The sequence below is a fragment of the Leuciscus leuciscus genome, assembly GCF_965113295.1.
Source record: "Leuciscus leuciscus genome assembly, chromosome: 15".
In the NCBI taxonomy this organism is placed as follows: domain Eukaryota; kingdom Metazoa; phylum Chordata; class Actinopteri; order Cypriniformes; family Leuciscidae; genus Leuciscus; species Leuciscus leuciscus.
The window spans coordinates 32,617,426-32,689,514 of record NC_138739.1 but is presented as its reverse complement, the minus strand read 5'-3'; the positions used below and the strand labels follow the sequence as shown (position 1 = coordinate 32,689,514).

General features: G+C 37.6%; 2 protein-coding genes across 3 annotated transcripts; both read right to left on the bottom strand.

Moving 5' to 3' along the window:
• Positions 1-503: 503 nt before the first annotated feature.
• On the bottom strand, positions 504-6,834 carry dnaja3b (DnaJ heat shock protein family (Hsp40) member A3b). 2 transcript variants are annotated; one of them, XM_082139863.1, is made up of 12 exons: positions 6,615-6,834; positions 5,695-5,828; positions 5,530-5,613; positions 3,442-3,642; positions 3,203-3,355; positions 2,974-3,121; positions 2,825-2,889; positions 1,546-1,674; positions 1,355-1,470; positions 1,176-1,273; positions 915-1,066; positions 504-699 (listed from the first exon to the last, which is right to left on the bottom strand). In XM_082139863.1, the coding sequence occupies exons 1-11, from the start codon at positions 6,814-6,816 to the stop codon at positions 960-962; spliced, it is 1,437 nt and encodes a 478-aa protein (XP_081995989.1). In that variant the 5' UTR covers positions 6,817-6,834; the 3' UTR covers positions 504-699; positions 915-959. The 2 variants fall into 2 exon arrangements, with proteins under 2 accessions (XP_081995989.1, XP_081995990.1); XM_082139864.1 differs by lacking the exon at positions 915-1,066 and having other exon boundaries at positions 1,130-1,273.
• Positions 6,835-41,974: 35,140 nt separating this feature from the next.
• vasna (vasorin a) lies at positions 41,975-63,652 on the bottom strand. Its single transcript, XM_082139836.1, has 2 exons — positions 63,445-63,652; positions 41,975-46,011 (listed from the first exon to the last, which is right to left on the bottom strand). The coding sequence occupies exon 2, from the start codon at positions 45,977-45,979 to the stop codon at positions 43,922-43,924; it is 2,058 nt and encodes a 685-aa protein (XP_081995962.1). The 5' UTR covers positions 45,980-46,011; positions 63,445-63,652; the 3' UTR covers positions 41,975-43,921.
• Between the last annotated feature and the right edge of the window lie 8,437 nt (positions 63,653-72,089).

Here is a 72,089-nt window from a genome sequence, read left to right as displayed (position 1 = left end):
TATTGATCCTGTCAGAGAGAACTCGACCAGCTCATCTTTTTGGCGCCAATTATTTTTCGATTTTTTTCCAAACGAATAAATAATTTTCTTTGAGTAATAGATTGCTTTTTCAGCGAAATTTATTTCAACAAAATATTCTGATTAAATAAATAGTAATTTTAGGAGACATCCGTAATATTCTGTTTACAGAGTAAAATGTATTCAACTGAGAAGTAAATATTCAAAGAATACAATTACATTTTTAATGTAGTCACAGCTGCTGTGACCAGCCAAGAAATGCTCTTCAGTCTCAACTATTTTAACAATAAAATATAGCCTTTCATACCTTATTAGTGTTAACTGTATTACTTCATTTTATTACAGTTCTGTTTGTTAGTGAATAACAAAACAGATTTCTTGTGAATTAATTTATTCAGACAGTCCCCTTAAAAAAACAACACCACACACACCAAACAGCACACATTAAACACAGAGACATATGTCATGGTCAGGCTGAGAATTGGTGGTTATGCTTTTTTGTTTCATCTTTAATTTCAAAGAATCTGAAATTGCCTCTTCTGTAATTAATTTGTATGAGCAAATGTGACACGACGAGTGATTAGAGATGTCCTCTACTGGGTAAAAGCGCTTCATTCTTGTGCTCCTTTCACACTTCTTGTCTTTGGCCTTCAAGTAGAATAGAAATATGAGATTGTTTACCTGAATGAAAAAAAAAAAGAAAAGAAAAATTTGCACTGGTAATAATCATTGTTAACTTGACTGAGGCATCAACCATTGTGATGGTTTAAAAGACACTGACTGAAAATTAAAATGTTCATCTATTCTAAAAACTAGTAAGACACTGTTTATGTTTTAATGGCCCACTTTTGGACTCTATAGTGGCTTTAAATATCGAATATACTGCTCATACACACCAAATCTACACTAAAACATCACAAGACTGCTTCCTTCCATGATCTTCAGGTAAACATCTTCTTCAGTTTAGAGAAAAATCCCCCTTCCTCTTTCTCTGGCTCTTCCTCTCTGCTCTGCCCTGATTCTGAGGTCTGTCCGGCTTGAGAACTACCTGAATAAACACACAAACATTTATCAAAAAAGCTAAAGTTTGAGGTAAGCGTAGGTAGATTACTTTGCATTCTTCTTGTCTGTGTGTATGGAGGTGTTTGTTGATCTACCGGTGGCTGGTCTGGTTACTCCAGTAACAACTCCCTCCACATCCACCTCATCCTCTGCATAACTTAAAAGCAACGTTCTCTGCTTATGTGTCAGTTTCCTGTAGATGATCCATGAGATTTATTAGACAAACACAAACTGGAAGTTCATATAGGCGTGTGTGTCTGTGAAAGTCTCTTACTTAGGAATTTTGATTTTGATATATACATAATGGTCTCCATAGCCAAAGCTATTCAAGCGTGGGATGCCTTTTCCAGCCAGTTTGATCTTATGGTCTGTTTGAATGCCTGGAGGAATCTGCAAGAAACACATTTCCTCTTTTAGTCATAAAATACGGTGTCGAATTCCACTGGGTGTTTTTTATTTTCTAACCGCAATGTCGATGGAGCTGTACAGGCCCTGAGCTCTGGCTGTTCCCCCTAGAATCGCCTGCGCTACTGAAATCATCACATCAGAGTGGATATCGGCCCCATCACGACGAAACACTGGACTCCTCTGGACCTGCAACACAGGAAGTGAGATACACACACTTGAAAATTGCTTGGAATAAAATGAGAGAGAAAACGGTTGAACAACGGTTACAAAAATGATAGTAAATGTAAAATAACAGTAGAAAAAACTAAAATATATAAAGTATAAAATGAAATAAAACACTAGTTTAAATTAAAACAATAAGTGTAGAATTAAATAAAAATATAAGATAATAATTGCAGCTTGAAATTAACAATTAACAAATTAAATAAACAATGTTTTCTTCATAAATTAGAGTTACTAAAAGAGAAATAACAGTAGAGAATGTAAATTAAACAAATAGTGTGAAATTAAACAAAACAAAAATCAATGCAAGTAAAAATAATTGTAAAATCAAATAATAAATTACAGATATAGTTTTGCAGATTAAGCTAATTGAATAAATAGGAATCATTTATGAAGATGACATTAAAAGGAGTTTCTAAAAGGGATAGTAAAGGTACATAAATGTATATAATAGTAGACATAAGGAAAATCTGTAATGAGACTAAATAGGTCAATAATTGTAAAAAAATTATCATATTCAGGCCCCAAAAAGTATATGAACACTTAAGATAAACTAAGAAAAACTGATATATAATCAAACACAAACAAAACATATATATTTTAATTATATCACAAGAAAAACATTTGAAAAAATAAGTTTGTTAGGTTTTAGATTCATAAAATGATACATAGTTCAAAATGAAAACAAATAGTATTTGGACACTTTGGACCGGGGCTTTTTCATTGGGTAATTATAGGAACTAGCCAACGCAACCCTACATCCCAAAGTACATATACTATCCATCCTCAATAGTCTGTAAGATTAGAAAAAGTGTCTCCCAAAGCATAGTATGTTGAAAAAGTATGCCAAAAGTCTCCAGATGGTCTGCTATTTCTGGTAGATTTTCAAAGTGTGGATCAGTGCTAACGGCTAATATTGGCCAAAACCCATTGGGCGATTCGGTTCAGAACTACAAACATGAATAAAAAGTGTTTAAAAAAACTTAGCGTGAATGTCGAGAAGTGCCTGGACTTCGGCGTCGGCCCATCTATCGCTGTTTTCCATGTTCATAGAGTAAATATATAGGCTATAGACTGTATTTACACGGCTTTTTGTGAATGCCATTCAACTCACCTTGAACGTGATATAAATGTATTTCTTCCCGACCGGCACCTTAACCGTCTGTCCGTCTTCTATACCTAAAACACATCCACAATAGACAGTCAGTACCTCATACGTTCACCACAGTTCGTTCTGTACACCTACTGTACAATGCAGCACACCTGCAGGCACAGGAACCATGACGGTCTGTTTCTGTTTGGTTTGTCCAGTTGCCCGACACAAAACGCAAGGGGTGATGATGATAGAGCCCCGCCCACCACACCGCCTACACGTTGAGCGCATCATAAACGGGCCCGTGCTAATAGACTCCTGCACAAAAGAGTAAATTATTCAAAAAAAATGTAAGGAAAATAAATATGGTTGCTAATACGGTTTCTATAGCGTCCTCACCATGCCTGTGCCATTGCAATAGTGACAATGTGTAACTTTAGTTCCCGGCTCATGACCTTTTCCGTCACAGCGTGGACAGGCGTCATCTATGTTGACCGTTATCTCCTTATTCACGCCCTTGGCAGCCTGCGTGAACGTCAGCTCCATCACAAACTATGGAGAGAGAGAGAGAGAGAGGGTTCAGGTGGTGGGAATTTAAAGAGGAACACAAATGAGGGACAGTCATCACTGTGTCTCACTTCAGGTGCCTGATCAAACATGGAGTTGACGTCTCCGAAGCCACGCCCCCCCGTAAACTCTCCAAAGATCTTCCTGAACAGCTCTTCTGGGTCCACAGTGGCCCCGCCTCTCCAGTACTGCTGCTGTCCCGCCCCACTCGCGCTGGGCCCGGCGGAACCGTACGTGTCATACTGCTTCCTCTTCAGCTCATCACTGAGGGTCTATACACACAAAACGGCAAAAACACCTAATTAAAGATCCTGATGAATAAAAAAAAAGGGTCATAATTGTATATATTTCACCCCCAATTTATATATATATATATATATATATATATATATATATATATATAGTACAGGCCAAAAGTTTGGACACATAACTATTTTTAATGTTTTTTTACACATTAACTTCTAAACTTCTTTTAGAAAAAGCAGTTTCTTCTGCTCATCAAGCCTGCATTTATTTGATCAAAAATACAGAAAAAAAAAATGTAATATTGTGATATATTATTACAATTTAAAATAATTGGTTTTCAATTTATTATACTTTAAATGATCATTTATTTCTGTGATGCAAAGCTGAATTTTCAGGATCATTACTCCAGTCTATCACATGATCCTTTAGAGATCATTCTAATATGATGATTCATTATCAAAGTTGGAAACAGTTCTGCTGCTTAATATTTTTTCATAACCTGTGATACTTTTTTAGGATACTTTGATGAAGAAAAAGTAAAAAAAAAAAAAAGTTTTAAAAATAGAAATCTTTTGTAACAACAATATACACTACTGGTCAGTCATTTGGGGTCAGTAATTTTTTTTCTTTCTTTTTTTGAAATAAATCAATACTTTTATTCAGCAAGGATGTGTTAAATTGATAAAAAGTGATAGTAAAGAAGATTTATATTATTAGAAAATATTTTTTTTTATTTGGAATAAATGCAGTTCTTTTTAACCTTTTATTCATCAAATATATTAGGCAGCAGAACTGTTTCCAACACTCATAATAAATCAGAATATTAGAATGATTTCTAAAGGATCACGTGATAGACTGGATGTCACATGTGACACTGAAGACTGGAGTAATCATCCTGAAAATTCAGCTTTGCATCACAGAAAAAAAATGATAATTTAAAGTATAATAAATTGAAAAACAATTATTTTAAATTGTAATAATATATCACAATATTACATTTTTTTCTGTATTTTTGATCAAATAAATGCAGGCTTGATGAGCAGAAGAAACTTCTTTCCAAAACATTAAAAATAGTAATGTGTCCAAACTTTTGGCCTGTACTGTACTGATATATATATATATATATATATATACACACATACATACACACACACACAACATTTTGAAATACATTTAATTTTTTAAACATGATATGCATCAAAGAATCCTGAAAAAATGTATCAAGGTTTTTGACAATATTAAGCAGCTCAACTGTTTTCAATATTGATAAAAATAATAAATGTTTCTTGAGCAGCAAATCATCATATTAGAATGATTTCTGAAGGATCATGTGACACTGAAGACTGGAGTAATAATGATAAATTCAGCTTTGCAGCACAGGAATCATTTTTATTTTAAAATATATGTTCAAAATTGAAAACAGTCATTTTAAATTGCAATATTACATTTACAATATATCGGGTTTTTGGTGTATTCTTGATCAAATAAATGCAGCCTTGATGATCATTAAGAGGCATCTTTCAAAAACATTACAAAATCATACCCATCTAAAACTTTTGAATGATAATGTAAACATTGACTATAAAGATATATATATAGTATTACCTTACGCATAAAGCCTATGTAAAATCATTTTTATATTAATATTTTACTTAATATTTAGATTATATTTTTACATGTGGGTGGAGGGAATGTGCTTAATAATTGTCATTAAACACTGTCACAATGGAAAAAAATGATGGTACTAAAAATAGGGGGGGGGGGGGGGGGGGGGGGGGTTTATGCAAAAAATAATTTTGTATTTTTCCTATCAATTTTGGTGTAAAATATAGCCCAAACAGGCTTCAATTTCACCCAAATAATAATGTAATGCAAGACATTTACAGGAAAAATAAACATTACACTTTCCTCACCTCATAGGCTTCTGCCAGCTTGGCGAACTTTTCTTTAGCTTCAGGGTCATCTGGGTTGGTGTCTGGATGGTATTTCTTGGCCAACTGAGTGAAAATACCCATGTTAAACCCCCATGTGAACTATCCTTCAAAAATATGAATCTATTGTCATATGGGTTGTCAAACCTGGTAGTAGGATTTCTTAATGTCTTTCTGGGTGGCAGTCCGAGGAACCCCCAAAACGTCATAGAAATCCTGCTGATGGCACGCAGAAGTGGTGTGGAAGAAATGAGAGCTGAATACACTGCGACTCCTCCACTCTGAAGAACACAAACACAGACTCAACAATAATATAAGACCAATTATTTATTTTATGAATGAGATAAAAAAGAAATTTCCACCACTTTATAGAAAAAAATATAAAAACCTCTTTCATTGGTTTTTGCAATGTAGGGAGTAATGAAATGTCAGCCAGTGGGGATTTCTCAGCCGTTCTTTCTGCAGTTTACATAACCACGCCAGTAGGTGGCGACACGTGTATTATGAGTGAATCATTGAATCATTCACTACTCGTATGCGGTTCCGAATTCAGCGACTAAAGCACTCAGGGACAAATCTTCTCCTTATGATCGAATCCTTCACTCACCAAAAACACTAATTCTGCTGTATGCTGCTCGGAAACACGCAAACTTTTGTTTATCCAGCCATGAGTTTGTTTGGAAATAATTTATTTGGTGGTGCAAAAACAGACAAAGTAAGTGGACATAGAAAGTGGTTCTATTTCTACCTAAAATGTAACAACTTTTTGTTTAACAACTGTTGTCTATAATATCACACATTCAATCTTAAATCCAAGATACCACACTTTAACGTTAGTGACAATCACTATTATTGTAACAATGATAAAAAAAATATAATTATATTGTCACTTTACTCATATTGGCAATTATGTCAGTAAGTTGCATCATTTCTTTTAACTTCTCTAATACTACACATAAATGGACAAATACGTCCACAAAAGTGTGATATGTTGTTAGACCTGATATATTTATTCAAAATAAGCTTGTTCCACTAACGCAACAACTTTGATCACATAACCAGCTCACCTGGTACCCCCTTCAATGTCACACATCCTCTGCGCCTCCAGCAGCTTAAATTACCCCCCGTCACATGACTACGCGTCCAACATATGCTCAAAGCCGCGATGTCTCTGTGTCTAGAGGACTTTAAAAGTGCATAGGTGCTGCGAAGTCCAGGTAAACCGCCTGACAGCCAACGTGTAGTACAGCTAGCACTGGAGGCTGCCATGTTTACATCGCTCTATGGGCCGGCTGTGTACTGCGCATGCGCGTGGTGTTTCATTTAAAAGTGCTGTGCGGCTCTTCACCACTAGATGGAGCGGTGTGAACACAGTTTGGGGAGATGAACACGACTGGTTTCATGTTTTGTGTACAAGAGCTTTTTTATATGCAATTTGATAGCAGTGGTGTATACGATAGGTAATACAAGCTATTTCTATAAGTTAACTTTATATTAACTCTTTAAAGCCTACTGTATCATAATATTATTTGATATGCAATTTTCTAAGGCGTCTAAATGATCAACGTGATCAGTAACCTTGGTGAAAAACCCGTCTTACACAATCTACTAATTACTTTCTGTCGTCTGATAGGTAGTTTATGCTTTTTTTTTTTTCAAGTAAAAGGCCTTTTAGACTAATTCTAAAAGTGGTACACGTGTCTTTTTATTGATCTTTACTGATACTGAACGTAAACAAAAGAATAGGCCTAACTTTTATATTGCGTTATTAATATTTCAAGCTGAACACTTACTGGACTGAAGCCACTAACGTTTACTTGATTATCCATACATCACTTATTAGAAAAGAAAATCATGTTAAAATGGTATCAAATATGATATCAGGCTTTTGAGGAACATTTATTCGTTCATCTCTCAATCGTCATTGTATTGCACTGCATTAAACTACAGGGCTTTTATCATAAAACTAAACATTAAATGTCATCTTACTAAGATAATTGGAAAATATAAGGTGCCACATGATATTTATGCATTTTATAAAAGTTGTCTGCTGTATAAACTACGGTAAGCATGTAATATATCCTGAGAATCTAAACTACTCATTTTTTTCCCATAGCAAAACTGGAGTCAAAACCAGAACCATGTCAAGGCCCCTTGAGGCCCAGATCCAGACCAAGACCATCTCAAGATCATCTTTACAGTAAAGTCTTTATTTTTTCCACATTTCTTTCCCACTGTACAGAAAGACTGCTGACATATAGCCCAGGGGACAGAGTCAGGAGTTGAAACGGGCATTTTAACAGACTTGAGGTTTCTTGAAGAGGGAAAATGATATTTTGAACAGTGTATACTATACTCATAAAACCCCACAATTTCCACAAGTCATAAGTGTGGTCTAACCCTGGCTCTGTTTAATACGGAGCAGTGTGGTGTTGCCGGCCTGTGGCGACTGGGGTTTGGACGCACTGAGACCCCCTGGTGATGATGTCATAACGACTGTGGCTGATGTCATGATGAGCCTGGTTGCTGGTTGAACGCAGAGGCTTGTGTGTGTGGTGAGTTTGACCGCTGCGCCTCTTATGCCACCTCCGCAGGCAGAAATACGCCCGTTTCTGTGTGAGAAAGGGCCATTTCATTTGAAATAGGGAATGGAGTGTCTTTGTTTGCTTATGTCATCTCTAGGAATCCCGAACGGGATGTATTTTACGTTTAAGTGTGGAAACTCCACTGAGATAATTGTCTATATTAAATGAATGAAGACATTCTTGAGTGGGCAGAGGTTCAGACCCAGGCATAGTTCATCTTTCTCTTTCAGCGTACAGTGAAAGTTAACAATCCCCAATCACCCTCAGTAAAACAAGCATGGCTAACATGTGTGTTGAATTAAGAAAGTCCCACTGCTCTACAGCTCTCAACTGCTTTCAATTGCGCTCTTTCACACACTCAATCTTTTGCTTACTGTTGCACACATGCTTGAGATAGACCTGGCAATGAATTGCTAACATTGCTAATGGCTAATCTAATAGCACACCCTTGTGAAGAAGAAGTGTGCTTAATTGTATATAATGTGCATTTATAGTGTACTAAAAAGTGATCCGTTGACTTAACTTAAAAAAAAGTGAGGAAACCTGTTGCCTTAAAATTAAGTAAATAAACTTAAGTTATGTGGAATTGTCAAGTTCACATAACTTAATTTTTTCAGTTACGCATGTTTATTACTTAATAAATTTAAAGGTGCTCTAGGAGATCTGGGAAAATGCTAACTTTAGCCTGATAGCAGTTAAAGCGTACGTCCCACCCTCCCTGCAAATCACAGTCCAAAGCCACGCCTCCTGAAAGCATGAACGCGCACAGCCCAGAGGACCCGAGACAACGTTACTGCAATACATCATGTGTCATTCACCGGTGAGAAAACTTCACAGTACAGTTAGTATCACTACCATGCCAAATGTAAACAAATTCTTAAAAACAGAATTACATGCAGCAAGCTTTTGGTTTGTTTAGCTAGCAAAACTGGTCAGTGTAATAATATTTCTTGCATGACAGGGTTTCCACGATGAGAGTCTGATTGGCTCCGATGAAGATAGATAGATCGTAGATCCTTTGCCAGTGCCACTTGTCGGTTCAGAAGGAAAGTTAGGTTGTTGCTGCTTGCCTGCCATTCTCGCTCTGTCTGCACAGTGTACAGTACATGAATGCGCTGATGACTTATTGTGTCTGCGTGAACGCAGTGGTATGCAAACACACAGGGAACACATGCTATAGGACCGAACGCAACGATTGAACGAACATTTTATGGTCCTACGCCTTCCACAGACGACATATATTTATAAAAGTTCATTTAGACCGCTTAACAGAGTGATTGCTATCAGGATATGAGGAGACTTTCAACCAGCATAACAAAAAAAGTTTCTGCAGAGAATCACCTAAGGCACCTGCCTTTAAGGCAGCAGGTTTTTCTCACTTTTTCAAGTTAAGTCAACTGATCACTTTTTCAAGTTAAGTCAACTGATCACTTTTTACAAAATACTGTTCTGGCAGATAACAACGTTAATGAAATCAAAGGCCAGTTAAGGAACTTTACCCAGGAACGAGGGACTTGGTACTCTGTGTTTCAACCACAGTGACTAGGATCTAAATGAAGGGTAGAAAAATCCCCCTCAGAAAGTCCCTGCGGGGATGGGACTTGGGTGCTGAACATGCTGATTGGTTGAGTTCACGCAGCATTTTGATTGGTTGACTCCACGCAGCATTTTATTTCAGCCACCATTTTTAAAGGTCTGTTGCGGTGCGTGCAGTAAGAGGTGTTTGCTATTCGAATCAACAATGGAGTTTAAAAAATACAACCAATGGACCGACGACGAGGTTCAGGCTTTATTAAGCTTATATGCAGAGGACGAAATTCTGCGGGAATGGGAAAGTCGTGCGCAGTCCTACGTCCTATTTGCCTAATCTTCATGACTTAAGAAAAAAGTTCCTGGGACAAATTGTTACGAGTAATTTCGATGGAAATGCGGCTTTAAGTGCACTTTTAAAAACTTTAAATTATATCATTATGGTTTAATAACCTTTTCGTGTTGACTGACATACTAAAGCACATGTAAAGTACATGATCATAATTTTAACTGTGGTGTAGTATTTCATATTACATTTAAAGTGAATATATTTTTAATGTACTAAATTGCAACTTCATCATTAGAAATATGTAATATGTTTAATAAATGACATACAACGTTCAAATAGTATATTTTTGTTTAATGCTTTTCACTACATTCGGCAGTACGCTTTAACCATATTTCAATGACATTAGAAGTATGAAATTATATATAAAGATGTACTAAGTGGAACAAAAAGCACTATAATACATTTTCACTAATTTAATTTAATTTCAATTAACATGCAAATAAGTGTCTAGAAATATTACATTCAGTTTACACTTTAGTATATTCTTTTAAAGTACTGTATATTATTTCCATATTAAGTGCTCTTTTAAAAAGTAGCCTATGCTAAAGTGTGCTGCTTTTTCACCAGGGTAAACTAGTTTACACTTTTCTAATGAAAGTGTCAGTGTTGGCTTTGGTTTCTAGGGGTTTGCAATGGTGTTTTGGATACTGGTCTCTGTGGCTATTAATTTCGGGTCCCTCCTTAAAGGGATACTTCACCGTTTTTTCATATTAAACTATGTTATTCCCTTAACTAAAACGAGTTGATACATACCTCTCTCGTCTCAGTGCGTGCACTAAATCGCTCTGTCTTGCGGCGAAACTTTGTTAGCACTTAGCTTAGTCCAGTTCATTCAATATGGGCCAAGCAGAGAAGCTACCAAACATCTCCACGTTTTCCCTATTTAAATACAGTTACTCGCTTAGTGTAACTCGACCTAGGACGGTGACACAAAACAAAACGTTGCGCTTTTCTAAGCGTGTAAAATGGATAACTATATTGTATGGCGGAATACCATAGCAAGTGCTTGGAAGCACTTCGACTTCGGCGCAGTAATATCTTCACTAGAGGGAGCGGGGGCCGGTGAGAGGATTTTTCACGAGTGAAGATATTACTGCGCCGAAGTCGAAGTGCTTCCAAGCACTTGCTATGGTATTCCGCCATACAATATAGTTATCCATTTTACACGCTTAGAAAAGCGCAATGTTTTGTTTTGTGTCACCGTCCTAGGTCGAGTTACACTACGCGAGTAACTGTATTTAAATAGGGAAAACGTGGAGGTGTTTGGTAGCTTCTCTGCTTGGCCCATATTGAATGAACTGGACTAAGCTAAGTGCTAACAAAGTTTCGCCGCAAGACAGCGATTTAGTGCACGCATTGAGACGAGAGAGGTATGTATCAACTCGTCTTAGTTAAGGGAATAACATAGTTTAATATGAAAAAACGGTGAAGTAACCCTTTAAGATTCTTTCATCGGTTTCATCATCCACTTAGTCTGAGTGTTAATAGAAAAGTCTGAAAAGTAATAGAAAATAGCAAGTAATCTCCTCCTCAAGCTGCACAGTTTAAAATATAATTTATGTCTGTTGGACAAATAGTGTGGGATATGTTATGTGCCAAAATTGGTGATGTAGTTAGGAGTTTGTTCAATTCTCTAACTTGCGTATGAAGACTAGTACTGCTCAATGTTTTGAGTGCAAATATACAATGTGCCCAACCTTATCTAAAAATGTCCTTCAGCTAAAATATATGATTTATTTGTGGAGCAGGACCGATTGACAGTTTGCTCTGATCAGAAGCTGGTGTGGTAAAGCTGTCACAAAGGAACTTTATTGCGGTAATTGTGTTTCTCCAGCAAGCTTGAGTCATTCAGTGGGAACCGAGTGGAGGTTATGACCCTTCATTAAAATGAGCCCCAAAAACTCATTAAAGACCAAGGCAAGATGTTCTTTCACATGATTAAATGCTTATTCCTCAAACATTTTGCTTTATTAAATGTGTTTAAAGCTGAATGATTGTTTGCTGTGTGTGTATGTGTGAACTGTTGTACCCACAGTGTATATATGGTTTGGGGGAGGTTGTTATGTTTGACCCATGTTAGTTAGGAAGCATCTGGTGTTGCCATAGTGCCATTTTTCTGGCTAAGAACTGCCTACTTCGACAGGAAGAGACCTTTGAACTGACATTTAAGCGACCAACCACAGTTTGTTTGGTTTTGATGTGCTGTGTTTATCTGAACTAGTTGATACCACAAAATTAGACTCATTCAAAGTGCGTTAAAACCAACGCACTGCCATCATAACTGATCATAACTGCCGTGAGTGAGCAGTGCTTACGCCATGAGTGGTTGAGAAGAAAAGAATCAGAAAGGAAAAAAGAGGGATGCAGTGTGGTCACGGAGAAATGAAGGATGAGAGATGCAATCCCAGAGAAGTCACAAATGATAGACAACACAGCAGGATAACCGTAATCACAGAGTACGACACCAGCCTCTCAGCGTCCATAAAATGGGATTTTCGCAGGCCAAATAACTACAATCTTGTGGCATGTGTGTGAATCTGTTTCCCATTACTCCCATTTCCCCTCATTCCCAGTTCCAATACTCTTATTGGCTCTGATCACTGCCACATGCGGGTCGAGGGGCAGAGCGAGGAGGGATCAAAGTTCGGAGGTCAGAGGGATGTTGCTCGTTTTCAAGAATTAACTGTAATTCACCATTAGATTACAGACCTATTACGTAGATTATGTCCTTTCTAACCAAGGCCACACATCACCTCTGCTTTAAACAGAGGGATAGAGTTACTGAGCATGTGTTTATGTGGTGCAGGAACACATAAATCCACGCACCAACCTGATCTAGGGTTGATTTGTGTTAGCGTGTTCAGTATGGGAGGGTTGAAGTCTTTAGAATGAGTAGAATAACATGAAGAAAGTATTATGAGACTGAGCGGAGAGCAAGTGTTTTATAATCCTGGAGCGCCACCAACATTGCACATGTTGGACGTGTCTCTTATTTGGCACAGCCACTTTCGTTCATGAGCATGTGTTGAATCAGGTGTGCTAGGCAAGGGAGGCATTCAAAATGTGCTAGTCAGGGTTTCTCCAGGACCAATATTGGACTCTAAACAAAAAAATGAAGGGGTCACACTATGGTTCAGTCTTCAGTAGGCCTTCCTTACCTCAGCTATCCACCTTACCATATTGATGACCTTGACATTGCCAAGTAGGACGTATTCCTGGATCAACATCCTTGGAACAACATTCCTAAAACCAAGGGTGTTCATTCCTGCTCTTGGAGATCTACCTTCCTGCTGAGTTTATGTTTGTAAATGAGCCCCAAAACCTTGATCATTTGGGAAAAGCAAGACTGTGCAGCCCAACTATGAAACAATCAAATTGAGAAAAATAAGGAAAGAACTAGGGTTATGATGTGGTCAAATTAGCGAACTTTTCTGGCCGAAAAAGTCAATTGGCTCGTGATGTATCAGAAGTCACTTTCAAACCAATCAGACAGAAAGTTGGTGAACACAGTAAATTCACTTGACTAATTTGAACTTGTTGCAAAATCTGCGTGAGGAAATCTTTCGAAATTCCAGATCGGACTGGATTTCGACTGAACAATGGTAAATGTCCTTTAGTCCCTCTGATTTCAGGGGTACTTTATGTTGATTTCAGGTGTTTATGATTGGGTTAAGGATTTTGTTATAGGAAAGTTGTGGACCACCAATAGATATTAGCAGGAACTAGGCAAGATCGTTGTGGCCTGTCCTTTCTTTGGAATGTGAACTTATGATTGTTCTTTATTGGTAAAGTTCATACTGAGAAAGTTCGTTTCAGTTAGTTAAAATTTTGACTAGGAATGCTTGAATTGACTGGTTATTGCTGATCTGATTCTGGTTTGCATATCCATGCTTTACACCAGTTAATAAAGCTGGTTGACCACTAAAGTAACTGACATTAAGTAACCTGATGGGGACACTAGTAAACCAGAATCCAAAACGCAATATATGCTGGTGACCAGCCATAGAGCAAGATTAGCAAAAATTGAGAACTATATTTATAATTGGTGTTTTCTTTAGGCAGTGAGTAACTCGTATATCCATCATTTAATAGGTCTAAAGTTTTGTTTTGATGTACTGGAACTCCTGTGAGAAGGATAAATAGATCCTCCAGGGTGAGGTGTTTTGGACCTAGTTCATTATCAATATGCAGCCCAGATTTTTTCCCCATGAGTTTGGAAACAAACCTACAACAGATGGATAGACTATATTAAACTGTCTGTACTGGGGACAGATTCAGGCCTGCATCAAGTGAGTGTTTTGGTCCAGTCCCAAATGGTGCCTTGATTATAGCTGTTTCAATCAGAGGAACATTGTTTTAGCCACATGCACAGTGATTACAGAGGTTAAACCGAAAGTTGGAGAAGGAAACTATTGCTTCTTGTAAAGACTCGGCTTGTTTTGCAAAGGTAAAAAGTCTGTTGGTAGACACCAGCAGGAGGCAAACATGGACATTTTTTCAAGCAATCAATGATCGGACTGCATAGAGCAGGTATTGTGAAGTTTCTCATTAACCATTTTGACTCATTACGCTCTTGTTTGACTAAAGATACTGTCATCTACAGTTCCGGAATCGCAAGATTATAAACGTATAATCAAGGAGTATAAATAAAACACAATAAAACTGGTCACTGTATTTCAGTTCTGTCAGTGTGTTCTTGTTATAGGTCAGGCAAGGGCCTTTTTTACTACAATGGGCATTTGACAAACAGTTCCTTTCATTTTCAGAAACATATAATTAGACGAAAATGCCACAAGACAGAATCAAAGCCAGGCCCATAATTAGACCAAGTGTAAAAGTAGTTTAGCCTCGTCTTAACTGGTTCGTTTCTGGTGCGAGGTGACAGATCCCTAAATCACTGAAAGCTCGTGTGAACCCTGTCTCATCTCATCTCTCATGTGTCTGCCCTCTTGTCTAGAGCCTCTGAAATATAAACAGTACATTTGGTGACGGTGTGTGGGGTTTGTCAGATTTATGGGCATCAGACTTTGAGGAGAGGAAGGAAAACTCACAGCGGGTGAGTTCGGAACACCCTGCTAACTCTGGAACGTCTTAAGGAAATTTAGGAGGAACTTCAGAAACAAGGGTGGTACTTTAATTAAACATAACTGAAAAGCCCATCAAGTAATTTTTGAGCAATAAAATTGTCCTCTGAGTTGCTTTATTATTGAGGAGTGAGTAGCTCACTGATGGTGGCACCTTCAAAGCAGATTTTGTTGTAGTTTTAGTTTTTTTGAGGAAGCAAGAAAAGGCATTTCAGTGATGTTCTTCTCAGCCAGGCTGGCCTTGACCTCCGACCCCATAATGCAGGGGAACCCGTGCAGTGTTGCTTTCCCAATGCAGCTTCTTGGTGGCTGGGTTGACCTCAGAGGTCGTGCTCCCTGTGGGAACAAGGCTCCCGGGTTTCTCTTTAGGCCAGAGATGACTTGTAAAACATGGCCACAGGAGAGAGATAGGCCACTTTGACCTGACATTAAACTTTAGATTCTCAGACCAAGACTAATAACTTATAACTTAGTGCTTCCTAACTATTCAAATCTATCCAGTTCTATGTCTAATTTCAGGAACATTGTTTAGATAATTCATCTATACATATATCTGAGATTTAATTTACAGATCTTAGCTATTTTAAGGCATCATCCTAACTGAAACGGCCCATCATAAGTGAAAATTTTAACGATATGAAAGATTTTAAAACTCAATATAGTCAGCGACTCTATATCTGTGCAGCTTACAAGCTTGGCTTGATTTCTTCAAAGTCCCTTTCAAGGAAAGTCTGTTCACTCAGCGGCCATATTTGCAGCGCCTCCGGACACCTATTTCGGGCATCCAAGACCAAGTCCTATCTACATAAATGGGGGAATCCTAAAATCTCAAAAACTGCTTGCAGAACTCTCAATTAAATAATATTTTTCAAAGCGGCAGCAAAGTCTGACATGAACTGCCCCATATATGTTAATTCCCAAACTTCTAATGGCAGCTGCAGTGATGCGATGATTTTACCAATTAGTGATTGGCTCTTTTGTTTAAAAGGCGGGACTTTTCCGCCATATTGCGTGTTGCACGTTTCCCATTCATAAGTAATATGAGCGCACCATCTTTGTATATCTAAAGCCTTTAGTGTAAACTAACAGTGTGATGCTGTGATGCATATTTAAATTATTACCGTAATCATAAACTGGTTTGTTGAGTGAATTATTTTACTATTTACTGCATTCTTACAGTTATCAATAGTGGCTAATGAATCGGAAGTTCACGCATTCACAGAAAATTGCTTACTTTACTTCCACACTGCAAAATAAGCTGGATACATGGGATGATCTCTTAGATTTTGGCCAAAAGAAAGTATCTTAATTCATGCTTCTGAACATTTAGGAGAGTCTTCATTTTGGGAGATTGAAGCCTAAAACACTGTCTATGCAGGCAGCTCGCTAGGTTTTGAAAGTTATAATATGTTCTGAATGGAACGCTGTTGCTATTTCAGTCTATAAATGCATCTTTTTGTGTGTGTGTGTGTGTGTTCTGCATGTAAGTAAACAAAGATCTAAGAGGAATAACAGACCTTTAATGCAGCTGTCAAAATTCACAACTCCCACAATGCAAACATTGCACAAAAAACACGGTCCAAACCTCACACTTGCTGACCGTTATTCCCCCGAGCTGTTCTTTTGAAACCCATCTCAGAAAAAAATCCTAGAGTCTGGTGGTAATTGCTACGATTGATGATGATTCGCTTTTTACAACAACATAATTTAAACTGCATTCCTTTTTAGAGTTACTGTTAATTATCGGTGCTGTTCAGCCAAGCCGTATAAAACTGTCTTGCTCCGTTCGGTCAAATAACCCTCATAAATCTTTTTTATTTAGAAGCCTTGGAAGGTACATTTTGGAACTTTGTCCCAATAAAACATATTGAATCTGCACTTTTACTTATGGCCCATTACTCCACCTTGGCTCTGATCAGCTACAGGATACTGGGGTAAATGGCCTCAACTACACAGATGGAAATAGTGAGCTCAGAGCACCGCAATTTAGCTATGAGAAAAATGAGACTAGACTGTGTGTGTGTTTGTCTATTTATGTGTGTCCTTGTGAAAAATAAGCGATCATGTTGCAGTGCACTGTGTGTGTGTGTGTCTGTGTGAGAATGATCCTATGCAGATCTTAGTGAACCTTTCTAGATTTTAGTCTCACATTGGCACGTAAGGCAGTGCAAGACGCAAACAGGTATTTCAGTTAAAAAACATGTTTTACTCACTAAGGTGCTAAATAGTGGTAAAGGGAAATCTATTTATATTAAGAGATAAGAATTGTGGCATTTCATTTGTGTTCAGCACAAATTTTCGCTGTTTTTAGCTAATTATTTTAGTGCAGGGATTCCCATACATTTTGTCGGCCGAACCCTTTTGACCTAAAATATTTACTTGTAGTAGCCCTTGGGATTTAAAGTTAATATTTCAATAATTGAACAACACATTTGCATGTTCACGGTTCGCTAATGTCGGTTAATTGTCACACGACATGCCTTTTTAGAAAGTGTTTTATTTTGATTTAAAAATGTAAATAAAAAAATAAAACTTAAAATAAAAATTGTTATATTAAACATGTAAAAGTTAATTGTAATTGTTTAATTACATTTTTCATTTTTATGATTTAATAAATTATTAGCTTTCCATCAACGCACAAACCCCCTGCAGTTCCCTCACGAACCTCCAGGGGTTTGCAAACCCCTTTTTCGGAAACCCTGATTTAGAGAACTGAGCACTAAAACAACGTGCAATTTGGCCATTTCTAATTATTGTGGAGGACTTGGGGTACGTTTACATGACAATGATGTACTAAAAACAAAAAAGGTTTTCCTTTGTGTTTTTCGTGTACAGACAACAACATTGTCAAAATGATCCCTGTTCAGATTCGTGAAATGTCTAAAAACGCTGTATTATTCATTCACGCCAGTAGTTGGCGATGTCACTTGGTGAAGAAACACTACGCGCCTATTGAACACATAATACACATGCGCATGGCGTCACCGTTTTCACAAATTTGCGTTTTTGTTGTAGTATCATTTACAATTAACAATAACAGCACAACACAGTCGAGCCACACATAGCACTGAATTTGTGAATAAAATGCGATCTATAATGTGTGTCATTTGCATACAAAAGAATTAGGTTAGTGAATTAGACAGGTTTCCGCACTGCAATACAACTGTTGCATGAATTCACTGTCTTTTTCTGTTCTATCGCTTTGTGTTTCACATCTATGCCTCGTGTTGTTAATGAGCTGGAACTCTACATTGCATTTACAGCCGGTCAGTTTCACGACAGCGAAAGGTGTGAGATCATAGAAGAAGAAAGTGCTGAAGAAAATGAGGACAAAGGGAGCGAGTAAATGCCTGAAGTCACAGGGGTTCATTGTTCAGTTCTGTTGAAACAGCTGTGCTGCTAGATTTGAAGAGTCTAGTTGTACGGTGACCTACAGTTTTTAGTCATCTTATTGGAATAATGACAGAGGAAAGGTTTATGCATATAGACTGTATACACACGCGCATGTACACACTCAGCACACGATCCAGCAATACGCAGTTCGACTGGAACGCTGAGGTGAACGTGTCCTGTTGTTTTGGGAGACATTCCAGGCACTTCTTCTGGCTTATTTTGGACCTTGAAATGATGTGCTTGGATGGACTGCCAACATGTTGATTGGGTCAGAAAAAAAGAGAGACCCAAGCACATATAGTAGAAAGACATGTGGCTCTTTTGGAGGAAAGGTGAAGGAGTGCAACCTCTTTGAGCTGATGAGCATTTTAATGTGAGACATGAACGGCGCCATGGAGTATCTGGCATTATATTCAGCTCAAATGAATGTACATTAAATCAAATCTCTCGCCATAATTCAAAAACATAGTGTAAAGTGTTACATGACACTTTCCATGAAATATAACATGCCTTAAATTTACTATAAAAGCTCACTTTGGAAATTTTTAGATGGAAGGCTGAGGCCGCATTTTGTTCCAGTGAATACTTTTCAGGTTTAGTTTTAAAAGTCAGTTTCTGTATAGTCACTTGTTGGCTGCAAAAAAATAAGCTGTTTAGCTAAACGTTTTTTTGTGTGTCAAAAGCCTGGTTATTAAACTTCACCTTGCATTAAAGATAACTACACAATATGTGACCTTTTTTTTTCATTAAAGATGTAGTATACATTCTGTTGACATTATTGTTATTTTACACATACTTGTGTATTTTGCTGAGTTAGGTGTGCAATTTTAGGTGTGCAATAACCAGTTTTATACAAGTAATTGCTTCCTTTGAGGAACATATATCACTCAGTCTGTGACATTAAATATTGGGCAAGACACTTTCCTGAAAAACGTCCGTTTCCGCCCCCATCTTTATGCTTGAGTTTTTGTCTTTCTGAGCCAGAAACATAATGTGCATAATTCAGTTCATTGCCATATCCGTCATACTTCTTTTTGTTGCAGTGTGAACCTGTGCAAACCAAGGTTAGCTTTTCCCAGGGCTTTTCTGAAGACTCTTCCGTCGAGGTAAATGCTGCATCACAGACCTGTCAGCAAATTTACAGAAGACTTTGTTTGTGAACACACAGTTCTTCTTCCTCTTCCCAAAGCTGTAAAAAGACAGTATGGGACTGGCCTTAGATATTCACATATGTCATCACTGCTTTTATAGTGCTTTTGTTCAAACATTTCTTTATTTGCTGTCACTTTATACCTTTGTACATTCTGAGTTTATTGGCTTGTGAAAAACTGATAAGGTTCTTGCCAGTGTAATTAAGGATGTGTTTGCTGACTATAATTTGTTGAGAGTTAAACATCATTATCGCGTTGGTGTGTCTGTGTTTAACAGATTTACTGTATGTTTGTTTAAAAAAAAAAAAAAATTGTATGCAAAAAAAAACCCACACTTCCTTTTAAACCGCACTGTGAAACATCAGTAAGTAATCTTTTTCTATTTGATAGAACTATAGTTGTGCAAAAAAAAAGTTGCTGCCTTACATTTTTAAGTACAATCAACTTGGATGTTTAAGTCATTTCAACTTAAATTACATTAAACTGACTTAAAAAATTTGTTGAATCTTGAATAACTTATAAAAAAAGTTGAAAATTGACATACAACTTCGGAATATTTGGAATACAGCATGTGGACCTACATTTATGATACTTTCTGTGTACACCAGTTCATTGAAGCTGAATGGAAAAGAGATACCAGTACAATATTCAAGATTTCTGTTTATATGTTCTATGGACATAAGAAAGAGATACAGGTTTTGGAATTTTTGGAATTTTCATTTTGAGTGAACAATTCCTTTTAAGAACATAAAAAGAAGACTGACTTCCATTAGGCATTTTAGGAGATCCAAAGTGAGTGATTTCACAACACATTTTCACTCAGAGTACACCCAATTGATGGACGATGCTGTACAGAAGAGCTGACAGCGAGTGAGGTTGCTTCATACAGCAAAAGCCCAGTCTGACATGTCTGTAATCACTCGCACATGAAGCATTAGCAATCTCACGGATATATTTGTACGTGTTTACATGGACAGTTAGCTGACATGCGCCTTGTCAACACTGCAATCTACTGGTGTAACGAGACCAGACAAGACTGCTGCCATTATAATCAATCTACACCTCAAGCGCATGATCTAGTTTTGTCACAGTGTGTTCCGCCACTCGCTCGCAGTGTAAGGTGACCAGAAGAAAAAGAGCTCACAGCTATTCTAGGAGAGAGCGTGACCCAATCATATCAGTTAGCGTAGCATAACAAACATCACTACCTTAACCTTTCTGAAAAATCTTCAATGTTACCAAAATTATCTCCTCTGTTTCTTCTCAACCTTATCATATCTGTCATCACCGGCATGTTTATGTGATTTAAGCAAGTGATAGGGACAGGATATAAAAGGTTTATGGTGTATGTGAGAGTGTATGAGCGCAGTGCCAGCTGATGAAAATCTACACTGGTGAGAACGCAGTGCTGATGGATGGCTGGGCAGCAGGAACACTCCCGTCTCCTCTTCTTGCCAGTTACATCTGTATTTCAAGACTCCCATCTCCCACATATCTCCTCCAATATAGCATTTAGGACTCCAACAGTAACAAGCTGTGACCTGCTCCTCAACTCCTCTTGGTGTAGCATCAGTCATCTTTCATTCGGAGAGCATGATTTTCCATGTCTTTGTTTATTGTGGTTTGGAAGTGGGACCCTGAAGCGATAGCTGGAGTCCAGAAGTTCATTCCAATCCAGAAATCTCATGGAGCACCTCCTCAACAAGCAAGTCGCTGTAAGTAAAGGATGGAATACACTACATGACCTTTAACTCTAGGTATCATACATACAGTACACCTTTCAGCCTGGTAAATGGTTACAGAGGAAAACTAGTCAAACTAGTCAATGACTAAGGATCACACACTAAACTTTCAAGTTCAAACTTATGCAGAAACACATGCCTTTTTGATAAGAGACTCATGACAAATGAAAACAATGTGTTCTAAAATTGGCTCAAATTATGAAATCATAGTCTGAGGCTGTGCTCTGAGTCTTTGCCCATTATACTCTACTCGATACTCTGTAAGTCTGTATTAACTCCAACTGCTCAAATTCAGCAACTAGTGTCGACTCGTCCAGTGTGCAAAAAAGTAATGCAGTGTATTCTAGCCTTAGTCGTTTTATAGTCGATGTAGGATAGAAGGTACTGAGCTCTATACCACTAGAGTCAGCCATCTTGGAAACATCCCAGGCATCTTCCATTTCCACCTTGCTTATAAGACCATGACCTGTTGAGTTTTGGGATGCTGGAGTTCCCACATGGCTTTTTAAACTAGCTTGAATTAAATAGTCAACCAGTATCCAGGAAATACTCTCGCTGGGGTGCATTTCCCATACAACAACGTAACTCACTAACTATCATAGTATAATGCACAGATAAAGAAATTAACTAGCTAGTCATGGCTATTTCCTGAAACTGTAGTAACTTTGTCACACATCTGTTGTTCGAACCACGTTGGTTCAGCAATAGAATGTGAATGATGCCACACGGTAATCATTAATTAATCAGTTTGAGTTCAAATTAATGTCAGATTGTTACAGTGTATTTACATAAACAACAGAAAGCCAGTCATTTAAAAAAAAAAAATCTTATTTTTATGTACTATGTAACTCAGTAAGTGGCTTTCTCCACAATGTAATTTCTCTGTGATGCTGCTGTAAATAACAAACACATCTGAGGACTACTTAACTGCTTTTGTTCTCTGTTTTCTTGCTTTATTTGCAGATGTTCGATTACGTTGAGGGTTCCCTTTTACGACAAACTCCGGGGTCCCACATGCATGCTTTTCAAAAATACTGCTTGCTGTAGTTTCAACCACACATTGTGAATGTTTGTTGGAACTATGGAACCATATGTGGCTTATGATGCTTTTGGGAAATACACCCCTGGGCAACTTGCTTCACCAGCTGAATTTCATGAATTTCTAGCTGGTTAGTGCTGGACCACCTGGTAGACCCAAAAATGCTTGTTGGCCAATGAATAAGAATAAGAATCCTGTAAGGGACACCAGCACTTCCATGCCAAGGACCAGAATACACATTGTTTTGGGGTCTTTTCAAAAAAAATATATACACATGAACTCTCAAGCACCGGAAGTCTGGACTGTGTTAATGAAGGAGAATTAAACTGTTTGGAAGGTAGGACTGTTTGGGAATTGTCCAATTCTATATCAACTCCTTCCATCCTCATTCTCCCCTTCACTTGTTGGAGTTACTCGTCCCACTCGGTCGGGCCGTGGGAAGATCCCCCAACCCCTATCCTGCCTCCCCCCCCCCAAAAAACAGAACAAACTTAAACAAACAGAGTAAGTCTCTGGATGAAAAGCTGGTCGATGGGGCTATATTTAACTGCAGATGGTCAAGGGAGACATCACCCCTATACTCTCTCTTTCTTTTTCCCTTCCTCCATCTCTCACTTCTCTCTTCTCCCTTATTCCCCGATCAGGGAATCCAGCACACTATTACTACACCTAAACTATGACACAGCTAGAATTAAAGGTATAGTACACCCAAAAATGAAATTCTGTCATCTACTCATTGTGTTGAGCTCCAAAAAGGAAAGAAAGGTACCATTAAAACATTATTACCATTAATATTACAAGTCTTCTAATTTAAAGAATAGACTGAAATTTAAGCCATTATTCATTTAATATTTTGACTTGTGCTATATAGTGCCTCTACACAATTAATAAACAATTGGCCATACGTTTTGGGACATACTATTACTTCATACAATTGCGTCTTTAACGGACACTCTGTTGCATAATTGCATGCATCCTGTCAGCATAAACTGGCCTGCCAATCATCTTGTCACCTTTTTGTCACATTTTATTTCATTTAATTTCCTACTGTATTGGAGGGAAAAGAAGTCACACGTTGATCCGCCAGTCGTACGGGTCTTTCATGCAGAGAACTCTCCTCATATTTTAGCATAATGATGTATTTAAGAGCTAATTGCCAAACAGATCTTTATAAAAGTTCACATTGTTGTTGCAGATAAAATGTAACAAAGATAGCATTAAATAAACATTTTCATCAGTTTAAATGTTGATTATTAGTCACTTAAACCCTTTTATCTGATGCTGCCTTCACGTGCTATCGGAAATTTTCACTTTTTCTTCTTACCACTTCTGAAGTCGTGATTACGAGTTCTGAACCGCAATATTAGCCGGCATAGTGAGCACGGATCCACACTTCGAATATCCACCGGAAATAGTAGACCATCCGGAGACTTTTGGGATACTCTTTTCAACATACTATGCTTTGGGACACACTTTTTCTAATCTCACATACTATTTAGGATGGATAGTATATGTACATTGAGGCGCAGGGCTAGTCTTTCTAGGTTGGCCATATTGTGCGTGTACTATATTGTGAACGTAAAATGCTATATTTGACCAACTCATTGCCGTATTTTGACTTTTAATACCAGCACTGTTTTATCAACACCACATACTGAGGGTGCCTGAGGAGATTAGGGACAGTGCCATGTTGTGGCCTAATGCCTTTCTTGGTTTCACTGTGAATGGACCAGTAGAGTTTGGGCTTTTTTTTTTCTTTTGCTTTTTTTGTGTGTGTGTGTGAGCCATAATTCAGGGATAGTGTACAGTCATAAATAATTACCAGCTAAACAATTAAATGTAATTAACACTAGCACAACTGTGTAGGAGATCTGATTTTTGGCACAAATATTCAGTTTAGCAGTCATACAAAAATATCTGACAACAAATTTCACTAATCAGAACCAAGTATTCCAGAGAATTGTGTGATTACAGTGAAGTAAAATTTTATTCATTTATGTATTTTCAGGAATGATGATATACATTCCACATTTTATATATATATATATATATATATATATATATGTGTGTATATATATATATATATATATATATATATATATATATATATATATATATAAAAAATTAAATTACTGGGTAAAAACTAGGTCAATTTACTGTCAGTGTGTTGAGGACAAAAATAAATGATAGAGCTATACAGAAAGGACAAAAACAGTGGCCCGTGGACGAAAGATGAAACTGAGATCTGTTTCCAATTAGAAGAAGTAGAGAGACAGGAAATTGAAGAATGAAACGGATGAATCAACTACAGATTCTTCTGTATGTTCTCCATATCTTAAATTTTATCCCTCTGTGGACTTTGTGGAAGGAGTTGGAGGGATGCAGAGGAGGAAAAGACGATGTGTACCGAAGAAAAAAAAAAAAAAAAAAAAGACAAAGTGGGTGGGTGGAATGTAGGCAGGCAGATTTTCAAAAGTCCCTCATGCTTTATGGAAGAGGAATGAATCCCTTATGAAGGAAAGGAGGGGTGGAATAATACAGATAGAGGGAGAAGAGAAGAAACGGGTGGAGTGGACAAAGGAAAGTACCTGGCAGGGCCGTGTGGAGGTTGTCTACGCAGATCCGTGTGGATTTAAATTATACTGTCAAGTTTGTGTTGTGGAGTGTGTTGAACTGGTAGATTGCCAGAAGAAAGGGGGAGTGTGTGGGTGAGTAAGGACCCAGATTGAGGGAAAATGTGTGTGTGTGTGTGTGGTTGCGATGGAAGAAAGGGAAATTCAGAAGTGCTTACAGGGCCCAAAGTGCATTACTCCACAGAAAACCATACGCCTCTCTGAATCCTTCCATTCAACCCACTCATTACCCACAAAAACATTTGCAGAGTCCACAAACCATCCCAAATCACATTTAGGAACAGTTCACCCAAAAATGTATGCTGTTTAAAATGACCCATGTCTTTATCAGGCATAATTCTTCATCCTCTCTGATAGGCCACTAACATCTGTCACTCATCTGTGAAAATATTGACACTGTGTTCTGGCTTTCTAAACCAAGCTGGTTTAGTCTTTTCTGGGATTTAGAGTTGTGGACTGTTGCTACACACACAAACGCAGTGACTCATGCATATGTGTCTGCAAACCACAAAAAAAAAGCAAAAAAAGCACAAAAAAAAGCAAGGTCACCCAAAAATCCATTTCCATGAAAACACGGGGGGGTTCTCCTCATGTACAGATGGAAATTGAAGGGATGGAACTTGCAATACTTGACTCAAGTCTCTAACAGGGGCCTTTCCTAGTCAAAGTCATTTAGCCTATAATAACATGCATATATTATTTATTTACACCACCTTTCAAAAGTTTGGTGTCAATTTTTGTTGAAGTTTTTGAAAGACGTCACTTTCTCCCCAAGGGTATATTTATTTGATTGTAAAATACACTAAAACTGCGATATGGTGAAATAAAAAAAAATAAAAAAAAATAACTGTTTGCTGTTGTATTATATTTAAAAATGAATATATTTTGAAATGACATAATATGATCCTTCAGAAATCATTCCAATATGATTTGCTGCTTAAGTAACCTTTCTTATGATTATCAAACAGTTGTGCTGCTTAACATTTTTGTGGAAACCATTATACTTTTTTTTTTTTTTTCAGGATTCTTTGATGAAAAAAGAACAGCATTTATTTGAAACAGAAATATTCTGTAGCATTATTAATGTATTTACTGTCACTTTTGATCAATTTAATGTGTCCTTGCCGAATGAAAGTATTCATTTCTCAAAAACAAAACGTGCTGACCCCAAACCTTTGAACGGTAATGTATATACTTTGTGATGCTAAAAACCATTAAAAACACTATGAATGCATAGAGTCATGTACATTACATTTGAATTTGACTTAAAGGGATAGTTCACCCTAAAATGAAAATTCTGTCATCATTTACTCACCCTCATCTCATTCTAAACCTGTAAGACTTTTGTTCATCTTTGAAAAATAAAGATAAATATTGATATTTTGATGACATCTGAGAGCTTCATGTCCCAGACAGCTACGCAACTACCAATTTGTCACTTGTTCATAAAGAGATCATAAAACGAATCCACATGAATTGAGCGGTTTAGTCCAACTTTTCTGAAGAGACACGATCACTTTATATAATGTACAGATTTAATTTAGGCCTTTATTCACATATAAACATTGATCAGCGAACGTAAAAAGAAGTTCAACCATACTTTCAAGAACAAACCTCTTGAGAAAGCTGCATAACACAAGAATGAACCTCATTGGTTCTTGCTCAAGCTCAAACGTGCTGCGTAACATGAGAATGAACCTCATTGGTTCTTGTGGAAGCTCAAACGTGCTGCGTAACATGAGAATGAACCTCATTGGTTCTTGCTCAAGCTCAAACGTGCTGCGTAACATGAGAATGAACCTCATTGGTTCTTGCTCAAGCTCAAACGTGCTGCGTAACATGAGAATGAACCTCATTGGTTCTTGCTCAAGCTCAAACGTGCTGCGTAACATGAGAATGAACCTCATTGGTTCTTGCTCAAGCTCAAACGTGCTGCGTAACATGAGAATGAACCTCATTGGTTTTTGTGGAAGCTCAAAAGTGGTGCATAACATACGAGAATGAACCTCATTGGTCCTTGAGGAAGTTCAAGCGTGCTGCGTGAACGTGCTGAAAGTCTTATGGGTTTGGAACAACATGAGGGCGAGTAATTGATGACTAACCTTTTAATACATTGTAATATGGGAGGGAAAATGAAGCATTTAGTTCAACTCTAGCTTTTTAACTATAAGTTAACTTTGAAGTTAGCTCCCCTTAGAGTCATTTTTAAACACCCATAATAAACCACATTGCTCAATCCAGTTGCAATGAAAAAGCAGGAGCGTGTAATGTTCTCATGGTTCTTCTATCACATCTTCACTCATCTTTCTCAGGTCTGTTTGTGTACATGGGGAGCTGTAAAGTCAAAATTATTCATACACTGTGAGAAAAGACCACAACGTTTCTCCTTCCCCGTCATTTTGTTAAAAGTGTGCACATATGTTCAAATTAAGTAAATTGTTCATCTCCCTTTTGTGATCTGGCACAGGTTTGTGACTTGAGTTCACGTTTGGAGTTTTGAAACCCCATCCACCCCATATGGATACTCAGAGGAAAAGCGGTGCAGCGGGGCTTGAAGCAATCTTGCTCTTGGCTGAGTGGGAAATAGAAAACAGCAAATGAATGAAAGAAAGATAGAGTCAGTTTTCTTTCCCTCTTTGTTCAACGCTCTTGCCTGATTTTCTCATTTGTGGTGGAGTTATTTCTCAGGCGTAATGAGGCACAGTGGATTGCAGTTTTGAATGCAGAACAGAGTGCGTTGAGCCAGATCTTCAACACAAAGCAGCTTACGCAGTTCGCATACAGCCGCCTGAGTTTCACAATCATGTCAAGGATTTGGCCCAACCGATACTTCCCTCAGCATAAGCACCTTGGCAAGGGTGTATCTGAATAGAAACACCAGTAATAATGGATTGTGAAACATCTAGAAAGTCCTTATGGGCTCAGCAAGGATGCAAACCTTTGACACCAGAGCCGTTGAGTTTGAAAGGGAAGGTTCATTGAAAAATTAAAGTTCTGTTATTGTTTATTCACCCTCATATCATTCAAAACCTGTGTGACTTTATTTCTTCTGTTGAGATGTTTCATAGAATGTCCAAGCTGCTCTTTTCCAAGAACACAAAAGGAAACATTTCTAACAAAAATACATTTTAGAAATAATTTCAAAAGGAGAAAATTTAGTTTAAAGTGCCTCCAAATTCTTCTTGTTCTCACAAAACTCTGGAAGTTTTTGTTTTATCCTCCCTGTTCTTGCCGCACATGCCTAATACGATATTCCTCACACGCTGGCGCTGCTGCAGTTTCTCAGACAGTGTGGCTTTGTAGACGAAAAGTGAAGCAGATGTTTGTCAGATATTCCACTGATGAGCCTGTCAGCCGTTGCGGTCGTGTCGTGGTTCTGGGGTCATTGGCATGTCCCAAAACCCAAGCTTGACCTGAATTAAACTGAATTTTGTGTAAAAATTTACTCTGAAAGGAATTTAGGGATTGTCTATGCACCCAAAAATGAAAATGCAATCATTATTCTGTTCCAAATCAGTTAGACTTTCTTCTGTGGAACACAAAAAGAAGATATTTTAAAGAATGCCATTACAGTCAAAGATACAAAGGTTGTGGTTAGATTAGCGAAATTTTGAGAGCAAATAGGTCCATTGTCTACTGTCAATAGTGTAGCTATTGATCGATGTTAGGGATGCATTTTTAATGTCATCGTTATTGGCCCAATAAGGAAATTTGGCTGATATATATTAAAGCCGATAAATAATGGATTATTTCCTTCAGCTGAGACACTTCAGATGCGCACTGTTCACCATGATGGTTTTGAATTGCTTGAAATATGATTGGAATCATTTCAAAAAAAGAAAATACAGTTAGGTGCAACTACATGATGAGACTTATGTTTTTGTAATCAGTCTCTCAAAAATAAAAATTTGGATTTAGATTTATCGGCAAATTTATCGGTTATCGACATCAGCCAAAATTTTCATATCGGCATTCCTAATCGATATATGAAGCACAGCTCACAAAAAAAAGTCACTTTCAAACCAAGCAGTGGTCAATGCAGTGAATTTATGTGACCAACTTTTTCTTTTTCAATCTTTTTGCGAAGTTTCCAATGGGAAATCATTTGGCCTATTGGAGGTGTATTTAAAGGTGTCTTCAAACCACAATCACTTGAAATAAACTCTCCACTTCTTCAAGTACTTACAGAGTTTACATCAGGTGTCACACAGGGATTTTCTCATGTCTGCAGACTCCAGAATCTCAGCTTGTGAGCGTCGGACTGGATTGGAGCACATGTGTCGGCTCTCAGAAGCCAGCGGTTCTGTGGCGCCTCTCACAACTGATCAGAACCATTACAGATGCTTGGAAATGGATCATCACTCTGACTTAGAAGATTCTCATGCTTGATTTATGTGCATTTGGAGCCATGAATGCACAGATGGTGGTGTGTTTTCTGTTTCTGCATGGGCATGTCTGACAGCCTCTGCCTCTTTTTCTCCTTTTCTCCCGCTGCTTAATTTATAGTTATAAGGTAAATATTATATAAGTTAGATTGTGTGTGGTCTGTATGATGCCGAAGGTGCTTGACTCTTGAATTGTCAAGATCTTGACAAAACAATTTGATGAAAATAATATCACAACAGCATACATTTTTGGTCAAGATCTTGTATTGTCAATGCAAGAGTCCAGCACTCTGTAAAGTCTCCTCCAGCACATCCCAAAGACTTTCAATGAATTTAAGGTCTGGACTCAGAGGTGCCAATTCATGTGTGAAAATGATTCTTCATGCTCCCTCCCAACCATATTTGTGGTTCTCTCTTTGTAGAATTACATTTTAAAGTCATTATTGATGCCTTTCTGAATAAGGTATTTAGCTTCGGACACATTCCTAGACATCACCACGTAAAATTTCAAAACAATAAGTCTGGCTTGACTGATGTGACAAAAACTAGATAGCTCCCATTATAATCAACCAAGTTTTGACCCGTGTCCCGTGTTGACCATGAGTTGGGCGCCACAGTGTAAGTTTTCAGCTTTTACTATCTTTGTGGATACATGTAGAGCTCATTCAGCTGGTGTGTTTAGGCCATCTTCAAGGAAACTTTATAAAGACAGACCCATGTGAGATGTTCAGAAGTCCTATCAGTCTGTTGAATGGTAAACGGGTGCTGCGTGTCAGCTTGATGACGAATGAGTTTTCAGTCTTTCTCCATCTGTCTTGCTCTCTCTTTCTCTACTTATGAAGTGTTAATCTTACAAGCCTGTCTTTAAAGATCTGAGAGTGTTGTGTTACGACATCATAAATCCTGTTATTCTTTCGCTTTATCCCTCGCTTCAGTCCTGAGGTGGAGCAAACGCGAGGGGGCTGAGAGACAAGTTGTCCTTTTCCCTCAAGGACATGAAGATTGTCTTTACTCTAAAGCCAAGCTCATTCAGACACATTCACCAACTACTAAAACGGCTGATGTCAAAAACCGCAATCATCTGCTTGTTCACCAAAACAACAACACATTGATAGTTCTTCCACTAATTTGTAAGTCGTGACAAATGTATTTTTAAGTCACCCGTTCAAGTCTTACAATTGAGACTTGTGTTTACTTGAACAACATTTTCCGAACAAGGCCCATATTCTAGTTCCAAAAAAGGAATAAAGGAATACAGCTATTGGAATATTCCTGTAAATACAAATAAGCATCTAATGTTTCATATGTTGAAATATTCAGTTACACAAATTCTGAATAAGATGTTTACATGACCCAAAATTCAGATTTGCAAGCATATTAATCTGGTTATAACTTAATCAAAATATGACCAAATTCTAAAGGGTATCAGAATATTGTTTTGCATGTCATAGTACAACTATGGGAGAAACTTTTTTAGCATTGTGATTCATATCTAGCCTTGATTTAGCTCCTCATATCATAACAGTTTATCATTAATGACTGGAACTTTCCTATCTCAGAGAGCTAAATCTTTCCAGCTTTCTCTACATATTCACGCAAGTTTGTTTTTTGAGATAAAAATAAACCCTCATTGTTGACACAACCATTATTAGCATCCCGGTTGGACTAAATATTTAGCCCGTTGTACTCTGCTTTTCATTGTACAGGTATACGTTTTTTTGCCCATCAGGTGCAAGTGATTTCAGTTTCATCTTTTATAACTTTTTGAGCTTAGTTTATTTGCTTTCAACAATTTTTTCCCAATGGAGACATCAATGTGTTTATGTGAAGAGTGAAACAGGAAGAAGAACATGCTGTATTCCTCAGCAGTGAAGACTTATGAAAATCTGTTCAGCAAGATTAAATCTGTTCATGCAAGCCCATTAACAGCTGAAAACAGATCAGAAAAAAGTAGATGTTTCCTGATGAATCTGTCCTAATAGAAAGACCAATTCATACGTAGTTTAAACAAACAATGTTTCTCTCCAAGTGCTGATCCCATCGCATGATGGAGCGTGACATTTTCCATGAGCAACGGCTCTCAAATTCAGAACAGATTGCATAAGTATCATTTAATCAGAAAAGGGAAGGAAATGTGAAATTTTTTTGGGGGGTAATTTTTTTTCTGGCTCTCAGCATATGGGGAGGTGATATCATGTGCATATCAGTGCTCTAACAAATGTCGTTTTTCAACAGTTGGTTAGGAAGATAAATGGCATTTTCTGCTCATTTGTTAAGTAAAGTTCTCATTTGTATAAAAACGTCTGCCAAATGAAAAAAAAAATAATGTAAATGAAGTTCAGGAAAAGCTGTTAAAGGGATAACTCATGCAGAAATGAACATTTAGTATGACTTTCTTTCTTTCCTCTGTGGAACACAAAATAAGATATTTAGAAGAAGTTTTCGTTCATAAAATGGAAGTCAATGGGGTCCAAAAAACAACATTGAATTTCGTTGCATTGAATTGAATTGGAAAGAAAGCTCAAAATATATTATTTTGTGTTCCACGGAGGGAAAAATTCTAACAGGTTTTGAACAACATGATGGTAATAAATGAACTCTTCTTTTAACAGAGGCATAAGATTGTGATTGTGTTTTGGAGCAACGCTGTTAGTTACACACTTCGCCAGAACATTCTCCACTGCAGATGAAGCATGTCTCCAGTCCCAGCAGCCGTTTTGAATTTCATCAACCTAATTATTCACCCTCCGCCATTGCAAGAAGTCACTGCGATGTGTAACATGGCTCCACCGTGTGTGATGTGTAGGTGGGCTGTAGACATGAATGCCTGTGGTGGTCCCTCACGACGCTTGTTTGGTTTAGGGTCAAAGGTTAGAGGCATCTGTTCACTGACCTCTGGGTTTGTGTGTATATGTGTCTCTCTCAGGTGTAATTGAACCTCATTTCATATAGACTGCAGTCAAACGCAGACATCTGGAGTTTCTCACTAACAATCTCTGGCACTGTATATGACACATCCGTCATGCCGCCTCCCATTCTCTTTGCTTTTCTCTCCTTCACTCTTATTTATCACCCGTCCGTCTCTTGCATTGAGGGCTGCAGTGCAATTTTGCTATGAAAGACAGATGGGAAGTTCTGCAGGCTGTTGAATGGAGTTTATGCTTGGCGTGTGGGGGAGAATCAAAGTGCACTTTTAGGTCAAAGTCAACTGTGGAGATATACAGTCTTAATTTTGACAATCAAAATGGGCAAATCTCACGAAACATGCAGAAAACATCTTAAAGGGATAGTTCACTTTGAAATAAATTTTTGGTATGTTTTAGCTTACCTCAAGGGCATCCAAGATGTAGGTGTCTTTTTTCCGCAGTAGTTTCAATTTTGATATTTTTAGGTCAAACCGTTCTTGTCTGTCAGTCATATAATGCAGGTCGATGGTCACTGTCTCAAAGAGCATGCACAGAGTCCAAATTAAAACAATTCCTCGTCGTCCAAATTAAACAATTCCCCATCGTAAGTACACATTGATGGCCTAAGACACGAAACGAGCGGTTTGTGTGAGAAAACGAACAGTATTTATATCGTTTTTACCACTTATACAGAGCCATGTCCAAGTGATCTGATCTGACGTGTACGCAGACTGGTGCATAGAAATATACACACTAGATGTCGCCTTGTCTACGGCAGTTCATTGGAACGAATGTCTTTAAGGCGACATCTAGTGTATATCTCTATGCACCAGTCTGCGTACACGTCAGATCAGATCACTTGGACATGGCTTTTCATATTGGATTTCAGACATAACTTGGCACACCTAAATTTAAAGGAGTTACGATTGTAAATGGGGAAAAAAAAGAAGACTAGTTTTACAGAAATCCCCTTAAAGGGGTGGTATAATGCCCCTTTCACAAGATGTAAAATAAGTATTTGATACCCCCCAGTGAAGTTTTAGCTCAAAATACCCCACAGATATTTTTATATAGCAGTTGTCACTTTTTGAGGGTGAGCAAAAATGCACCGTTTTTGTGTCTGTCCTTTTAAATGCAAATGAGCTGCTGCTCCCGGCACAGAGGGCGGAGCTACAACAGCTTGTGTCCTTTTACCTCACACAGACATGCACTGAAAATTGTTTAAACCGAAGTTAGAAAGATGGAGAGATTCAAGAAGAAGTGACAACATGTAGACAACATTTCTGAATGACCATTGGTGAATTTATGTAGCTTAGTTATCTTCTAGTCACTGATTAGCATATTCTGTCTTGATAATCTATAAATTGTGTTCCGGAGGCGGGGTTTATGTAAATTTTAGGGTTAGTGATGTCACTAACCCTGGAGGAATGTGGTGTAGTCTCTACCAGCGGTTTGTTGTAGTCCTTAAAAAGCTATTTCTTTCAAAGAAAATATCTCCCTTTGGTTTGAACTTTGAGCGTCGTAACTTTTCAGATGTTGTTTATGCTCAAACAGCAACATTACACAGTAACTAAAGTTAGAAAAGTGAAATCATATTCAACCACCCCTTTAAATTTTAAATAAATGAGTGGTTATTATTAATAACTTTTATTGTATTTGTTCACAACTTCATAATAAATGTAAAAATTTACATGCGGCTCTGTGCTGAAATATCTAGTTCAGTCATGGCACAGGCTGATAGGTACTTTACATGCAATCTGCAAGCAATCACATCATTATAGCATGAAACAAGCTGATTGGTCTCTGCTGATCCTGCAGCCAATGAGATTGCTTGCTCAACATTTAAATAGTTTGGTTCATTTTTTGGTGTAAGCTACTCCTGCAGTGCGCTATCAGAGTTTCTTTGAACCCCTCCACCTCCCCCAGCTCCACCTGCCTAGATCTAGTCCACCAAGACAAAATACATTAACATTGCCATATATTCAATAACATGCTAAAACTATTTCGAGAGTTGCCATGATTGAACTGAATTTTTGACAATCAAAATGGGTGAAAGTCACGAAACTCGTCAAAAACATGCCCGGGTCATGTTTCACTATTAAAACATTCAACTTTGTTTCATAAGTTTGTATCATTGATCATGCTCTGTTTATTATTGTGAAGCTGCTTTGAAACAATCTGTATTGTATGAAGCGCTATAGAAATAAAGGTTGACTTGACTTGATTAAAACATCAATTAAAGTAGGAAATAAAATTTTGCTTAAAAAAGTGAAACCATTAAAATTTGTTGCAGAGACAATTAAGTGCATCTCCCTTCCTTGTTTTCGTGAGATTTACCCAGGAACATCTTTCACTTTCAGGCCCCATGACTGATTTCATCCCTGGATTTAGTTAGTCTCTAATAAAACACTCCATCTGCGGCACAGCCGTGACAGGATTTATAGATCACACAGGAGGAGTGTGTGAGCGAGAGAAAGAGAGGGGCTGAGTCAGTCTTGGCAAACCGGCCTGTTGCTCACATTCTCCCACTCTGGAAAGACTGTGGCTATTGCCCTCATCCTCTTCCTTCCATCCTGCACTGTCAGGATGCTGTTGGGATCTTGTATTAGCACTATTGGCATAAAGTCTGCTTCCCTTTGCAGAATTTTCTGACCAAGCACTGCTCAGGGAAAAAAAATGTTTCACCAAACAGTTTGCCATTTTTATGTCATTTAGGCATGGACTGTACACTTGTACAGACTGAGACACGCTGCCGGGAAACCTAATATGTGAATTTGTTACACCTAAAATGCCTCAGGTTACTCTATTCAGTTCACTGACAGAGGCTGTGGAAATGTGAACTTGGACACCAATGCAGGATCTCGATCACATTCTTGTTTACTCAAGTTATTTGATCCTGAAGCATGGCTAATCTTAGTCTGAATCTTTTTCACAATCATTGCCATTCCATCGGAACTACTTTACCAATCTGTGAGGTTCACCAAACATCTGTTTTAGGCTCAGTGATTGACTCTTATCTTAGGAAGGACGCGTGATAGTCTGAGTTCACGGTGCAGAAGCTCATGAACTTCGATAGATAAAGAGCTTTTGTGTAAAGTCATTCTGGTCTTGAGTTCTAGAGCGGCTGCGAAAGTCATACGGATGGTTTTCATTATGACCCGTGTAGTGTGAGGCGCTCGTGAAGAGTTTGCACGTTTGGCAGCTTCCTCCTCATGTACTTGAGCTTTCCCTGGAGAGAAAACCAAATTGTGGACTGCGGGATATGCCCAAGCATCTTTCCTTTCTGCTTTTTTTCTCCCAGAGCCCCCTGTGATTGTTCGACCAGAACTCTTTAAATTTCTATTTCGCAATGTGAGAACTCAGAATCAAACTCAGGCTTGACTTGATCCCTCTCGACACTTGAAACACTTGCCTCTACTGTCCCTAATTTTTATTTTATTTTACCAAAAATGCACCAATACATAAAATTCACTGCAGTTTCCAGCTGAGATAAACACTAGTGGTGGTAAAATACCATTTTTTTAATTTCTTTTTTTATAATACTATCCTTTGTCAGTGCACATTCATTCTAGTGTAGTATTAGTCCAATAACACACACACACACACACACACACATATTACGCACACTCTACCACTCAAGCCTTTGTGTTCAGCAGAGAAGACTGGACAGATGGGTAATTGTGAGGATATCTGGCCCTTCATGTGATACGAAGAGATATGGACACTTTCATGGCCATGGCGAGAGTTTGTATTGTGATTTTTATTTGTGTTATGCACCTTGAAGTTGTGACTCCCAGCACCTGCACAGAAGGAGAGGACGGGGTATGTGGAAAATAGCTGACCTTGACCTGGAACTTACTTTAGGAATGAATGTCACTTGTAGAAATTAAACAGGTTTACAGCAGGTGGACTGGCAGCCGTTTTAACAGTAAAACGACAGGAAAGTGAAAATACAGAAGAGAAAAGGGTTGATTCTGTGAGTTGTTTGGAAATAATTTTTTCTATCAGGCAGCCCTGGTGCTCTTATAGCACATACAAATTCAAACTCTTAAAGGGATACTCCACCGAAAAATGAAAATTCTGTCATCATATACTCACCCTCATGTTGTTTCAAACCTGAATGAATTTCTTTCTTTTGCTGAACAGAAAGGAAGATATCTAGAAGAATGTGAGTAACCAGACAGTTTTAGATACGATTGACTTCCATAGTATATTTTTTTCCTACTATGGAAGTCAATGGTATCTAAAACTGTCTGGTTACTCACATTCTTCTAGATATCTTCCTTTCTGTTCAACAAAATAAATAAATGAATACAGGTTTGAAACAACATGAGGGTGAGTATATGATGGTAAGTATCCCTTTAAACAAGACTCAGTTCAGAATTGTACTTGTCCTCCTAACATTTCACTAGCCCCACCACTAAAGAATGCTCATTGTATTTTTCTGAAATGTATTTTTATTTTTGCAATTATTTATTTATTCATTCATTCATTTATTCACTCATGTATTTATTTATGCACTCATGTAGTCATTCATTCATTCAATCAATCAATCAATCAATCAATCAATCAATCAATCAATCATTAATTCACTCACTCATTTAGTCATTCATTCACTCATGCATTCATTCATTCACTCATTAATTCACGCATGCAGTCATTCATTCACTCATTCATTCACTCATGCAGTCATTCATTCATTCACTCATTCATTCACTCACTCATGCATTCACTCATTCATTCATGCATGCATGAATTCATTCATTAATTCATTCATTCATTCACTCCTACATTAATTCATTAATTTATTCATGCATTCATTCACTCCTGCATTAATTTATTCATGCATTCATTCATGCATTCATTCACTCACTCATTCACGCATTCATTCATTTATTCATGCATTCATTCATGCATTCATTCATGCATTCATTCACTCACTCATTCATTCATTCATGCATTCATTCATTCACTCCTACATTAATTAATTTATTCATGCATTCATTCACTCCTACATTAATTTATTCATGCATTCATTCATGCATTCATTCACTCACTCATTCACACATTCATTAATTTATTCATGCATTCATTCACGCATTCATTCACTCACTCACTCACTCACTCATTCACGCATTCATTCATTTATTCATGCATTTATTCATTCATTCACTCCTTCATGCATTCATTCATTTATTCATGCATTTATTCATTCATTCACTCCTTCATTAATTTATTCATTTATTCATGCATTCATTCACTCCTACATTAATTTATTCATGCATTCATTCATGTATTTGTAGTATTATATTTATAATATATTTACATTTATTTCATTTTTAAAAGTTTTATTATGTTACACAATATACATTTTTATAAATAAATAATACATGTAATAAATAAACAATAATGTCAGATAATACAATTTTAAATGTTGCCTTAACTAAAAATAACTTAAAAAATAATTTAAAGTTGAAGTATTTACATTACTAAAACTCAAATAAAAATAAATTGAAGCTAAACAGAAATATATATATAAAAAGAAAGACAAAAGCTCATATAATTACTGAAACTTAAAGTAAAATATGAATAAATACTATAATAGTATATAAATAATACTAAAACAACACTGTCCAAAACCTAAAGACTTATATTTTACATTTTAATTTTTTTAAATGTGCTTTTCTTTTACCAATGCTTTTCTTCACTATTTTTTCCTTCAAAAAGCTGACATTACTGAATGCTGTGTCATTTTCAATTCATGTTTTACTGAAGCTTCCAAGACTATCACATGTCATTTTAGTAAATTCAAGAAAATCTCCAGTCTGTTTTACATCTAGTAGCTGTTTCCATCATGTGGCAGGCATCTACTTGTCAGTGAGTGTTTGTCATCATACCACGACACTAACAGCGCTCCGCGTCCTCCCCTCACACACACGGCCCCGGGCATGTCTTAACCTGCGTTATATTGCTCATGACTAGCGCCCATAAAAGGGGGTTTATTTTGTGGGTGGCCATTTTGTAGCTAAATTGAAGCCCGTATAAAGAAGCCCACAGGCCTATGGAGCTACTATAGATGGAAAGTCTTGTGGTCCCACAAGGAGTCTTGTGACTAAAAACAGCACATTCCCTCACTTGTGTCCACGCGAGCATGAGAAGGTCCCTGACATGCCTCAGCAGCGCACCTTATTCCAGGAGGTTAAAGGTCAGACGTGGGCAGTGAGGGGGTACTAGCCCTGAGGCGGTAATGTGTGTTTCAGAGTCTTTTGGGAGAGATGAGGTAGTGTGTATACAGAAATGTTTCTTGCAGCATATTAGAATGATTTCTGAAGGATCATGTGACACTGAATTAGTAATATATTTCATTAAATCTAATCATCTTTGTGTGTTGAAGTCCTGGCCTGTTCAGAGCTGTCATCTCTTATAGAAGCGCTGCTGGACTAAGCTTGACTAAGCCTTTGTTATCTTAATCCATAACCATAACAGCTGCGCACAGCCCTGCTAGTTGAAACAGCTTGTCTAAATCATCCTTTTGGAGGTATGGCCTATTGCCAAGTTTTTACTCTTTTCTAATGTACAATAACTATAACGATAACTATAAAGTTTTAATAACCATTCTAATCCAATAAGAATAGGGAAATCCACACCCACAACTATAACCAACACAGGCTCATTGGAAAAACAAGCCTGTGGGGACATTTCTGCAAAATGATATTGCGTTGCTTATTGAACGTTTCACGACACCTTTGTGGAGAAATGATGCTCGATCGCATTTGAAAATAATAAATATATACAATATAAATATAGAAAGATATTCCAAGAATTACAATAACATTTTTACCACTTAATAAAGTGTTATTTTAGGTTCTGTTTACATTAATACGAATAAATACGAATTTGTGGAAATGAATTTGTGGAACGATTTTTCAATTTTCTTATATTTTAGTTAAAAATTGAGTATTTTTGTTGTTTTTGTTATTTCTATTAGTTTTTTTTTTTTTTTCATATAGTCTATATATTTATGTCTATATAGTTTTAAGTTTTGTTATTTTAGTACTTAAAGATAATTTAAAAGAAAATGAGAAATGTAGCTGAAATAAATGTTTGTCTTTTTTTTCCATTTCATTTAATGTTAATTTTTTTTTTGTATAATTTAAATACTATTATAGTATTTAACATTTTGAATTTTATTTTTATATTTTATCTACAATTTTTTGTGTTTTTGTTGTGTTTTTGTAATTTTAATTAGTTTTTGTTTAAAAAATTATATCCCTATATAGTTTTTATTAAGTTTTACTATGTTATTTTAGTACTTCAATTCAAACCAAACAGAAATGAGAAAATGATCTGAAATAAATATTTACTTATGATATTTATTTATAATTAGCTAAAAAAAAAAAAAAAAAAAAAAAAAAATCATTCTGTTTAATGTTTATTTTATTTCATGTACTGATTTTTTACAAATTTTTATAATGGTTTTACCTTTAGTAACTCCGCCTCATGAGCACATTTTACTGAAAATCATACTTGTCAGAAATCGCATACTGTATAGGTCCTACATTTTGTTTCAAACTTACTTCGTAACCATTAATGTTCGTAACCATTCGTAACCATTGGGATGTTTGTTAGCAACAGTAACCAGGGGGGGCGGGGCTGAGCAAAGGATCAACTCCAAAGTTTTAGTTGTTTCTTTCTTACATATTAAAACTTCAGCATAGGCTGGTCTTTCTAAAAGCTTTGCTAAAGCTGTTCTTCATCTGCTTTTGCTGTGTGATAGTCACCGCCAATTTAGCATTTAAGTCCACTTTATCTTATCTGTCTTTACAGTGAATGGTCCACGTAACCTGGTTCATTCTCTTTTTATTTGCTGTTTTCATCTTCCTCACTCTTTCCCCCTCCAACCTCAGATCTGTTCTGAGAATTGAGGAGTTTGATGTGGTGCTGTATATCTGCCAGCGCTGACCTGTGTATGAGTGCAGGAGGGGGACGCTGACCGAGGGGCCCGTTTGAGCCATTATCAGACCCAACCATCAGTCTCAACTCAAGTTTCAGCCATCCCCCACCTCCCTCTTTACACTCCATCCACCTCCTTTTTTCTACCTTCCTCCTCGTTGTGAACCCCTGCAACCCTGAGCCCTGTATTATCAACGCCAGCTTTTTTAAAATAAATAAAATTCCTCTTCGTCTTTTCCCGTTTCCCCCACTGAGCGCTCTATAATGGGAACCACATTAGACGTGCTGCTGCGTTTAGTTCATAAGTGATTTAAGGCTCCTTTTGTATAGCGTCCATTGGGACAGTTTCTGTGTTCTGTGACAGACATCCACACAAATGTGCTACGAATGAACTGCATGTTCTGCTCCAGAAACATTATTTTCTTTGTCTTCATTTCATCTCAAACTCTTGGTTTTGGATTCGATTTATTCTCTGGAGTGAGAGCTCTCGCTAAAGTCCTCATATAAGCCCAGTCTAATTGAAACGTGGTCCTTCTGACACAAAATACAAATACTGCATTTCTGAAAGGAGCTCTATTCTGAAGGAGTGTCTATTCAATTTCTCCATTCCTTCATTTTCAGGAATGATTAACAAAACAAAACAAGACTTAAGAGTAGAGGCTATTAGCTTTTTTTCCCCTCTTGTTTATTTGCTTTGCCAGTCATTATGACAAAACAACCCCTGACAGGATGATTAGGACTTTGTACATTATCCCACTTATGTTGGTGGTAACGCATTACAAGTAATCAGTCATGTACAGAGTTATGTAATCAGATTACTTTTTTCAAGTAACTAGTAACGTAACGCATTACTTTTAAATTTACAACAAAATATCTGAGTTACTTTTTCAGATAAGTAATGCAAGTTACTTTGTTTTCCCATTTATTGGCTGACATCTCTCCTGTCCACATGTTGAGAGAAATTGTGAGTAAAGGGCTTTTCACACTGAGAGCGATTAAGCGTCGCGAATGTACATCACGACGACACTCTTGAATCGAAACAGTAGATCCCTATGGAGCGATTCACACCGAGTGTGATCAATCGCAGCACGACAAAGCATTTTTTTTTTTTTTTTTTTTAACCAATGTCTCGATTTTTTTCACCCCACAATGAAACGAGCCAAATGGGAAAACCTACGAGATACAAACATGATAAAAAAGTATTCTCAGTCAGAGACACCTATCGTGCAGGCTTGAATTACCTGAAGGCAATCAATCGGTTTCCATTTAGTGTGAAAGCTCCGTTCGTCTGCTTTTCGCTTAGCTTTATCGTGTCGCGCTCAGTGTGAAAGTGCTTAAGTGTGTGGTAAGTGCGCTGTGTGAACATGATGATTATTGTATTGTAGTTCTAGATTAAATGTGAGCATGCATTTACTCATTTCACTTGCACAAAAACAGATTCAATATTTAGAGCCATGTAATGAAGAAACACACAACACTATATTAATACATAAGGAATGTTGTAGCTTAATTTTGTTCAATTTGTAGATAATCCCTGAAAAATTCTCAAAATGTTTGCATTAATTTAAACTAAAGCTTTAGAAAAAGTTCGATTAAATTATAGCTTTGTGGTCAGTCATGCTGTTTGAGTTACAAAATACAAGCATAAAGTTTCAGCAGGGAATAACAGTCACAGAAGAGTGTTTTTTCCATTTTATTTTCTCAACAGACGTCACATTTTTCTTCCAAAGAGTACACATTTTAACATCCAAAAAAAGAAGAATTGGCTTTGCACACAACAAAAGAGAGCAACAACAAGCATCCCAAAGTAAGCATGGGACTTGAAAGCGGTTTTGAAAATGTTTCAAATATTTGAAGCCCCTCACGCTGTGTAAAGCTGTTCCTCTTTCCAGTTCAAATGTTTGGATGTGCTAGACGCTGACATCTTCAGCGCACATACTGCATACGTTCACAAATATCTGAGGCGCAGGGCTAAAAAAGAGGCTGCTGAGAGTGGGGAGAATTTGACAGTTGACCTTTCCTCACTTTGGATTAGAGTACTGGCTCCATTTCCCTTAACACAACTTTACTGCACTGATAATGCTCATAAATATGCAATTCCACAATGACACATTTGGCTTGAACACTTTTTCATGCTTTCACAGAAAAAAACAATCTCCTTGCACATAGGTTGTTTTATATTTATTTCTAAATTAAAAGGTTATTGAAGATTCAGTTAAAAGCTGAAGCAACTAATTTTGCTAAACAAATATTTTTTTTAATTATTATTCAGTACCCTAGTATTTATCAAAGTACCATCGTATTACCATATGATACCATCACTGTACTATAGTACAGTTTTGTAAGTTTTCATAGTCTGGAATAAACTGCGTTCAGCTCAGCAACATGTACAAAAAAACCACCTGGTTTTGAAGCCTTACCCTAGTTTGTCTGTGTTTGGAGCCCATGCAGTCTGAATTATGACTAGAGGACATTTTTAGAAAGCTGGCACGTCAAAAAACAGCTTTGTTATAAGCGTTTGTTATCCATCTCCTTATATAGTACTAGTCTGTTTGTTAATGTGTGGAATTTGTTTGAGGTCAAAAATGGCTGCGGTTGTTTATAGTCTTGCAAAGTGTTTCTTTGTCAAATGATTGCAGGACGGAGACTTCACATATGTGAATTTGTTTTAATTAAGAAGAAGTAAAAGCATTTTAACTTGTTGCACTTAAGTGTGAGGAGAAATAATGCTTGCTACAGTTTCATGTTTAAAAGTCAATACAAACACAACAACTAAACACAAAAAAGGACAGAAATGGCACTTAAAGGAAAAGGAAAATTCTGTAATTTACTAACCCTAATGTCTTTCAAAGCCTGTGTGACATTCTCTCTGCAAACAGTACTTTTGTCTTCCATGGAAGAAAATCATACAGGTTTGGAACGACATAAGGGTGAGTAAATAGCAGAAAAGAATTTATACTCTTGGTGAAATATTCCTTTAAAAATACAAAAATATAATAACATAACTTTAACAAAACAGCGTAAACTAGACAAAGTAAGAAAATGTCTCTTCATTATGTTTTTTTTCACAGCAAATCTCCTGTGCAGGACAGATGGGGTAGAGGGACAGAGGGATGCTTTGATGCTGTATAAAACCTGTTTGAAGCATCTTTTAAGAGGCTGATCACTTTCAGCTTCTTTAGGCACCTCACAGTCCCAGTGTTTCTGATCAGTGCAATTTTTTTTCTGGACAAAAAAAAGTCCAGGCGTCCAGGCAAGATCTTTTGACTCCTGTCTACCACTTCCAGAGCCAGCTACACAATTAATGAGCTACCTCTAAAGCGACCTGTTTTCCAGCCTAGCAATACTTTGCTCATTCATGTCTGGCCCCTTCTTAGAGTGAAATTCTCATTAGAGGCTGATATGCATGGTTATAAAAGGCACTTAAATTGTATCTGTAAAAAAATGTAAATTGCAAATGCAGCTGGTTTAAATACTGGCAGTCAGTTTAAGCGTTTGGCTGGGATGCGCTAAAATGTTCACCAACCCACCAGAGTCTATCTAGTGTCTGCATCGCACCTGCCTGCAGGAGTCATGGAGCACATTGCCCTCTGTGGGCTGGAGGTATGAATCCTAATATGGCTTTTACACGTACAAAGGTTTTGTAGAAGCTACATTGTTGTTGGCTGGACACTGTCCTTGTATTAAAGGTGCCTCATATTCCAAGGTGTTTTGTGTTACAGATGAGCAAGGGGTGATGTCGGGTTGTTTTGGATGCGTCAGCCCATTTTCTGGACTGGTTTTCACTCCCTCCAACTCCAGAGGAGATGTCTCATGTAAGTCCATATCTACTGGATCCTTGGATTTCCTCCTGCGGCGGATGACCACAATAGTAGCTACGATGGCAGCAACCATCACCACCGCCACAGCTACTACAATGGGTATGAGAGAGGAAGAAGGTTCGACCTTGTTAGGGCTGGGCTCGTAGGGGGGGGGCGGGATCCCTGCTGTGCGAGCCTCCATGCAGGCACTAACTGAGACATGGACAGGCTCTCCCAGAGGGCTAGCACATACAGAATAGGTGCTATTTGGCTGTAGCCCTCGAAGCGTGTACTCGGGGTAGGTTGGAGGCACATTCAGCTGTAGTGGCCGCCGGTCGGGGCCTGACAAGTTTCGGTAAGTCAGACGAATTCCACGGATGTGTGGTCTTGTGTGGATGTAACGGTGAAGGTCTAATGAAATGGAAGTGCTGGTTATGTGAAGAGAGCTGATTGTGTTGGGCTGGACTGTAGCAATGGTCTCGATAGAAACTCTAGGTGAAGGCAGGGGAAGCAGAGCTTCATTTTTAATCTCACAGTAGAGTCCTGACATTGAAGGCGGGCACAGGCAAACCACCCCATTTGAGTCAAATTTGCATGTTCCCCCATTTAGACAGATACTGGGAGGGCACATAATGTCCTCTTCTTCAGAATCTTCTATGATGCTTCTGGGCAAGGCAGTGGTCTGGGAAAGAGGGAAGCTGTCTATGTCTGCTGACGGCATCTCACTTGGTGGTGCCGGGGGAATGGCATGTGTTGTGCCTAATGGTGTTGTGGAGTTTGTGGGCTTGCTCGTAGTACTACTTGTCCCTGCGCTTGTTAACTCAATGGTTGTTGTGGGACAGCCAAAATCTTTATGTTCCAACTTTGCCAAAACCTTTCCCGAGTTTATTAGCGGAAAGTGGCAACGAGTCTCCTCCATCCTCAACAGCTCTACATTTGAATCCTTTAGCCATACTGGGAACCAGGCCAGTGGGCAGAGGCAGTTGAAGGGGTTTTCAGCTGCGGTGAGCTTCTCAAGTTTGGGGAAAAAGTTGAAGAAGCCCTCGGGGAAGCCTTGCAAGTTAAGGTTGCTCAAATCAAGCTCTAGCAAGTTAACCATATTTTGGAAGTCTTCTTGTTTTAGGGATCCCAAGGGATTCCCGGTTAAATTGAGATTTCGCAGGCCTCCCATTGCCTTCAGTGTAGGTTGTATCTCTACAAGCAGGTTCTGTGAAACATCCAGAACATGTAGGTTCGCCAGGCTCCTTAGCAGCTCCTCGTCCAGACTGGTCAGCTTCAATCCAGCTATTTTAAGAGACTCAAGGTGTGGTGTCTGTAAATCTTCAGGTCCAAGGGGTGGGATACTATTATAACTAAGGTCCAAGTGGAGCAGTCTGGGCAGTCGCAGAGCTGGCAACACACTAATCTTATTGCCCTGAAGCTTCAGCTCCAGTAGATTCTCCAGTCCCTCAAAAGCAGCTGGGTGAATGCTTTGGATGAGGTTGCTGTAGAGATACAGCCTTTCCAGGTTGACCAGTCCAGTGAAACTGTCTTTGGAAATTTGAGTAATGCGGTTTGAGGAGAGATCCAAGTTGAGTAGAGAGGAGAGTGAGCTAAACACCCTATCAGGGATTTCATTGAGGGCATTCTGACTCAAGTCCAGCATTCCAAGCTCGCTAAGCTCTACAAAGTCCTGCTGTTGCAAGGTGTTGATGTTGTTCTGAAAGACATAGAGGTTCTTTGTGGAGGATGGCAGGCCACGAGGCATGTAGATCAAGTACTGCTGGACACAGAAGATGGAGCTACCGGGGATGCAAGAGCAGTTTTGAGGACATCTGCTGCTCAGAGATCCACACAGTAAGTGAAACAAAATGAGATGAGACAGGGGAGATAATGGCCGCATTGTCGGTCCCGTCTGGCCTTTGTGATTGAAACCTGCAATAGAAAAAACAGAAACCCAATGTCAAAACTAAAATACTGTATATACTGTATAAGTTTACACACTGTTGGGCCTTTCACAGGGGTGTCCAATCCTGCTCCTGGTGGGTCACTGTCCTGCAGAGTTCAGCTCCAACCCTAATTAAACACACCTGAAACAGCTAACCAAAGTTTTCACGACCTCTAAGGCAAACTTTCAGTCTGGTGTGTTGGAGCAGTTTGGAGCTAAACACTGCAGGATGTGGAGCAGAATTGGACATCCCATAGCCGGCCTATGCAGTTCATTGTAATATTGACATTTCATTGTTTGATGTTCAGTCTTTTAAATACATTTTTGTTCGCTTCTGTCTGCTATACCATGTTGGTTCTTTTGTTAGGGCTGTATAAAATTAAAAATTTTGGTCCTCAAGCAAAACCAGTTTTTAACAATTGCTTTGCATGACTTGTACAAACAGAAACAGGCATGTTTTAAGCTTTTGTCACGTCTTTGAAACTTCATCCCTACACAAAGAAAACAAGAACCACAGTAGGGCACAGTAATGTTGACTAACTAATTGTTGTGATGACCAGAATTGATCCAATCAAACTTTGATAATTAGGTTGCACAATTATTGCAGGTAAGAAAAAACAAGTTGGTCTAAAATGCTGTGGCAGAAATCACCCATTAACTACATTATCGTATTGCTCATTAATAACTAGAAATATTCAGTAAACTTGTCAGAATGACCACTAGTGCCTTCTCAGTAAAATGAATAAATGGGTACATAACTTCCCTGATGATTTGTGCACTATGATTGAACCTTGTTTCGTGGTCTGGCTGATTAACTTTTATCGTTACTTTCCTGCATTTTCTGAGATCATCCTACAATGGCTGTGGTATATGGCCCAGTTGACCAAATGTCTGTTGACCTGCCTTGCATTTAGTTTCACTCTTTCCACTGTTTGCTTAATGAGTTCATCCCCGAATGTGTCCTTAGAGGAGCCCACCCAGTTTCTTAACTCTTCATTGACAACTAAGAATGTCTGAATATAAGTAGCTATTTAAAAATGAAAAAAATAAATCATTACTAGCTTAAGCGGCAGAAGGCCTTAAGTCTCTTAATTTTCAATAAAAGTCCTTGTGTAATTTAGTCTAATTGTTCAATAATCTCTCAGATGTCTTTGATTTGGTGAACAAAGGGCTAACCAAGCCTCCCATCTTCTCCTCTGCTGAGGTAACAATGTGAATGTTTGTGAGTACAAAGAATAGTTTACTGTTCCAACAAGAGTCCTGATCGCTAAAGGGCCAGACTATTGAGGGAGATGAACAACCATTCGTTTGGAAGGTACACTCACTCTTTTCATCCTTTTTTTCCCCCTGTCCAAGTTCCCTTTTGTGAGCCTCTTTTTCTCGCATCAACCATTTATCTTTTTTCTCTGCCCTTTCTTTCCCTCTTCCCCTTGAAGGACAATGTCTTAGCTATTAGAAAGGCTTGTGATTATATTTGCTCATAGTCTTGTGATTATATGCTCACTCTGTTTGTTTTAATCTGATAATGTTTCCGTTGAAGAAGACTGTTTGACTCCGTTGCGTCGCTGTGGAACATGACATCTGCTTATTAGCTGGTTCAAGCTATAGTCATTGGCTGGTCAGCCAGGCATCACTTTTCAAACATCAGCTTAATTTAGCTGGTAAAATATACAGTATCTACCAGTAAATTGTCAACTGGGACCAGCTAGAAACCAGCTACCATGTTTGTAAAAGTGAACACCTGCTTTGCCTTGTGTTTAGCTGATGTGACAATCAAATTGGCTTAATTAGTTGAATCATAATTATTCAACCATTTCATCTTAGTCTGATAATCCTTTGATTTCCCTCTCCGTCTTATTTGATGTATATTTAGTTTTGATATTTTACCAATTGTGTGTTTTTTTTTTTGGCTCTCCGTTCCATCTTCCCTCTTGCTAAACACTGTGTTTGGACTCTCTGTAGGTTGCTTGAATTTTGACAGAAACTAGAGACACCATTTCATTAAAAGTGGGTTGATACCTTTCATTTTGCCCTCCTTCCATTCTCCCTTTTTTTCTCCGGCATATGCACAATCCCACCGGCACGGCAGGAATTTTGCAATAACCCTAAAAATCCATCCTCATCACAGGGAGCTATGGGGCTTCCAGAGGGTTTGACATTTCTTTCTCTCACTCTCGCTTTATTTGTTTCAGGGTTCATGCACTTGTCTGCCAAACTTCTATCACAATTAATTGCGTGAAAACAGGTTTGACGAGGGTGGCATGAGGAGCAGAAGGCGGTCACAGGTGAAGCGGAGCTGAATGCCACCAAAACACCTTTTGTTCCCTTCATTGCTCACACATCAAAGTGATTAAATCTTAATCATTGATTATTAACAATTGGCTATAATTTACAGCATGCTTTTTATAAAGGGAGCGTTGGGGATGTGTACTTAAAAGAAGTTCACCCAAAAATGAAAACTATCATCAGAATTTTCCCTTCACTTTTTTTCACAAAATAAAGAAATGTTGAAAATAGTCAATGAAAATCGTTTTGGACCCCATTGAATTGCATTGTACAGACAAAACATTTCAAACATTCTTGATGACATGAGGGTCAGTAAATGATAACTTGACTTTCATTTTTGGGTGAACTATCTCTTTAACAAAGTCGTTCTGATTATGACACTTTTTTAATCTCACACAAGAACGGCATGCTTACACACACCCAAAAATGAACACACAGGTATTACTCCAACACACACAGACACACACTCCCTCTGGGTTTGGCTCAGCTTCATTTTATCTATAAGCCATCCGTTTGCATTATTATTAGATTTCTCATTACTTCTGACAAGTATGTATTTTTTAAATATTAGTCAGCGATGAAAGAGAGGGCTCGGAGAGGGGGATAAAACAAGATTTAGAAAGTGGAGAGACACAATATGAGACACCTCGAATGACCCCGTTTATGCAGAATTTTGTTTGGGTTTTGTTTTTCACTCATTCTTTTTTTATCCTTCCTTTAAAAACGTCTTTTGAATGGCAAAGTTCTAAATAAATACAGCCAAAACGGAAAGCTTTGCCTAAATCCTGCATAGAGACTCAGAAAGTTCAGTACTGTGTGTGTGCGTGTGTGTGTGTGTGTGTGTGTGTGTGTGTGTGTGTGTGTGTGTGTGTGTGCGTGCGTGGGTGCGTGCGTGCGTGCATGTGTAGAGTAATTTGTTGATATCATAATCACCAGAGAGACCAGAGACAGTGAAAGACAGTTATTGGGGAACTAACTAAAATAAGTGGTGCTACTATCTAGAATAGATATAGTGTTACGGAAGCTTAGTTGTTTCATTTTTATTGTAGCATTGGGAAGTGTGACTCATGGTCTTTTTAAAATAAATGTGAAATATTTAGCTAAATACTGCTGTTAATCAGTTTTAGTTTTTTTTTACTATTGAAATTAGGGTTTTAGTACTTTTATTACTTGTACTGATATAGATGTAGCCGCTTTGATTAATACAGGAAAATAGTAAATACTGATAGTTATGTTTTCAAATATATTGCCCCTTTTTAATTTTGTATGTAGTAACTCATAAATAGTTGTCTACACTACAGTCTACGAACATGTTAATAGATATTTAGCTACACCAAAGGCTACATTTAGCAACATTTTTTGTTAGCTTGTAGTGTAGCTAACTATTTTTGTTAGATAATTTTAGCTACACCATACGCTACTGACAAAAATATTTAGCTACAGCTTTTGCTTATAGCTTGTGATCTGTCTTTTAATTTGTGTTAATAGCTTAGAGTGTAGCTAATTATTTCTGTTATTAGATTATAGTGTGGTTAAATATTTGTTGGTAACTGCTTAATGTTAGTAGTTTGCAGTGTAGGCCTAATCAACTTCTTATTCTTAGTAGTTTGTAGTTTAGCTAACAGCTAGTTTGTAGCTAACTGCTTATTTTTAGTAGCTTAGTGTAGCTAATTACTTTTTTGTTAATAGTGTAGCTTCGTAGCTTGTAATGAAGTTAATTACAATTTTTCTAGATAGTAGCTTGACTGTTTTAGGCAGTTGACCTATTTTAAATGAGTTTCAATATGTGTGAAACACACATAGTTTAACATTTACTAGTGCAGACAGAGGTGTAAGTGTGTGTTTCTTTGAATAACAATAATACTGTCCTGAAATTACTCACAGCCACGCACACATATTGACACACACCGATAAATACACATTTCCGTCAGCAACTCCTGAGTACAGCTGGATTGTGTTACCCAGAATGCATTGGGCCGGTCTCTCCGGGTGACAGCGAGATCCCATTAAGTAACTGTTTTGCGATTAGGGTAGGGGGAGGATTTCAGAGAGGACGCCAAAAGAGAAACAGGCATCTGCACTTAAATGTGGATTCAATGTGGAGTGTGTACATGCCCGTAAGCGACTGTTTGTGTTTACGCATGCTTGACTGCACATGAGCATGTGGCTGATTTAAAATATGAAACAGATTAATCTGGGTAACTGTGATTTACCTCATGCTTCACTTCAACCACAACAGAAGCTTCTAAAACAGAGCCAAAGCCAATTCGACTAGCACTAAAAAGCTTCAGTATCTTCATTGTTTCTCCCTTAGACATCAATGAGATTAAATGAGCAAATTGAGACTTTTGCTTGCTTCCATTTTTTTTATGAGCAAAAAACAATAGGAATGTGACCTCACCAAAAATATCCCTATGCTCAGTAAGGATTTCTGCAGAGATCTCAATTTCTTATCCAGTTCTTCCGAGATTAAATTATCTGAGCTGTGCTATCCACATTCATGCTACATGCTACACATTTACTGTATGTACAATTTTCAGCATTTGCAACCTTTTATCCATTGGGAATTGATTGGATCATAAAAATTGCCATTACATTCAGTACCATAGCAACTCTTGGCTAATTTTCATTTTTAGCATTACCCAATAGCATGCACATCCTGACAATAGCTATGTTTCCATCCAAAGTTTGAAAATTTGAATTGGAATATAGCATGACACATTTGCGAATCAAGCAGCGTTTCCATCCCATGTGTTCAAGAGAACAGAATCATCACATCCTCACATGTCCTCACAAATCATCCTCACAAATCATCACATGATGGGGCGGCAGTGGCTCAGTGGTTCATGTAGATTGTCTACAAACCGGAAGGTTGGTGGTTCAATCCCCGGTTCCACCTGACCAAGTGTCGAGGTGTCCTTGAGCAAGACACCTAACCCCAGCTGCTCCCGACGAGCTGGATCGCCTTGCATGGCTGACACTGCCGTCGGTGTATGAATGAGTGAGTGAATGGGTGAATGTGAGGCAATATTGTAAAGCGCTTTGGTGGCCATTGGGTCTGTGAAAGCGCTATATAAATGCAGTCCATTTATAAATGCAGTCCAAATGCAGTCCATCCTGGAAATTCCCGCAAAATATCTGTAATAAAAATGGCAGTTGCTGTAATCAGGGAAGAAACTGTGACTCTTATCGAGGGATTTATTCGTGAATGTATTTCTATCATAATTTATCGCATGTCTTCAAATTGGATAAAAAAAAAAAGTAGTTGTTTATGCTAATTTTTTTAAATTTCATACACACTTTTAGCCTGACTACGTCAGATTTCGTACTTCCGCTCAATTTCAGTTCGCTTCTGTACTCAGTCTAAGATAGCGACCTATCTCCCAGTTTTCCTCCGGCCTGAAAACAGCCGGCCAATCAACGAACCGAGGGCGGGCTGAGAGCCGTGACGTAGACGCTGATTGTACCGTGGATGTGTAGATTTACTTCACATAATCTGCAAAAGTCGTTCACAGCCATGTTCACTCTTGTATTTCGCTCAATGGTTTTGTTTTCGCATCATACATGTGTTTACAGTGGAAGTTCGATGCGGCTGAGCCAGCGCATAACACACGTCATAACCAAACGTTATGTGATTGGCTTACGGGTAACCAATGATTTTAAACTTCAGACAAGCACCACGCTTTTCAATTATGCCCTTCCCAGACTCTGTCTACGAAGCAAAGCAAAGTAGCAGAGTTTGGTATTACCAGGCTAACACACTTTGGCGTTTCCATCAAGAGTTTTTTTTTCTGCAATATCCCAAAATGTGCACAAAAAAATAGGTGGATGGAAACTGCTATTTTCTGACATCAGCAGATAAAGAAAGTTATTTCAGAGATATATAGTAATATAATTATTGGTTACATTTTATTTTGATAATCCCCTTTAGAGTTGACTATAAGTAACGCTGCACCAACATGTCGACTAGTATTAGTAGACTGTTATGGGTAGGGTTAGTAGAATAAGGGATTATGGTTAGTAGAATAAATTGACATGTAGTTGCTAAGTTACCAATAGTCAGTAGAATGCCTGTTGGGGGACCAACACAACACAATAAAGTGTTAGCAGACAGTAATTATTGACATGTAGGTGCAACGTTACTAAGTCAACATAATGTCTAAAGGGGACCATCAAAATAAAGTGTTACCAAATTGTCTTGTATTATACACATTTTTGTTATATATATATATATATATATATATATATAAGTTCTTTGAGGTCAAAGTTACCATAAATCAATATGTTTAAATGTAATCTCCAAAGAACCAACCCAAATACACTATACAGCTAGAAATGTTCCTTAACAAGAAGAGGGTTAGAAGTGGGAAGACTTAAACTTCTGCAATAAATAAATAAATAAAAACAGAAAAGATCCGTCATTTTCAAATACAGTGTAAGGCCACATCCACACGAAGCCAGAGCTTTCCCTATCCGATATCTTTTTTCCCCGTTCAAAAAAAAAATTCCGTAAACACGGCGTTGTCTCAAGAAATATCTGCGTACACACGAAACCACTGAAACCGACTCAAAACGATGTAGTATACATGCCAGACCAGTATGTGGCGCTGTAATTCTGCCTCAGACATACACTAAAAACGGAGAAGAAGACTTGGAGCTCGCGCATAAACCTTGCGCGCTGTATACAACAATAATATTAGGCACAGTAGCTTCTTTTTTTCTTTTTTAATCAAGAACTTTGTTGAACAATATGAAAAACCATAAATGTAGTTGCTGTGACTTAACGGTGTCTGACTAGTTGACACTTGGTGTGATGACATCATCGTTTCGCAAAATATACGGATTGGCCGTACACACGAAAACGCAAGGGCGGCGTTTTCAGATTTATCCACCTTGGGACCCGGTTTCAAAAAATAGCGGTTTCAGTCTCCGAAAACGCCGGATCCGTGTGGACGAAACACCAATACGATAAAAAATGTATACGTATACAGCGAAACGCGTCTCCGTGTGGACAGGGCCTAAAGCAGCACTCAGTAGCTTCGGGACTTCTTCGCTGTATTCTCGCTTTTTGCTCGCAGGTTTCTCTCTAGAGCTCCCCCCACAGCTTCGGAATAGATATTTGACAACACTGTTGTAAAAACTCGTTGGTGATTCTCAGACACCAGAGGCTATAGATCAACGACATCAAAGCAGATGGGACATTCTTTAAAACGTCTTCTTCATTCGGGTTCGGACAGCGTGAGGGAGCGCAATAATGACAGCATTGTAGCAGATTTCTTTTGGCCGTAAAGCAATTGTTTACATCGCGAGACCTGATATCACGCGAGACTTCCTGACGCTGCGGCCGGCGGCCCGCCGGCTCAAAGTTGCAAGTGCGTATTTTCCGCTCACGGGCACCAGGGGGGTGCGAAACGACCACCATTCAACCCGAAATAAGTAATATAACCATTCCAATGACTCCGAAGCTGTTCAGTTAAGGTAAAAAAAGTTACTTAGTTCACCTTTAATCAATGTTACAATGACAAGAACCCAAATTTTAGGTTCAGATTTATTTGTAATTATTATTAACCACAATTATGTCCTCCAGAAAACACACCCTCAAAAACAACACAAAAGACACTGAAAAGGTGGCGAGTGTCTTAAACCAGACTAGGTGCAATAAAGGTATAACGTCCTCCCCCGGCTTTGCCCAGGGGCTCAGGCAGTTCAAGTTACAATCTATTCCGTGTGCGTGTGCACACCTGCTAGCCATGCACATCGCTGGAGACACCGCATTTCTGTGAGAAACATGAGAAACTTAACAAGACAAAAGACCAAAGTAGACTAACTTACACATGCCTCTGACACACGCCAGCCTGGCATATACTGTTACAAAGGCTATCTATCCATCCATCTATCTGTCCCTCTGTCCATCCATCCAATACAGATGTAAAAACTATGAGTGGTCAACTTTAGCATTTCTGGTACGAGAAGTATTTTACGATGGGTGTGTTCAAGACAGACGTCATGTTGGTGTTCTTAGCATCCTTTTGTGCTGCACATATTTTTCTGAAGGGCTGCATTTGAAAGAAGAGTGTGTTTGTGACCGGATTAGCCGTACTATGCTGCTGCTATGACTAGCATGTTGTCAAGTGGCATAATCTGGAGCCATAGCATTGTGTGTGCATGATTCATATTCACTTTTGAAGTGCATATGATAACAAAAAACTCAAAATACAGAACGGACAACCGTATCCTGCCGCTATGTGAACGGGACCTTAGAATTCTCGCTAATATTGTACCAATAAAATGTGCAATTAATCATTTATCTGTTTACTATAAAGGGGGAACTTTTGTGATTAATGAAGAGAGAGAGAGGCAAAGAACTGTTTGTTCTTGTCTATACATGTCTCTTTCCCTCTCTGCAGGTTTAGTTGGTTCAGGACAGGTTCCTAGTATTTTAAGATCTGTTTTTGTTGGCTTACTTTCAGACCAAATCGGTGTGTAATAGAGTGAAACAAAACAGCTTTCACGTCTATCAAAGAAAAACAAACACACACACGCACACCATATGAACATATTTATCTGGCTAAGGTGAACGGTCTACACCTGTTGAAGCAGCAAGTTATTCAAGTTCGCACGTACTTTTGTTATTCGTTGTGCAACGTAACACATAATGGGTGTCAAAAAATTGAAAAACATTGTTGGCCATAGATCTTAATTCCATGACTCATATGCAATTACACAGATTTTAGGCGCAAGTGTCAGTGTTTAAAACTGGTTTGCAGTCAAAACATTCAGCAGATGACCTTATCACACGTTTACTCCCATTGCATAGCAACAACCAAAAACTGGTGATTGGAAAACCATACCATACTTTGCTACCATACATCAAATTAATTTAAATATGAATTGAATCTGAACCTGAAGTCGAACGTGAATTGAATTGAACCCATGTGGAGAAAAACAAAAAGAAATGAGAGTAAACCATAAAAAACAACTGCATGGAAACCCATTTGAATTTGAATATGAAACTGATGAATGTCAATGAGAAGTGAACTAAACTGAATTAATCGACGTGAAAAATTGCATGAATATGAATTGAACTGAGTGAGAGAAAACTTGTTTGGAAAACGTTTACATGGAAAACAGTCATGCCAATTAAATAAGTACATTTTAATTCATTTGAATTTGAATAAGAATTAAATGTGAACGTGAATTGAACTGAGCTGGACAGAGAGAAAAATGAAATGAGATCGGAGTAAACCATAAAAATGATTGCATGGAAAACATTAATTTGAATGTCAATGAGAAGTGAATTGAACTGAATTAAGTGATTAAAAACTACTGCATAAAAAAAACACAAGTAAATTCAATTCATTTGTGGGGGAAAAAATATTTTCAATGAGCAAAATCGAAATTGAAGTGTTTTAATTTGAATATTGAATAATGTAAATGACAAGTGAATTGAACGCTCTTAAAAATAAAGATTCTTTACTGAGAATCAGGGGTTCCACGAAGAACCTTTAACATCCATGGAACCTTTTATTTCACAAAAGGTTCTTTTTAGATTTTTTAAATGTTCTTCACACCAAGAAATAAAAATGGTTCTTTTAAGAACTGTTCAATTGAAGGTTCTTTGAGGAACCAAAAATGGTTCTTCTATGGCATCACTGCCAAAACCCTGTTAAGGAACCTTTATTTTTACGAGTGAACTAAATTAAATGGAGTAAAAAAAAAAAAAATGCAAATGACTCATGCAAATTAAGTACATCGTAATTTTTTTAACATGAAATAAATGTGCATGAAGTTTAAAGTGATTAAATTGAATGGAGCGCAAGAGAGAGAGAGAACGCTGGGCTGGGACATGCTGGAACAACTCGCCCCGCCGCCCCCTTCTTGCCCCGCAGGGGGTGTCCTGTCTTCTGACCAGCTGTGTCAGCTTGAGTGTGTTTTCTGTGTCAGGAACTCTAAAGACTTCAGTCTGTCAGACCAGACCAAATCTCAAAGCACATTTTGCACAATTTCTTGGCCATTAATCAAATAATCACATTTGTGATACTGCGCATGTGATCTCCTTTGTTGAAAAGGTCAGATATTCATGCAGAGACTGTCTTTAAAGCAGACTTAAAATCGAAATACTCCAAAAACCGTGTGTGAAGCGCTGTTCAGAGCTCAACGCCTCTGTCCTGAATAACGTAGCGAATTTATTTGCAACCGACAGCCCATTAAAACAAATAAACGAACGTCGGTTCACCTCCAGTGATGACGAGGTATGCTGGAACAAGGCCAAATCGGTTTCTTTGCCTGCCTGTCCCGGCCTGTTTGTACCGCGGTGACATTGAGGCCCTCTTTGGAGTAGGTTTACCTCCTCCGAATGACGCGGCTCTTGCTTGTAATGTGTAGACATGGTTTAAGCGTGGCTGAAGTAACTAAATACTAGGGAAGTTCTCCATCAATCTCCAGCATACTACTTTGTTTGTGTACTGTTGCAGCTCACTGAAAAGCAATGAAAGACAGTGTGCACAATGTGTATGTGTTTTAGAGGCTTATCTGATTCCATCCTGGCAGTCTGCTGATGAATTCGCTCCGAGACTGTTCAATTGTGTCACTGATTGATTTAAAGTGTGCACAGCTAGAATTACTGCATTAGTGACCTCAGTGTAACTCTTTCAAGTTGCTTCTATTACTTTGCAGTGTGAATATGCACATTGATTAGCTAATCATCATAACAGATGTCATTTACATCTTAAAGGGATAGTTCACCCTAAAATTAACATTCTGTCATTTACTCAATCTAAAAACACACACAATTTTTTTTTTTCTTCCATTCAATGAAAGTCAATGGGGTCCAATTTTGTTTGGACCTTGTATTTTATCGTTTGGATTAAAAATATATATTTTTGTGTTCCACAGATGACAGACATTCTTAAAAAATATATTTTTTGCGTGCTGCAGAAATTACAGTATTGTAATTTTTCAGCGAACTATCCCTTTAAAGCTAAAACGGCTTGTTTATTTTAAGTGGAAACCAATATACAGTATGTATATACAAATGAAGTTTCTTATGCTCACAAAGGCTGCATTTATTTGATAAAAAAATACAGCATAAACAGTAATATTGTGAAATATTATTACTATTTAAAATAAATGTCTTCGATTGAAATATATTGTGAAATGTAATTTATTCCTGTGATCAAATCTGAATTTTCAGCATTATTACTCCAGTCTTCAGTGTCACATGATCCTTTAGAAATCATTCTAATATGATTTGCTGCTCAATAAACATTTCTGATTATTATCAGTGTTGAAAACAGTTGATATTTTACTTAATCTTAAATATTAAACGTAATATTTTTGTGGAAACCATAATACGTTTTGGTTTTCAGGATTCATTGATGAAGTTCAAAAAGAAGAACAGTATTTATAGATAGAAATCTTTCGTAATGTTATAAGTGATCAATTTAATGCTAAACAAATCTTACTTACTTTTTGAATAGTGTGTATAGTTGAATATAGTGTATATAGTTATTTAGCATAATAAGAGGGGTAACCTTGGGTTAATGGCCTATATAAAACAAAAAAAATTCTGACCTGTCAGTGACATGTGCATGTTTGGTAAATGTTTTGAAAGAGCTTAATGTTACAGCCTTAATATAACTCATGTATCAGCCAAAGTAATCAGAGAAGCAGATCCCTTTGATGAAACACTGCTCTCCCGAACGCCCGCATTTGAAGGTAGGTAGACGGATGTTTGCTGTTCTTGACTTGTAAAAAACTGAACACCACCCAACAGACGCAGCCAAAGGACATAACTCTCTGTCCTCAAGCAAATATCATATGTTACAGCTGACATTCAGAAAGAAAAGAAGATTTTAACAAGAGTGGAAGAGATACTCTTGGTGATTTTCTTATGCAGTTTGTATCCTTAAAGTTGAAGAGTATATAGTTTTTCCCCAAAAAAGCTAAATAATGATTGTTTCCAAACAGGTTTCCTGATTACTCTATATCTACTGTTCTATTGGCTGGATAAACAGATAGCCCCGCCTCAAAGTCACACTATTGGTTGAGCTAGTGTTGCTATGTGCTGCTGGTCGGAGTAATGTTTTGAAAGCGCTAGAGTGTTTATACTTTTCAGGGGATTCAACCAACGAATGCTTTATGTATAGTTGTCTCTGCTACATATTAAGCTAGGATGGGAGTAAGTTTTATGTTATTACGTATATTAGTGTTGCATGCAATGCTTATTTCTAACATCTTCTGACCTCTGTTATGATTTATATGTGTGTTTATATTTCTTTGTTGCTCTTGGCATTGGTTCTTGCCTTCACTCCGCTCATGATCATTCAAACAGCAGGGTTGCAATCTAAACTGTGTTTTTACAAGTGGACACCACAAAAGAACATACATAAAATAAATCCTAAAAGCCACAACATGAGATAATACAGTATTTGAGCTTTTCTTCACCAGCCTTCCTTATCTCTTGTCAGCAGTTTTGGGGGAAGCTATTTTGAAACTACACAGCTCATAATTCAAAGTAGTTAAACTACACTCAATTTACTCTTATTTAAAAAGTAGGGTTACTGTTTGTTTTAAGGTGACGTAGTTGCATTGTACTTCCTCAAATAAGTACTGAGTAATATTAATTGAAGGTTAGGGTTTGGTTTAGGGTTAGTTACTTGTAATTATGCATGATTTACTGTTACTTCAATAGTAAGTTCATGTAGTAAGTAATGTGTAACTACGTCACCTTAAAATAAAGTGTTAAAAGTAGTTAGCTAGCATTGAAGTACTTTTGGAATTACTTAAGGGGGCAGTATCTTTCAAAATATAATTATCTGATTATATAATTTATAATATTTATATGTATTACGTTCAGGCACCCAAATAAAAAATATTAATTTTTTCAAATCAAGTATAGTAAATAAATTTATACTAGATGCATACAACAAAAAAACAGAATACCTCAAAAACAGAGTAATGAACAGCAACATTTAACTGAATAATTTAGTATAATGCCTCTCTGAAAAAAAGGTAGTTAGGTTAGTAGCATTGTTAGTTTTAGTTAGTTATTGAAGAAAACGTCATCCATTCAACTTCTTAAGTCAATCCTAAAAAAGATACAATATTCATCCTACATATTATGGAGAACATGGAGATTCTCTCCCATATGGATTCCAACATGGACATTTAAACATTCCTGAACTGGATGCTTATACCTGTATATAATTATTATTTTTCATTCTTGTTTCTGGTTGTGTTCCAGAAAAACTAATCATCCTACAGTTGTAATCGAAATTATTCAACCCTCATTGCAAATCAGGTTTATTGGCAAAATGTACAGACTTCCAGATGTTTGCAATAAACAAATCAAACAAAAGTAATTGAAATAGCTCAACACAACAAATGTTTCAAGTTGTTTCCCCAAATTCAACTGAAAATGCCCACTACAACACAAATCTTCAAAGCTTGTTGTTCCAAGCAAGGGCTTCATTAGTTGCACCAGGTGTGCTTGAGTGAGAACACATGAAATATCTGAACTGGCTAGGTTTGTTGAGTGTCACGTTTCACTGCATGTTAGAAATATGGCTAAGTCAAAATGATCCAAAAAGTTAAGAGAGGATATCGTCGCCCTTCACAGACAAGGAACAAAAAGATAGTGAAGGCACTAAATGTTCCTAGAGACACCGTTCAAAGCATTGTTCGCAAGTTTAAAGTTAAAGGAACAGTGGTTACACTGTCCTGGACGGGGCATAAAAAGGAATATATCAAAGGCTGCAACCAGATTTCTGGGAAGGCAGGTTCAGAAAAACCCTCGAGTGACAACAAAAGACCTGAAGCAAGACTTGGTGGCAACAGGCACTGGGGTTTCAGCTTGCACAGTAAGAGCTTGAATAATTTCGATTACAACTGTAATTCGGATATTTTAAAAGATTTTTTTACAGGCCCATATGGAATCTGCAAACATACATAAATATTAAACCTTTATTTTATTTAAATAGTAGCTGAAAGCATAATAAAATTAGTCAAAATATTTGATAAAAGAAAATATCGAACTTTTGAATGACAGGTGTTTAAATTGTTCTGAGCTCTCTGACACTAATAAGGTTGCATGTTATTCCATTGTGTCAACTGTAATGCTCCTGTATTGCAATCCTTTGTTTAGCCAACACTTCAAGGAGGAAGAAACCAAAGGAAAATCAAATCCCATGTTTTAGGAGAATGGCTCATGCTTTGGCAGTCACTACTGCAACAGATTTTAGTGTTGTTGAGTGATCAGTATAATCCAAACAACAAGCAAAGCGTTTCTAGAGTTTCCATCTGACCTTTAACAACAGCCAGAGTCGTAGTCAAGACACAAAAGCCCCAATCTTTACAATTAAAGTGCTTCTAACTAAATAATCTTCAGATGTCAGACACTTGACTCTACCTCTCAGTCCATAAGGCTGTTCTTCACTCAGCATCTGCACACACTTATTCCTGCTCACTGTGTCTTAACGTCCATCATGCAGTTATTAACTGTGACTGGGACGCTCTATCTGAGATACTCCCCTATTTAGTTGTCATGGTGGCATGACCCGAGCACTTATTAGCTGACCCTTGGGATTAGTCCAAGCCTGGCCAGGGGGGGGTTAAGCCTTCACCTCCAAATGCCCACATAACGTCCCACTAGTCCCTTTAATTAAATTGCTGAGACACCGCGTCAGGAATGTTTGCTTGTGCTTTTTGCTTTCTCTCCTTCTGTATCTCTGTCTTTGCTTTTCTCATACGCTCGTCCCTTCTTTCGAGCCTAAGTGCCCCCTCCGTATTTACCTCTCCTGAACGATGACTGGCAGACTTCCAGCTAATCTCTAACTCTGACCGAAACAAAGCGAGAAGAACGTGTTAACATGCTTACTACAGATATTATCTCAAACATTATCTCAAAGGAATGCGGCCCAGATTACTAATGATGGGTCGGATTTAACTCGCAGCTGGGTTCTTGGTCTGCTCTGACGTCATTCATAAACAATATTTTACTAAACAAACAGATAACTTGGGTTTGCTACTCAAAGGGTCAGTTGAGTGCACGAATAGGCTATGTGGTTGTGCAATCTGTTAAACTATTGAAACTTCATCATTACCAACAATAAAGGTTCTTTAAAGCGTTCTCAACCTCTCAGGTTCTCCTGAAGAGTATGTAGAGTTCATAAGATGCTTATATGGTTCTTTAAAGATTAAACATGATTAAACTTCAGAGCAGCATATTGATTTCTGGGTTCTTGCCAATATGGTTTCTAAAGGACTTACTATAAAGAATGAAAAGCAAAAGTCCTGTACACTCAAAAATTAAAGGTTATATATTGGTATATGTGGTAAAACGTTTAAAGTGAGTGACAAGCTTAAAAGTGGTAGTTGCCTAGACTGTCAATGGAGGGATTTGTGTTTCAAAGATGAATGCAAGTCTTACGTGTTTGGAATAACATGAGGGTGAGTAATTAATGAGAGAATTTAAATTTTTTGGTGAACTATCCCTTTAACATCTCCGGAACCTTCCCATAGCACAATATAATGGAAAAAGATTCTTCAAATGATTCAAATGTTCTTCACAATATGAAAAAAAAAGTGGTTCTTTTAAGAACTGTCCACTGAAAGGTTCTTCGAGGTAGGCTACCCAAAATTGTTCTTCTATGGTATCGCTACCTTATTTTTAAGAGTGTATTCTAAAACCTGAATAACTTCACAGATGCTACACCACCTCATATGTTGTGATAATCTAGTGGGTATTTAAAGGTTGTGACCATTTTAACATCTCTCTAAGACCTCTATCCAACCACTGAGCAAAGGAAAGAGGCGTAGAGCTGAGGAGGATTTCCAAACCTATTCAGAATCACTCAAATGAATGGCCAAAATCTCAGCATGTCACTCAACCCTCGATCCAAAGTACTTCTTAATAGAGTTCTCCACAAAAACGTTCTCCTCAACTTGTGAGATTTCTTTGAAGCAATGAAAATAATGGGTTTAAAAGCTGGAATAACTGGGCATAATCTTCTTTACACCCTGTGCAACTAAACTAATTACTACTAACCCATTTAGATGCCAGCAGCTTGGTGAGAAAGGGGATGGAGGTTTAATGACATTGCAGGGACAATATTAGGAGCTTGATTTAAACAGGCTTCACAATGACACCATACTGTATGTTTATCACAAGCTAGTTACCATAATTTAACAATAATGTTAATGTACAAACGATTTTTTTAACCCTCTTATATTTTATATTAACCCTATACAACAGTGGTGTAACAAGTTGCATTAATAACAAAAAAGGCGATAGCCTTTAATAGGCCTACTTTTAAAGGGAATCTCAGTCAATAGTTTTCAAGATTGTGCTGGTGATTTTTGTCTTGGGTAATGTGTGTGTGAGATATAGATTTGTGTAAAAAAATATTTATATAGCGCTTTGTTTTGTAGATGTAACGACCGCCTACTGAAATCACCTCAGGCGAAATTTTAATCTACCTTTGTGGTTAAAAGCACACATTGGTGTTTTTGACACATGCATGGTAAAACACAACAAATTAAAAAACGTAATTAGGGACCACCAAAACCCACCACCATATTGGCACAGATAATGTAAAATAAAACAACATCTACGACTAATAATATAATTAAATATAATATAATAGCCATATACAAGTGAAACTCGCTGTTAAGATATCGCATTCGTTATGTTTTGTTTATGTTCTTGTACCGGCTGCCGCTGGATAGTTAGATAAACATAAATTTACAACCAATCATCATTCATCACCGACTTGCACGAAGGTATATTGACTTGGGTTCCCAGTAAAAAAAAACTCATAAAAATGCTTTATTGAAAGTAGCCTATAAGCTCACGAGACCAGCAAAAAGCACAGGTAGATTAAAGTTCAGACATTTTAACAGTTCACTGGCCAAATTGTTTCCCTAACAAAAGTAAACAAAAGTTCCAGAAATAAAGCTAATTCCTAATTATTAATTTACTTGTCTTTATGTGTAATAATTTTCAATGTGGCCGGCTGAAACGTTTTGTGCAACCCACACTCCGTCTTTTAAAGGTTTATTTTTTTCATTTTTATGTTTACATTCTAGCATATTTAGCCAGTATCAATCTACAAATCATTTATTGCACTGCTTACCTGTAAAACTTCGAAACGTGAAGCACGCGTGTGTTGTTTTATCCACAAGACCGCGGAGTAAAAGAATGAAGCTCAAAACTCTGGTATGGTCATTCCCTCAAGCAGGAATCATTTCTCCTGAAGGCAAGCTTTGACACACACCATATGCAGCGATCCGTGCAGGTTGCGTCCAGCCAGACGTCTGAACTTTAGGAACACGATGGTGTTTTTACTGAATGGCAGGAGCGCAACACCTCCAGAGTTTTAGGAAGGAGGAGCAAAACTCTTCAGGCTTGACACAACTCTCCGTCGCCGGGCTGTGGCAACAAGGGGTATGTAGGCTTTACCGACTACCGTACTACTCCACAACAAATGTAGTATGCAGTATACATGGTGCCGTACAGTTTGGAATGGAATATAATACAATTAGAATATTCTATACAAAATGCCATAGTTTAAGAGTTTATTCACCCCAAAATTAAAATGATCCCATAATTTACTCACTCTGCAAGCTTATGACTTTCTTCTTCCAGCCAAACACATTTGGAGTTATATAAAAAAATATCCTGTCTTACAAGCTTTATGATGGGCGGGAATGATACCTGAGATTTTGAAGCTCCAAAAAGTGTATCCATCCATCATAAAAGTAATCCATGTGCGGCTCCAGGGGATTAATAAAGGATTTCTGAAGGAAAGTGATGCGCGTTTTGGTGGAAAAATGTGTAACTTTATAAACTATAATCATTGGCTGTGCAGAGAGTGACCTCTGACCTCTGGTACTAAATGTGGCTGCCCCTTTAGTGCAGTTATTATAGTAAAGCTTGTAATAAGCTCATTATGATTTTACAGCAGTTACAATACTTGCAGCAGAAATTATTGTTACCATGGTAAATTGTTCACGCCTAGTAGGTTTTTTGAGTATCTGTTTGCTTAAAGGAATAGTTCACTTAAAAATGAAAATGCTGTTATCATTTACTCACCCTCAAGTTGTTTCAAACCTGTATGAGTTTCTTTTTTCTGCTGAACACAAAAGAAGATATTTAGAAGAATGTTGGTAGCCAAACAGTTGATGGACCACATTGACTTCCATTGTATTTTTTTTACCTACTACGGAAGTCAATGGGGTCCATCAACTGTCTGGCTACCAACATTCTTCGAAATATCTTCCTTTGTGTTCAGCAGAAGAAAGAAATTCATAGAGGTTTGAATCAACTTGAGGGTGAGTAAATGACAGAATTTTCATTTTTAAGTGAACTATTCCTTTAAAGGGGTCCTATTATGGCCTTTTACGAAGTCTTGATTTTGTTTTTGGGGTGTACTGTCATGCACCTCCATAACTGCGAGTTCTTCACAAAATATGAATAAGGATGGCGTCAATTTCAATACAATTCAAGCCTGATTCAGACCCTGACAATGTTAACGAATTAGAGGCAAGCACAGATTTCACAGGACATTTCAGAGTGGTAAGTTTTTGTGTGTGTCATTTTCGTATATATTATAGATACAATGTTATCTGGGGCGGTATTTTCCCCCTGGGCTTACGTGCTTTTTGGGCCGATACATCTCATCCTTTTTTTTTTTTCTTTTTTTTTTTCTTTTTTTTTTCTGTCTGAATGGCCCATAAAACTTGTACATCGGTGACCCATTATTTTTGTTTTACTTAATTGACAGTGCTGGGGTCTTTGTGCAGGCATAATGCATTTGTCAACAAAAAAAAGTCAGCGTAGGCTTTTTAATACGCAAAATCGTTTTTTTTTTTTTTTTTTTTTGACAGATCGGCCCATGAAACACGTAGGTCAGCGGCCCATTGGTTCTTTTCTTGATTGACACTGGGCTGGTCCAATCACATCTTTGAACAACTCCACTTTGGGTGTGCAATATCAGTGTGCATCTGTCAAAATAGTCAGAGAGATAGGGAAGAAACACAAGAGAGGTGCCGAGAAATTGTGTGAAAAAAAGAAGAAGAAACAGGCCCTTCAGATATGTGTTCTGCAACAGCAGCAGGGCCTTCATCATCTCCCATGGCTGATGATGATAGTGAGTGTGTGATGCCAGCACCGACACACACGGAGAGGGAGAGAGATGAGGGAGTGTAGAGCCTGCGATAAGCAGAACTGCTGTCAAAACATGAGTTTACCTTTTGATAAGACTGAGCCAAAAACACTAGTGGTGGACAACTAGCTGTTTGCAAGATTATGGTGATAACACTGCAATTAAATAATTGCACGCTATAACGTCGCAGTGTTTCCGTCAGAACGGCTTGTTTACACATTATTCTCAACTGGCTAAGGCAATTAGCAGATCTTTATGCTAGTTCTTTTATGTCTTCCCTGCTACTTTTTTATGTATCTGATACGTTGTCTTGATGAAATTGAAAACATTATTTTATTCATCAACAATAACAGTGAGTCAACTGGCAGTATTCATGTTTAGTTCATATTCCATCCATTTAATAAATGGTACTGTTATGCTAATTGCAGCTTATAGCTTGTTTTAGGATTCATCGCTGTGTATACAGTATACAGTTAATGTGTCAACTCTCACTCATACCTGCTTACTCAGTACTTGGCTTTAGTGGTTTTAAGAGGAGTTGGTATACAGATTCAAGGGTGAGTAAAGATGGGTGGTGTTTATGATCATATGTAGTGAGCCAGTCTGGGCCAAAATGCCCAGAATAGTCTTTTATGTTCAATAAAAGAAAGAAACTCATACCGGTTTGGAACAACTTGAGGCTGAGTAAATTAGGACAGAATTTTTCATTTTCGGGTGAACTATTCCTTGTAAGCGGCAGATGACAGGACGTTATCCTGCGTAAAGTTGACGTTAATGTAGGCCTATCTTTATAGTTATAATTCTTGGTGTGAACGGGCCTTTATACTTGGAGGTTTAGGCTATACTTTAAGCTCGAAGATCTGTATTAAGGTGAAAACAGGCTATTTAGAGCCGCTGTCTTGTGTAATCATCAGTGGTGTCACATTACACTTCCGACATTCACCTAAAGTAGCACTCACACACTATTTAGTTGCGCCAAAGCCAAATGCTCACCCAGGACTTGAACTTGTCAAATATTTTTAAATGCAACATCACAATGCTATATTTAGTAAGATGCATCACTTTAAGTTAGATTGGTATAGCATATGATTGGTTAACACAGCAAAACGTTTTTAAGTTACTTCAAAAGGTGAAGTTCATGCTTCCTTTTGAATTTCCCCTTAAACTGAGCACTAAAACATGGTAATTGATGTGGACAGTTTGGGTTTGTGAGTTTTAGACTTTGCACATGAAGCTATTCTTAGAGAGGATTTTTAGCTTTAGCCCTGTGAGTCAACAGTTTTGCTCACTCTGTTCGTACCTCTGAGAGATTTATGAGATGAGATGACATCTCGACCAAACATGAAACTCGGCTCTCATTCCTAGAGCTAGATTAGCCGTGTATGGGTGTATTGTTATGTGACTTAGTGAATAAGTGTGGTGAACTTTTCAACTACCCTTTGGCAAAAGGATACAGTGATTATACATTTTCCTCACAGTTTATGCGTGCGTCACATGCCAGTGTGGAGCACTCGCACACTCCAAGATATCCAAATCCCAGCATATAGCCAGTTATTTTGAGTTTAGTTAGTTGTGGCAGAGTGGGAATGGATTGCATTACTGAGAGGTATTACAGTTCCTGCACTGCAACCAGCAATTATACAACCAAACCACAGAACAAAGATCGGGCCATCATACACTTAATATGATTGAAACTATTCAGAAAAAGGCAAGATAAATAGGCTTCCAGTAAAAGATAAACAGCAAGATAAACCTATATAAACACCAGTAAGTTTTTTTTAGGGTAAACCCTTTTCTTTTTTTACCAAAGCTGCATTTATTTGATTAAAAATACAGCAAAAATAGTAATATTTAAAAATATTATTACAATTGAAAATAACTGTTTTGTATGTGAATATATTTTAAAATGTAATTTATTCCTGTGATCAGAGCTGAATTTAATTATAGTCTTCAGTGTCACATGATCCTTCAGAAATCATTCTAATATGATGATTGTCTGCTCTAGAAACGTGTATTATTATTAATTATTATTATTATTTTCATCAATGTTGAAAACAGTTGTGCTGCTTAGTATATTTTTGTGGAAACCATGAATCTTTTTTTTAATTTTTTTATTTTGATGAATAGAAAGTTCGAAAGAACAATTTATTTGGGATATAATTTTTTGTAATATTATAAATCTCTTTACTGCGTGATGAATATAATGTGTCTGTTCTGGATAAAAGTATTAATTATATGTATGTAATTTGATACACGGGATGCAGCCCTTTTAAAAACTGTGTTTTTAGCGCCATCAGCTGATCAGATCTGATCAGTGTGTGTGTGTGTGTGTGTGTGTGTGTGTGTGTGTGTGTGTGTGTGTGTGTGTGTGTGTGTGTGTGTATGAATTGATGGAATGTCTGAAACTGAAAACGTGGCTGTTTTTAGACACAATCTGTCTCCCTCTTTCTCTCTCTTTAGCGTGACTGTGGTATTAAAAGTTCAGGCACAGTGTTTAAAGTATTTGACCTCCGCAGACTTCTCAGTGTACGGAATTGACTCTGTGTAATCCCTCGCTCTCTTCTCCTCCTCTCATTTCCTCCAAACTTGACTCATCCCATCTCCCCTCTCAGATGTAGCTGAATTGAAGCTAACATTTTCAGTCATCTCTTTAACATTTACAGTGTCAGTCCATGATTTGAAACTAGTTCATATATTAAGACCAACAGGACAAAATCAAGGTGTTGTCTCGTTTTTCGTATTCTAGTGAAGTGAATCAATCCAACTAACTTTAGCTGGACAATAACTTTATTCTAGAGCTGCTATAAAGCCAAAACACTTAAATTTCCTATTATCATTGTAAAGCTGCTTTGGAACGATCTACATTGTTAAAAGCGCTATAAATGAAGATGACTTGACTTGACTAGCCACTGTGGTAAACATCTGCTGCTAATGCTAGTTAGCAATGTGTAAAGCTGGATGTATAGTGTAAGTTGCTCTTAAAGTCTTTTCACAACACCAGCTTTTGTTTAGTTCTACATTTTTATTTATTTTTTCTCATGGAAGAAGTGAAATTACTGAATGGAATCTGGCCTGCAGCATCCAGCTCTGTGTGTGTGTGTGTGTGTGTGTGTGTGTGTGTGTGTGTGTTGGTTAATATTCCTCAGGGGAGACTGTTAAATAGCATCTGGTACTTGGCCAAATTCCGCTTGTTACTCACATACTTCCCCTCTCGCTGTTTTATTCCTTATTCATTCAATCTGATTTTTTTTTAACCTTTTCTATTTTAATTCTCATTATGAAACTAATTATTATATTACCTTTCATTTCTTTCACACAATTTTTTTTTTTTTTTTTTTTTTTTACCATTCTTCTCCTTTGTTTACGTTTACCTTACTTTATCAGATAGAAGAGAAAGACAAACAAACGGCCAAAATGCTACAGTACTCACACACACAAACACACGTTGGGTTGTTCATGTTTTATAGGGACTTTCCATAGACATAATTATTTTTATAATGTACAGACTTTATATTCTATCCCAAAACCTACCAATCACAGATAACCTTCTGCATTTTTACATTTTCAAAACACATAATTTAGTTTGATTTATAAGCTGTTTTCCTCGGGGACCAAAACATTTCCCTACACGGAAAAGGATTTTGGATATTGCTATCTTTGTGGGGGCATTTTATCCTCATAACGTGGTTTACCTAAACACACACACACACACACACACACACACACACACACACACACACACACACACAGCGAGAGAGAGAGAGACAGAGACAGACAGACAGACAGAGAGATACTTTCTATGAGAGTGATAGTGTTTTAACTTCCATGTTATACTATATTGTAAAAAACAAAAAAGGCTGATACTTTTTATTTATAATACATGTTATCTTATCATAATAAATACGTTTTTTTCATAAAGCAGCAAAATTGTTGCTCATTGTATGTCAGATGCTAAACTCAGTCAAAATCAGTTAGAGTTAATTAATTCAATTTAAAGGTACACAATGTAACTTTTTCGGTTCAAAATTAACAAAGATTTAAATGAGTAATACATAATCAATCCTTCTTCCAAATCCTTTTTTCCAACCGTACTTCACCATGGTAAGCCTAATTTAAGTGTAAATATTTTAGACCAGACGGAATGTTTTTTGTGAGAAATTGCACACATTCGCCACTCGCTCCTGCATGTCTCATCATATCTGTAAGCAGAGAAAAGTTGCTCTGGCTACTTTGACACTCGAATGGTGTGTGAGTGGCAGAGGTTGGTTCTCACAACGAGCGAGAAAGGTTGACATGGAGCCGCTAGATCTCCAACCTCCGGGGAATCACCTGTTTTAAACAAACGCCGAACAGAGGAGAGTCTGCTGGCAAAAAGAGAAAGCGACAGAGCTCGTAATAAAACAAGAATCAACATTGGCCTGGCTTTTTTAGAGATGGCGAGAACTGAGAGATTTGAAATGTTGTAAAAGCAATGCAGAGATGGCGTTTTTATTACTCGACCGGTGAGTAAGGTATTTTATTAAACCGATAAACTGCCATATGTAGCGGTCTAACAGAGTTCACTGTAAAACATTATCTATTGTGAAGGTTTATTTCATTATGGTTGTTGTTGATGTTAACAATAGTGTTAAAGGGTAAAGCTACAGCTTGAGATTATTTCATCTAAATTTGTTTAAATCTCTCTCTCTCTCTCTCTCTCTCTTTCTCTCTGTGTGTGTGTGTGTGTGTGTGTGTGTGTGTGTGTGTGTGTAATTGAATTATTTTACTTAACACTTACAAATTATTGGTAACTCTTTATTTTACTGTGTCATTGTTACATGTGGTTACTGTAGTAATAACTAAGAATTATGCATAATTACATGCAATTAACCCTAAACCAAACCCTCATCCTAACCCTGTGGTATTTACATGTAGCTAATTATTATAACTCAGTGCTTAAATGTATAATTACACTGTAATACTGACACCTTAAAATAAAGTGTAACCAAATTATTTAATTACAGGAACAAACTTGACATGACAAGGCAATAAGTTAGTAATAAGAAAATAAGAGAACAAAACTTTCAAACAATGCAGCTTCATTAATTATTCATCCCCCAGTGTGTGCAAATGAGGAACCACAATATATATATATAAAAATCAGTGTATGCATAGATTAACTAAAAAATGCATTAATCAACTCACCGGCTATGCTTGATGGTTTGTTTGTTTGCTTTGTTTTGAGTGCACAATTTTTCAGGATTATAATACTTTTTTTTATTAGTGTTGGGATCTTTAAAATATCACAAAATTCTCCCATTCCTATTCTCGTACTCATTTTCACTCTATCTTTCTGTTTGTGAACCCGTCTCACTGTCTCTCTTTACCCGTCTGTAGCTGTCTGACTGTAAACGTCTTCCCTCTGCTGTATTAATAGAAGAGCATGTGTAATGATAGAACCACCTGGCTAAAACAGCAAACGGATCTAACACATTCACATACTCTCTCTCTCTCTCTCTCTCTCTCTCTTATTTTATCACACTCGCATGCTTCTCACAAACCACTCAGTGCCTTATCTTCACAAACACATGCACACACTTTCCCACGCATCTAAACACAGCTAGTTACATCTCTGGAGAGTTTCCCCCATTCCTGTTTTAACACCCGATCCAGCAGAATAATATATCGTATCAGGAGCGCAGTCTTGATCTGCACATAAACTTAAATATCTGATAACCTTTAATGAGCCGCCTCACTTATAAATGATTATATGCAATCATAGATCGATGTGATTTGGAATTTGTAAATTTGTGCCTGGAGTAAATATATGATAAAGATATTGACCTGCCTAATACTATGTATTAATAATAATAATTTTATTAGCTTTGCAATTTTGTAACTTTTGAAGTTTGCTATTGAAATATAACCTATATTTTATTATATTGAGGACTTTATGTGTATTATGTAATATGAACTCTCTTTCTTACAGCACTGATTTCAGTTTCAAGTAAAAAGGTTTGAAGCCGGTGTGTGTGTGCGTGTGTGTGCGTGTGTGTGCGTGCGTGTGTGTGTGTGTGTAGCAGCAGCAGCAGGACTTTACCGAGGCATCAGAGAACAGCTGTGTTTGTTCACACTCCTTAAGGGCTTGTGAGAGTGGTGCGGATGATTATCAATACAGCATTGTATGTGTGTGTGATCCTGCTAAATGACTGTACGCACTGTCCATGAGCACACAGCTGATGATGATGACACTGCCAGCAGTACGGACCCCCTCCCACCCCCAGCCTGTGACTTCAGGGTTACCTTCGTTCCCACAGCCCCAATGTATACGTCCTCATCGTTTGCCATGGGAACCCACAGGCTTTATGGAAATCTCTAGCCCCTCCTGCTGCCTGTCAGTAGTGGAGAGTGAAAAGGCCTCTTGGCTAAATATTTCATTTTCAGGTCTAAGATCAGTTTAGTTCTCTTCAGTTGTGCTGCTGGTTCTCCATTGATCAAATTTCATGCTTTTATATATGTATATCTATCTATCTATCTATCTATCTATCTATCTATCTATCTATCTATCTATATATCTATCTATATATATATATATATGTGTGTGTGTGTGTGTGTGTGTGTGTGTGTGTGTGTGT

Bases quoted from the DNA above. Each gene is read 5' to 3' on its own strand.
- dnaja3b (XM_082139863.1), bottom strand. From the start codon at position 6,816: ATGGCAGCCTCCAGTGCTAGCTGTACTACACGTTGGCTGTCAGGCGGT. The intron at 5,614-5,694 runs GTTTGACAACCC...ATTTTCACTCAG, and splicing joins TTAAGAAATCCTACTACCAG to TTGGCCAAGAAATACCATCC. The intron at 1,675-2,824 runs GTGAGTTGAATG...CCTGTGTTGCAG, and splicing joins ACATTTATATCACGTTCAAG to GTCCAGAGGAGTCCAGTGTT.
- vasna (XM_082139836.1), bottom strand. From the start codon at position 45,979: ATGCGGCCATTATCTCCCCTGTCTCATCTCATTTTGTTTCACTTACTG.